Raw genomic sequence first — 72089 nt, 5'->3', positions numbered from 1 at the left:
ACTTATTTTGATATTATTATCAATTATAAGGTCAATTGTGATATATCATGGCATAAGATTTTAAAAAGTAGTGGATTAAAGACTATAAGTAGTTATTCCTATCATAAACCATTTTTTAAGTTAATATTAAATTTAAATTAAATTAAATTTTAATAAATAGATATATATATATTTATAAATTTATTTTTAATAAAAGAATTCACTAAATATCAAAAAACTTATAAATAATGAATTATTTTTAAACCTAAGAAATGCCTAAAGAAAAATTAGTAAATATTTAAGTCAACTTGAGAAGCTATAATATTCTATATTAATAAAAGTAACATCTTTTTTATAAAAATTAATACAATAAAATAAAAAATAAGAATTCCATACTAAGTTATAAAGATATTTTTATAAGAAAAATTAAAATAAAGTTATAAAAGATAAAACTAATATTTGATAGCTTTTAAATTAAAAGATAAGTATCAATAATGTGCATAATGCGACATTAGTTAGAGAAAATATAATGTTGTAAGACTACAATTTCATGGTGATTAATAACATTGATATTTGTTTTAAATATCTTTAATTTAATAAAATAAATAAATGCAATAACAAAAGATGCATTATTTCTAGAATTTCTTTTTATGTAGATAATTTAATAAAAGACATGTATTATTTATTGTCTTTAGTAAATCCACCCTTTAATATTATAAGAATTTGTAATCACTCTTTTTCTTTTATTGTACTTGCTTATAAGATGAAGATTGGACTTTAAATTTTCAGAATATAGCTTAGATAGTAATAATAAGAAAATTATTTTTTTAAAATAGTCAATTTATTTTTTGCAATAAAATCTAAAACAAGGTCTTTTATGTTTTTTTTTTAAATTATTTTTTAATAAAAACATCAAAATGGATGGTAATTCGTAAAATAGCATTTCCAAAATCTATTGTTGTTGTCTGTTTTAATCAATTAATTTATATTACTTACAAAAAAGATGACAACTCAAATGATTATATATGCTAGTATAATAAAAAAATCAAATAAAATAGTTATTATCATAATTTTTAAAATAATACTTGGTAATAAAGTAAAAAAATGGTTTAATAACTGACTTTATAAAAATATGTATTGTACCTTAGAAGAAGTTAAAAAACAATTTTAATTATAAAACATGGAGTAAGATTCTAATAAGTTGCTTCATATATCTTTGAAAAATTTCCACTAAATTGATATGAAAAAGGTTAAAAATTATCATAAATATTTTATAAAGTCCATTTTTAACAATAATTTTTTAGATTATTATCTTTTTTATCTATTATTTAAAAATTTGATGCAAAGAATAATGGCGGCTATATTTAATTATTGCATTAAGAACTCTCAATGAATTAACAAATATCAACTATGTTTAGCTGTGTTTTAGAGGATTTTCAAAAAATCTATAGTAATTAGAATAGGAGGGATATTTTTAAGAGAAAATAATATTGAATTATAGAGCAAATTTTTTTCTAAAGGTATAATTATTAATTTAAATTAAGACATGGAATTTTAGCTTAACTGGTGGTTTTGATATAAAAAAGAGGTATAATAGTTCTATGCTATTTAATAAATATTTATTCTTTATAACATATATGTATTTATTTTTCTTTCTTAGTTATTATTTTCAATATATAGGTTGTATTTAAAATAAATCAAGAAGCCTTGATAAAGTTTTGGAATACAAATGAAGCTCGAGGAGTTAATTGCAACAATAATCTTCCTATAATGTAGAAATAGATGAATTGCAAATTAATAATTTGTATATGTTTTACCTTTTTCTAATAAGATCTATAATATTGATTATAAATATATAAAAACAATATATTAAATATTTAATTTTTTAAAGTATTAATTTATAAATTATGTAACTTTTTTATTTTTTTAATATATGTTAGATTATTCAAATTAAAAATATATATATATTATTTCTTTCTAAATTTAAAGATATTTTAAAATATAAATGAATTATAATTAGTGATATTACAAAGTTAATATAATTTATTTATAGAAACAAAAAATAAACCTAGAGGTTTGCTATTTATTTATTTATTTATTTGTTACATAAGCTAATTAAACTATTTTATCAAATAGTGATTGTAAGTAGTATTATTTTGAATGTTCTTTTAAAATCTTGAGTTTGATTTTTGATCATAAATAAGATTAAAATTTAAAGATTTAAAATTACATTCTAAATTTAAAATATATACAACAACAACAATTTTTATATTTATATAATCGTGAATAAAAATATTCAAAAAAATCTTTGTTATGTATTTAAAATATATTCAAAATATTCAAAACATATAAATTTAAGATTAAAAATAGACTTATCTATTTACATATATTATTTATAAATCTATTTAAATCTTAAATAGATTTAATCCAATAATTGTTCTCACATATTTTCTATATTTTTTTCTCTGTTCAAAGATAAAATTTTAAATTTTACTAGTAAAATATTTTTCTATTTTTATTCTATCAAAATTGAATGTTTGACAAGAGTATTCATGGCAAACAAATCTCCTTCTGCTGTTCCAAATCATAAATCAACACTGCAACACAACTTTTGAATACATTTAAATCCAATTTATAACTGGGTATAATGTTTTACACTTCAATATAATCTAATATTTAAAAACATTCTCGACACTGGAGGTGAAAACAGATCAAGTGTCTCAAAAAAAAATATATTTCAGAAAAGTTACAATTAAAACACAAATATGATACACCTAAACCTATTTAACTTTGGATGTACAGAGTTCGCCGGAGACCCAACACCAAACGATGTAATCAACATTCGTAGAGAATTCGTTAAATACCCAACACCAAACGATGTAACCAACATTTGTAGAGAATTCGTTAAATATCCAACACTAAACCAGTTGTGAAGCCCAACAGACTGAAAGCAAACCGAAATGATGCGGTTACCGGAAGGTCCAGTTGTCGTCGGAGGTAACGTTCTAGAATACTCTAGGCTCTGCTTCTCCCTCGGAGCCCCTGTTTCCGGAGCTCTCTCTCTCGTTTGCGCTTCTCTGTAGCAGCGCCGCATTGCGACACTGCCAATCCATTAAACTGTCTTCACATCCTACGAGTAGCAATTCTGCTCCGTGCGCTAGTTGAGCCGCTGCCCAGGTTGGTCTTAGTAGCTTCTACATTGGAGCTTCGGTGTAGTGCATTTTGCGGCCACTGTGTTCTCCATCAGTGCGTTATTGATGATGTTTTACGGGTGATCATAGTTGGTAGTGGTTGTGCATCGGGCGTTGAACTTATGTTTTTTTCTCTGTTCCGATTGCGTATTCTTCGACGTCGAAATTGCCTCCCGTTCCGTAGCTGCAGTGCTTTTGCAGCGCATCTGTTGTTTTAGGTTTGGAGTGTGAGAAGTCCTGGGACGGTGATTTTGCTGGCTAGAATTTTTAGTATGTTGTGGAGTTACTGTGAGCGACAATCCAAATGTCGCTCTCAGAGCCACTGCAGTGATTTCGGTGCGACGAATTCTGTTATTGACCTAATCCTGCGATTTCTGGTTTTTTGCAACCTCTTGCTGCTATATGGCTCGTAGCCTGAGGGTAGGAGAGGCACCTACTGGCGTATAAGCGTATGGTGCATGAGGTTCTGGAAATGGAGACGGGTTAAATAATACATTTGGTGTGGACTGTGATAATTAGAATCGATCTATAATAGACCCTCAATGTGCCTGGAATTTCTCAATGGCTTGCGTAGATCTAGGATTTGTGCCAACTCTCAATGGAACCTCATGCCTCTGGACCTGATTCCTTCTTGGTGCAATTTTCAAGTTACTTTCCAACATCTTGCTTCCGTCCACTTTTCGAAACCTTGATTCGTTTGTTGAACCGTTTTATTCTTGATAGGTTTTTGTGTCGAAATTGCCCTTGTGACGCTGTAAGGTTTTATATGAGTGTGACGGACGTGATGTATTGTTTGCCTTGTGATTTCAGGGCATTTAGCTGCTTGCATTCATTGTATTCGTTAGCATCAAAGGAATTCAAGTTTGGACTAGTTCTTTCACTTGTTTGGGCACCAATTCCAGTTCAAGCATGGCCAAGTTTGGAGAAGGTGACAAACGATGGATTGTTGAGGATAGACCAGACGGTGCGAATGTACACAACTGGCACTGGAATGAAAAGGACTGCTTACCATGGTCTAAGAAACGGCTCGGTGAGCTGCTAGAGAATATTGTCATACTTGAGGGAGAAGGCGGTTTATGGGTTCAAACAACAAATATTGAAAGTGTTACTGGGGATGCCTACGTCAATATCAGGTTGCAATTCTTAAGCATTGCTCCTTGTATTAGACGCTCTGCCTTAATTAATGCAGTTCCATGAAGGAATAATAGTTCTGCTCCTAAATAGGAACGTTCGTATAATCAGGCTGATATTGTGTTTGTTTCAATGATGGTTGATGAGCTTAATGTATTGACTTTATCTGGTTTTCAAACAGTAGTTAACTTGTTGTTCTTTGTGAAATAGCTTTGTATTTTAACGATCTGGTTGTTAATTAATATTTGTGACATACCATAATTAAATTTATAGTTATGGATTTTATCGCTTCAACCGCTATATCCTCTCTTCACGTTAACGAAGTAGTAAGTTGTTCCTGAAAGGTTTGATTCAGGGTAGAATTTGCTAACTTTGTGTGTGCCAACTTTGCAGGAAAGGAAAAATTATTCCGGGTTATGAAATTGCCATCCAAGTTGCTTGGAAGGGAGAAGCGAAAGATGGCAGTGGAAACTCTTTGGCGAAAGTCACGGGCACTTTAGATTTTCCTTATGTTGCAGATGAGAACGCAGACGAAGACCCTGAATTAAAAGTATCTGTTAAGGACGAGTCGCCTGTGGGGCAAAGACTTCGTGACGCTTTTCTTGCGAAGGGAAAGCCTATTGTCCTGAAGAAACTAGCTCAATTTGTGAAGGAATTTGCTGCAGGAGGACCTGCTAAGGATGAGTTGGAAGGCAAAGGGCCTATCAAAGCATCTGAAAAATCTGAGAAGCCTAGACCATTGTCAGGCCCAGTAATTAAGGATGCACCTACATCTGCCGCAAGGGATACCCAGCCTAAGGGAAAGGAGGGCTTCAAAACTATTAGTCTAACAGAGAAGTTCCACTGTCGACCACACAACCTTTATGACATATTGATGAACGACAGAAGCTGGAAGGCATTTACGTCAAGTAATGCACAAATCAGCAAGGAAAAGGGAGGGATGTTTTCCATTTTTGATGGGGCTGTCACAGGTGTCAATGTGAAACTTGAAGAGAATAAACTTATTGTTCAGAAGTGGAGATTTAACAGCTGGGCCGATGGCCACTATTCAAATGTAAGTCATTCAAATCCTGGGCAAGTTCAAATGATATCTACCCAAGAAGGTTGTTTTCTGAAGTAGAGCATATTGCCAAGTTTCAGTTCATGCTTGAATCTGCCGAATGCGAGTTTGTGGAGTGACAAGCACTTTCGACCTGTGTACATGTGCAGGTAATTTTATCTTTCGAGGAACCTGAAGTTGGCCTGACCATCGTGAAACTGACTCAGACCGACGTTCCAGACGAGGACAGGTACACTAGGAGGAAACACTAGCAATTCAATGTGTGGCTGCGCATTTCATCATTACTGACTATGTTAAGTGGTTGACTTTCTATTATCAAATGCAGTCGGAACCATCTGCAGTAAATCAGCTAAATTAGCAATAACTATCTTTTCTGTGATATTCTTTTGTCATTTTCTTTCAAATCGGTCATTTTCAGATAGTATCTGTGTTTGGCAGTACCTGCCTACTAGGACTGAATCGTGATTTTCCTGTTATCTTTCAGATATGGCAATGCAACAGTGGTGGAAAACACGGAAAGGGGATGGCGAGATCTGATCTTCCATAAGATTCGTGCTGTTTTTGGTTTTGGGCTGTAACTTCGTTGTGGTCTTCCCGAAGGTTTATTGAAACACGTTGCCGGTTGTTTGATTGCCGTTGGGGAATGAGAGAATTCGCTAGTCATTCAAGTACAGTTTAGTTGTACCTGTTCCGCCTCAGAAAACAAAATTAAAATCCTGCAATATTCTACACTGGCTTTGCCAAAGATGCAGTCAGGTTTGTGCCATTGCCTCCAAAGTCGATTCTCCAATTTTGTACTTTGAAATAGTCCAGCACCGACAAATGTTAGGTGTTTAAAGTACACCTGTCGGAAACCGAGGATCTCTACACTATTTCTTAGCAGCCAGGGCACGGGGATTAGGAACCATCTCACAAGTGGGTTGGTGCACTAAGTTTTGTGCTGTGCCTTTTGATTGGCTTGCTACTTAGCTTCTTCGTCTTCTGCTTTTGCTTTGTACTCACCATCAGATCTTCATCGTCAGCCGCTACTGTGTCATTGTCCTTGGATGGTGAATACTGAACTTCATATGTGATTGAAGGAGTGATATTGAATATTACGATGCAGGCAACGACGAGGCTAGTGGATAGTTGGCCTTTCACACAATCAACTAGTTACACGCTGCAGTACATTCCATGAGTTTACTCAGAGGACAAATGTTTTTATTGAATAGGATTACTTGAGAGTGTTACACTGTCCGCAGCGTTTCTCACCTTGAAGATGACTCGTTAAAGGATTCAAATTGCATTACTTGAGTTTTGATACCAACGCCTGGAAACCTCTATGAATGAAGAAAAAAATTCTGGACAGAAATGCTTGCGTTTTAATAGGGTAGTCAGTCTAGAGCAGATACAATTAGTCGATTCCTATTATTAACATGATAAATAACGTCTTTATACACATCTATTAGTAATTTAAAATCGTCTCGCTGTAGACAATTATTACAAGGTTTCCAAATTAAAATTTGAGAAAATAGATGCATATTGTCAATAGTGAAGTTAAAGAAAGTGTCTATTAAAGAAGCATATATACAATTCTGTGATATTATTCTCGTACCAAATTTTGTCAATTTTCTATACTATTTGATGGTCGTTTTAAATAGATCCATTTTGAACAACAAAAACAATCAATTGAACTTAAGTATATTCTAGATATCTACAATTTTCTAACAATCTTCTAACAATCGAATATCTGAATATATTTAAACGATTTTGTCAAACAACTTATATTTGAAGGTTTGTATTTTTTAGGTCTAGATATTATTCTGTATTTTATAGTATATCTACATTTGATTAAATTTTCCATTTAATAAAATTCTAAATGTTTAACAAAAATCATTTAAAATATATAGATATACTAGTATCACATGTATTAATGAGTAGTTATGATCTTTAACATGTTGATTGTTAAGATATGAATTCTTTTTTACTTTTATATATAAAAAAATCTACAAAAGTCTGAAAATGCATTGATGGTTTTTTTAGAGCTCAATTGTTATAGATGCTAATTGCACTTTAATCTTATAAAAGTAGTGATGCAATTTGAAAATGATTTTCTTAACTTGCATGTGTGTAATGCAAATCAGTTGGTTACTTCTCAAAATATCTTTCTAACCATTACCTAAATTTTTCCTAGATGATAAAAAAAAAATATCCAAAAATATTCTTAAGTCTCATTCATGGTGTTTCGAAGTATCTCTTTGAGTTGCATCTAATTTACTTTTTAGAATAGGATAAAAACTTGTGTCTAAAATCCCATATCAATTAAAAGAATTACTCTAAGTTAGTACTTTGTGACTCCAAAACATTCTAAAGTTGATCAATCCCCTGCCAAGTTATAATTTGTTTTTAAATTGGTGTCCTATGGTTCTGAGATATCCTTGATTTGGTTATAACAAGTATTATGAGATATTCCTTCTTTAAAATTTTATTTAAAAGTAAGAATCTATATAACTTTGCTAACTTGTAACAACTTGTAATGTTTTAAATTCGTACCTTTAATTAAATAACAAATAAAATAGACATAAAAGATAGATTAAGTTCTTAGAATCTTTATATAATAGGAGTTTCTTTTATAAAAAAATTAAACGAATTGTTCACATGAGATAGACAAAAGGAAAAGCTATTATCATCTATTCAAAGTGTAGATGTCTTTAAACACCTTAATTCTCTAATTTAAAGGTATAAATGAAGAATTAGTTAGAAGATGAATAAAGATAAAACAATAGCAAGTGGATTCTTACAAAAGTTGTCTCTTTACAAATTTGTTTAGTCTCATACAAACAAAAGATAAAAAAGAAAAGAAAAAATAATAATGCAAAGAAAGTATTTCAAATTCCATAGAAAATAATATATAATTTTTTCTTTTTTTGTTTTCACAAAAAAGTCCGAATTAAGGAAACACCATAAAAACCCTATTGAATTTTAAAAACACTCAAAATTGCACCTTGTAATGGGTTGGTTCATGATTGCTTAAAGTTCAAATTATTGAACAATATTTAGAGTAACTTAGTGAAAAATCTCAATCCTCCAAAAGACTGTCACAAGAATACAAAATATTAAAAGCACACTTATGTATTTTAAACTTAACTTAACCCAGCGCTAAGCCCAAGTTCATCACTTACAAAGAAAAGCCCTTGTTCACATGAGGAGAAAGTCTCTTATCCTGTAACACGACTTTTGATCCTACGTGGCTGATTGGAACTCGAACATTAATCACAGTGTGAACACGGTTAAGCCACATCTATCGAAGCGTCGTTCAAAAGAGTTGTTGCTGGAGGTGGAAAGAGGTTGGCTATGGCGGAATTTTGCAAGTATTCCTACAACTTTTTAGGAAGCCAGGGTATCCGCATTTTTAATGTGGCAGAAGGTTCCGGTGCATGATAGCTAGAAATTATTATTGTTATTTTTTTTTTCACGATTTCTAGGTTTTATAGTCTTGAGGAATGGAGCTGTAGCTGGCAAGTGCGGGATTCGGTGCGACTTGAGATGGTTGCTATGGCCGTCGTTATGCCATCCCAGAACTCCTGCATTGTGGCGTCAACTTATGAAGTTCCTTGCGCTTACAGAGCTCTAGTTAAGCCGATTTCCTTGCAGAGTGTTGCTGCGTCTCGTCGTAGCCGTAATGGCAATGGTCGTACTGCTGTATTTTCAAGCGGTGGAGTGCTGAGTAAAGAGATTCCTGTGTGTTCGAGTGACATCCGCTCAAGGTATGAGGATTCGTGGAAGTTTCACGTGATTAGAATTCAGAAAATGGTGACGGTTTTGATTACCGATGGTTGTTATTTTCCACTAGCACGTCGTCACCAAAATGAGAGATATCCTGAGAGATGAGCGCAGAAATCATAATTGTTGGATTTTGTGTAGGCTTCATGCCTGGTTTTCTGTTTAAGCACGATTTCGTAAACTGCGAATTAATTCGAGTATTTTTTTTCCATGTCTACGGTGGCTTTTTGTTATGTTTTGATATGCTTACTCAATACAGCCTATTGCAAACTCTGCTTAATTAACTACCGTGTGCTTTTGAAATTATATAATTGAGCGAATGTAGTACTCAGTCATCTGAGTTTTTTGCTTTGTATTTGTTGCGCAGGGTAGGATTTCGAACCGACATTGGACCGCAATCATCAGCTGATAACAATTGTTCTAGTTCGTCTGAATCGCGCTGTAAGATCCTCGATCCTCACTTGCTGATCACTCGCGTACTGCAACTCGATGTAGTATTTTTCTTCCTCACTGATCGTTAATTCATTATGCTGGTTCCAGTGCAACTGATTCCAGATTCTAGCTGCCATCATGGACGCCCCAGGACAGTGAGGAGCTTTTTCAGATGCAATTGTGCGTCACACGAAAGTCAGGAAACAGTAGAAAATGAGGGTAAATTTTCAGGTTCAAAGTGTTGAAGCACTTAGTTACAGTACTACATTTGAGTAATATCGTGGATGTTTCATTACTTGAATTTAGAACAAACTGGTTCTATCCAAACCTGATAATTTGACTCAACTTTCTCTTTGTTGTGTTCTTGGATGGATTCCACCTCATGGAGTCACTTGTTCTCCAAATGTATTCGTTTTTATAATTGAGTAGGCTCTTTCTGTGAAACTCATTCGTCATTGAGATGAGCTCTCAAACTGTTGATTATGGCGCAGATTCAACCAGTGATGCTGATCAAGAGTCAAAAGTTGATGCTGAGCAAGACTCATCAAGTGCTGGGGTTGCAATTGCCATCAAGATGCTTAAATTCTACAAAAGTGAGGCTCCTCTTGTGATTCCAGCATTCGTACTTTTGTCTAACGGTATGATGCACCTATTCGTGATTCCTAGGCTAATTTTGTTTTTCATGCATATTTTGCAGGAGAAATTTCTCCTATACTTCCTGGCAGCTGCCGCTTTGTTCCAACCTGCAGCGAGTATGGAAGGCAAGCCTTCAAGAAGTATGGCGTTCTCAAGGGCGCCATCTTGACAGCCTGGCGTCTGTCTCGGTGCAATCCTTTAGGTTTGCAGATAATAACGTTTTTATACCCCTAACTCATTCTGCATTTGTAACTTTCTTGTGCGTGCAGATAAAAAAATTCCTCATATTTTCAAGTTTTAGATGTGATACGCAACACAATGTTTAATACAGGTTATGTGACGAAAGGCCTTTATGTATTTATTGTGAGTAGTACAGAGTTTTCTGAAAACTTGGTTTTCGGGTTCTCTTTTTTTCAGGTGGAAGCGGTTTCGATCCACCCCGTTGGTTTGATGAGCCAAGACCGCCTCCATATTGATGACGGTAATCCGACTCCAGATGTCTTTGAGGAGCTTTCTTGTGAGCTTTTGTCCACATCAGTCTTATGTAGGAAAGATGGAAGCTAGAAATGACGCTTCTAAGGAATTGCTCTATTCAGATGATAAGGTTCTGTAACATGCGTGCCCTCTGTTTCATATAACCAACGAACATTTCGTATTTTCTAATAACATAGGATACATGTATCAGAACCGCCTATTTTCTGCTAGACCCTTCTAGCAGAAAAGTATGATTTAACTTCTTGAAGAGGGCAGCGTATGTGCAGCTATTAGCTAATCATTGTATTCGCATTACATATATGGATTCAAAACAAGATACGACTTAAGAGTTCCGTCTTTCGAGGTTACTATCTCGAATGAATATACTTCTACAGAATATTTCCTCCATCCTTGGTCTGCCAGAATGATGTATCTTATTATCGACATCCCGTATCAATTCTCGTTGCCATCATTGATATGCAGAATCGATCCCTTCGTGCTACATTTGGTGAACGGCGCCAATCTTCTAGATGACAACAGATGGTTATCTATATGAATTGGTCTCGCTTTATGCTTCCAGGACGCAGGCTTGCTTTCTAAGCATACTCGGCAAAGACAATCACAGTGCAGAGCAAGCGTTCCACCTCAGTCACAAACCCAACTCTTTCATGACAGGCAATCTCAAGTCGCAGCAACAAATCAATTGGGTCTAACACAGAATCAAAGTATGATTTAACTTCTTGATAATAATGCTGCCAAACTTGTTAATTCTAATTTGGGACCTTAATAACAACACAACTACGTATCCCCCACTAGACAATGAAGTTCACTCCAACTTTTTCCCTTTATGAAATTCTAGGGACAATTCACTTTCTTTTCTTTTTGGTGTAACCTTGCAGACTCACTCAAAATACTCAGACTTTTATTTTAGAAGGTGTTTTATTACTCAAACATCCAATCTTTCTTGGTTGGTGACATCTTTCCAACTCAAGTGTATTTTTCTACTCAAGTTCATTGACTTTATAAAGTGTTTGGTTATAACCACTAACAAAATCATAACAATCTATTGATAAGCTATTAGAGAACTAACTATCTAATTTAGAAACAAAAGTTGAAAACTTATTTTTTTTGACCTATCAACTAAACTATAGGATGTTTATTCATCCCATCAAATGATTGACTTGGATTGTAGGAGTCAATGGTTGTTCTTCTCTTTTGCCACCTATCCTAATTAATTTAGGTATTAATATTTACCTACTCTTCAAAATGATTGCGCGCTTTGTTTTAATCTCCTATTACATTCATTAGAGCCCTCTATTCAATGCACTTTGTTTGTTATGAATCAATCTTCTATCACTTTACTATCTCAAAACTTAGTTCAATATTCTAGGATTGGTTTGAAATAGTTCTCCAATTTTGGCTAGTTTTTTATTCTAACTTCTTATCGTTTTTATGAAATTCTTACTTTCTTTATTTTTTGATTTTTTCTAAATAATTGGATTCTTCTAGTCCTATCTAATCTAACCTATTTTATTAAACTATCTTATATATATTTTTAATTATATTAATAACAATTCTACTTCTTGAATAAAAATCATATTTTCACATTGTAAATTAAAAAATTAAAAATATTGATTTTAATAACTAAATATAAATTATTATTTCAAAGAAAAATATAGTAAATCATCTATAATAATTATATCTAAGACTTATTAAGACTTTGATTAAATGAATTTTTACTTGAAAAAACTCTTTTAACTTTTAATTTTTTTTAAGTAGCAACAAACAATCAAATCATCAAATAAAATTCATAATCTTGGTATATTTATATCCGAATAAAATTAAAATTTTTGTTTCAATCTTATTAAGGCTCAGTTTTATATTTTTTAATAATTGTGAGTATACTAACTATTAATTTGTAACCTATTTTGAAAAGTATCTTTTTAAAAATATATTAAACATTCTTTTTTATAATGATGTCAAATTTTTACAACCTCCTATATTAAGAAAAATCAAAAGATATGAATTTTTAAAATTCATTTGGCAATAATGTTAAGCTTAAACATTCATCTATTCTTAAAGTATTAAAGATATAAGATTATCTAATTCATTTGGTAATGATATCAAACTCAAGTACCTTTAAATATCAAAGGTAGTTAAAGATGTGAGGTTGCTTAATTTATTTAGAAATAATATTAAAATTTAGGACTATCAAATATCGAAGTTAGTCAAAGATAAGAAATTGCCTAATTTATTTGATAATAATGTCAAGCTTGAACATTCATCTATTCAAAAGATAGTCAAAATTGTAATAATACCTAAGTCATTTGGCAATAGTGTTAAGCTTGAGCACCTCAAAATATCAAAAGTAATCATACATAAGAAGTTGTTTAAATCATTTGGCAATGATATTAATATAGCACTATGTTATATCAAAGGTAGTCAAAGATAAGAGGTTGTTCACTTCATTTGGAAATGATGTCTAACTTTAACACCCTATCATAAAAGAGGTTGTCAAGGAAGATTGCCCAATTTATTTGAAAATGATGTCAATTTTGAACATTCACCTATTCCTAATGTAGTCAAAGATGTGAAATTATTCAATTTATTTTGCAATGATATGAAGCTTAAGCACGATGTTATATCAAAGGTAGTCAAACATATAAAGTTGCCCAATTTATTTGGCAATGGGGTCAAGCTTTAGCACCAACTCATATCAAAGGTGGTCAAAGATTGGAGGTTGTCCAATTCATTTGGCAATGATGTTAAGCTTGAATATCTACTTGTTCTTTGGGTAGTCAAAGAAGTGAGGTTGCCCAATTTATTTGGCAATAATGTCAAGCTTGAGCACCTCTTTATATTAAAGTCTTTTCAAAGCAAGAAGAATTTTCATTGAATTTGATAATAATCCTAGTTTTACACAATCTTTTGAATTAAGTATCTTCAAAGAAGTCATATATTCATTTGATAGCATGGTCAAGTTTAAGCATCTTTCTAAGTCAAGTTTCAATAATGTATCAATTTTAAAGAATGAATTTCGAAATTTTTCTATAAAAGAAGAATTTCTGAATTACTAGAAATTTAAAACCTTAATTTTTTTTCAAATATCTTTGTCATGTAGCATTTTTAATGCTTTGATTGCTAATTCTTCATTTAAATGTATTCCAATGGCATATCTAGTAAAAAATATTTTAAACTTAGAGAATGATTCACTAATACAAACAATATGCTTAATATTCTTATAAAACTATAAGGTGCAAAAACACCAATATTACATCTTAAAAATTAAAGTCATAAAAAAAATATTTTTTAATAATAATATTTTTTTATGTTATTATGAAATAATCCTTTCAACTATAAATCAATACAATAAAATATACAAAATATTAGAATTTTTATGTTAATAATATAATTAATATATATACAAATCTAACCACAATATAAGATTAATTTTTTTATATAATAAATTTATATCAATATATATCTAAAAAATATAATAAAAATAAAATAAAAATCTAATATTTAAATATTTATTTTAATAATATTAATATTAATATTATTAGTTTTTTGACATAAATTTAGATAATAGTTAAGTAAAATTACCTTGTTTGATAATCCATGAAATGGATCTAAATCCAAGTTCTACATTTGTGTGTATTTCTATTCCATTTTTTCAAAAATATTTATAAATATGTCTTATAGGTGACCATGTATTCTTATAATTCCATCTTTTTCTACTTTTATCAATGATTGATAAATCAATGTATCTAATATATATTTTGTATCTTGTTCAATTATATATTTTTGACTAATAGTCCATATTTTTAATATATATATTTTTTGACATGACTTGTAGATACATATCACTACAATAAAAACAACATATATCCAAAAATATTTTCTTCAACTTTCAAAATATTAAAGCTTGCTCTTAATGTCTTCTAAATCCTATAATTACTATTTTTTTGTTTTATTTTTATTTTTATCTCCATTCAATTCCCTTTTATTTTTCAACTTTTGTAGAGCTTGCTCCCAATATCTCAATCTCTTATTCATTTTAATAAATGCTTCCATAACTTTTAGATTGAATAGTATGCCATAGCAAGCTCTTACAATTTTTTGCCAATTTCAATAAGTACATTAGATAGATTTTTTTGGTCACAAGAAAGAATGCTGAACAACTTCATATTGTTTCTTCATCAAGTTTTTTAATATTTACTTTAAAAACTTCTTCACTACAATACATTATTGCTTTTGAATCTCAAGTTATAATCAATAAGCTAATATTACTAGCAAATATATCATCCATAGGCACAACATTTTCAATTTGCATCCAACTAAACTATATCTTGTATATACTCAACTAACTTCAATACAAGTTCTTGCAAATTCTAATAAGAATAACATTCTTTCCATCTTTTTTGTTCTACCTATCAAGATATCAAAAATGGAACTCATTTGCCATTCAACTCAATTTTACCTAAACTTCTATTAACTTCTTTCATTCCAAATTTAAACTTTGAATCACCACACCCTTGCAAACTCCAACTTATCATAGAAAAATCATAAAAGAAATAATAAAAGTATTAATTCCTACACCAATTCATAGCTCTTTCTATACCTATTACTTGGTGAATACTTCATTGAAGTACAACTACTAAACAAAAAGCACATTTGAGCATCTTACAAATAATTCTAAAATCTTAGTTAAGATATATTCTTAACAAAATATTCAAATCTTACACTTCAATAATAAAATTAATACAATGTATTAATTTCATTTCGTATTTTTATTGAAATACATAAATATGGTCCTCATTGAATATATTGCAAAAAGAATGTTCAATTATAATTTATAAGAGAATATAAAATTTAAACAATTAATATTGTAAATTAATACATAAAATTATTTATTAAGATATTCTAAATTCTCTCTTTTTCAGGCTACTTGCTAAACATTACATAAAACATAACCTCTCTCCATTCTCTTCCAACTTCTTTTTAAAAATTGTATTTATTCATTTTAAATCTTCAGATAAATAAATATAATATGTCAATCACCTTTTCATATCTAGTAATAAACAATAAGCCAAAACTAAACACTTCAGGGAGCAATCAGGATGCTATTCTCACGTTGCAATCCATCCAATCTACCACACCTCTCTCTAATCCAAGCAGGTTCACACAACTAGCTACTTTATAGAAGCATGTGAGGTAAAGAAATCTGTTGTGGGGGTGGAAATCTCCGCGCCAGAATTTTAACATTTGTTGCATTCATGGAACCGCCACATGATGTCAGCTCTCAAAGTTATGATTTCCAACAAATGTTAGAACTACCCACAATGTTAAAATTTCTTGGACACCTGTGCATTGAAGCTCATGTGTTGTAGCTTAGCTCAATATGTAATTAATGCTTCCATTTATACAAATTGCGTTTTTCCTACAGTGCTTGTTGAAGATGAACATACCAAATCTGAAACAAATTTTGGCAGTCACTCACCACCTGTGAAGCTGATTAGAGACAACACTGTCGATTGGTTTGAAAAATGAACAGGACAAACACCTGACTGTCCACTGAAACAAACACCTTCGGAAATCTAGTTTCAAACGAAGATAATTACAGTTCCAGGAAGAGAAATTCCTTTAAAATATTCTAAGTGAGATAACACTATAAGAAACAGCATACACGATTGAAATTTAAGATAGCTCACTCCTTGAAGAATCTGGCTTCAGCTGGTAGTGACCCTAAGGAACGGTAACTATGCTACACAGGGTGACACATATTTATACAGCAGAGAGTCTCTGTTGGATGAGTCTACAATTGGAGAGCCTCAATACGGCTAACTAAATCCCCCTTTTGGATACTCACTATTCAAGTTTGTACTGATAGGCGATAAAATCATATTTCGTCGCCCTCCTTCACAGACAAACTTGAAACTTGAATTTATTCAGATGACCAATTCAAATATTACTCATATTGCAGAAGGAGCAAACAGAAACAAGTGTTTTCAGTTCATGTCTCTTCAATTTTCCAGCTGGTTGTACAATCATGCGATGCATAAGTTCTTACGTATCAAGTTAGCCGCATACCTCTTCATGAAATAAGAGTGGCGTTAACATCCACACAGAACGCCATGTGTCTACTGAATCGGTGAAACTATGTGCGATCCACTAGTGCAATCAATGAGCTCCACTTGACATCTAAGTCGATGAGTCATATTGATACTTTGGACTTCATTACATAGAGGATTTTACACTCAAATCAGAAAGAAACATGGGACTCAACGTCCTGTTTTACATCTCTGCTTCCTTCCCTACATGGGGCTTGTGAGCAAACTCTTCCTCCTCCTTGGGCATATGGATGGTGACCACATCTGGAAGTGGAGTCATAGGTCCTTGCTTGCCCTTGGGATCCCAGTCGAGCATGATCTTGACCTTGATACCCAAAACTCCCTAGAAGACAGCAATATCTTCGATTCAGTTTCACAACGGCAAACTGAAAGCATTACCGAAATGCTGAGATAACTCAATTTGATACAAGAAGTATAAGGGAAGAGCCAGAAAAACTCAGTTAACAGAGAAATGGCCAAGGATATGTAACATACCTGACGCAACATGACGTGCCTAACAGCACTGTCGATGTAATCATTGACAGGGCTTCCGGATGAAATCATGTAGCCGTCCTTGAACTTCATAGACTTGGCCCTAGCGGCACGCAGCTTGCCACTGACAATGACCTGCAAGCCAAACCCGCTAACATCGTCACACAATGCTTGCACCTACTTAACCAGAAAGTATTCGGGTGTCTTCAGACGCACTACTCCATGAGAAAAAGGAAGATGGAGAGGTTCTTTTCGGCAGCTTTTAAAGAGTGACTGTAAATTAGGAAGATTTAGTGTACCCAGAGAGCATAGACATATTCGGGAATTAAATTTTCTTATACAGCTTATGCATAGGTTTTAATACACAAAAGCTCACGCTTAGACAGCTTCTCATTCAACTCATTGTGCGTTCGCCCTATCTAAGTTACTAATAGATCCAAGAGACACACAACAAATTTTTAGTTCATATCCTAAACTGTACATTCCAATCATAGGCAAGGCATAACTCACCAAGGATCTAAATGTAAGGTTTCTTAATAAATACATCCTAATCAACCACAAGCAGGAACTACATGGTTTCAACATAGTAAATTCTGGTTCCCATATGCTGTGAAACTTACCTCACAACCCTTAGCACCGCTCTCCATAATGAACCTCAACACTCCGTAGCACGCCCTGTACCCGTCATACAAAAAAGAAAACGTCATACACCATCGATTCTGATAAGTACTTAACATGGGAAGCTAGATTCAAATCAAAGTGCAACTGATGAATACACGGGCATAATTACACGAATGGCAACCCATCGCACCTGCGCACAGCAAGACCTCCAAGAAGCTTGTACCGCAGCGACTCAGCCTGAGCAATGGCGCACAGACCCCTGTTGTTCACCTTCTCGGCATACAACTCAACGGTGCCCTCCGGAAACTGGAAACGCTTCTGGACAACGGAGGTCAACTCCCTGATCCTACGTCCCTTCTCACCTGCATCACAAGATCGAACAGTCAATCCTCAAGACCAAGTTAAAGAATAATTTAAAAAAAAAAAAAAAAAAAAAAAAAACACATTCGCTTCCTACTCAAACTCCACCCGCACAAAAACCCTAAATCTCTCCCACTCTAAGCCGCCAGAACGATCAACGTACCCAACACGTTCTGGGTGCGAGTGGCACGGATGATGATCTCGGTACGCATGGGAGTGACGCGCACTTCCACGCCAGAGTACCCATCTTCAGCAAGCTCCCGGGTGAGAAGCTCGTTCAGCTCCGCAAAGAAGACTCCATCCGCTACGAACTGCTCATGAAAAAACAGAATAATAAGCAAAAAAATCCCAACCCATTGGCAAAAATGAGCGGGGAACAATGGCTACACACACACCTTTCGTTTCTTGCTCATTTGAGTGGCCATGGTGGCGTCGAAATGACGAGGGCGCGACCTAGCGAGAGCTTGCAACCGGGAGGGCGTGCGAGCGAAAGAGGAGGAGTCCTGTGGAAGCAGCGTCCTCTATGAAACCCTAGCTCCTTAGATGAATCGTAAGTATCATTCGTCGATAATTATTATGTTCGTTCACTCTGTTCTCTGTTACTTTTGTTTCATGCTTTCCTCTCACGTTCCCTCTGGCGTTGCACTCCTTTCTTCACTTTCCCATCCCAATGCACTCAGCCTTCAACATGTTGGATATTTCTGCTGTGAATTTCACATTCTTGATATTTTCTATTGTTTATGGTGTGTGCTGTATACTGTAGAATTTTATAAAACTACATATGCATGTTTATTATTATTTTATTTTTATTTTTAATTCCACATGAATTAATAAACCATATATAATAAATATTACAAAAACAATTCCATAAAAATAACAATCTTGTAAACTCCTGCTAGTACTTTGTAGGGCTTTTTTTTCTTTTTACTTATTATTTTTTGTGCTTTTTCTTCAAATAAAACTTGAACTTGGATAATCATAATTAAAATCTAATGAATTTTTCTATAATGAATTAAATTAAGATTATAGTGAAATAACTTCTTGCAAAATTGTACCTTGAATTTTTTTTTTCATTTTTTCATTCTTTAAATTTATAAAATAAATTTATAAAATACAGAAAGCAATAAATAATAAAAATTATCTTATTAATAAACTTCTTTTTCATAAATAATTTTTGGATTTTTTATTTTTATTTGTGATATATTTTATCAATTCTCTATATTATCATGAATTATCTTGTCTATTTTTTTATACTTTATTTCCTAAATAAACATCTTTAGTTTTTTAATAATTTTATCTAATGATAACAAAAAATTTATTACTTGATTGTCATTTATTATTATTATATTCATTAAAAATTATATAAATAAGTATTATTTCTAATTATTATTTTTTCATAAATTTAAGTATTTATTAATAAAATCCATAGTTATAAATTAAACAAGATTTTATAATTTATATAGAATTATGCAATTCTATAGTTCTCAAGGTAATTGTAATATATTACTTTCTTAATCTAGGTTGATGGTGGAGTACAAGAGTGAGTCAATATAGTAAATAATATAAGCCAAATGTAATTTTTTGATTGCTTGAGTGAATTTGATATAGATATGGAATCAAGGATTGTTGCACATTTATATATCAATGTATAGGAGTATCATAGACATATATATTTACTTAAATAAGAAGTATAAGGTAATAGATAAATATAAGAAGATTTGGTAATATCTTGTGACATAGCTTCTTAGAAGCTTCATAGATTTGGATTTGACTTTAGATGTATTTGTAATTGATTAGTAGATTAGAAACTTAGTCAATGAATTAGCCACATGTTGCATGTGTTGGTAGCTTGTGATATTAGTTAACCATGTGGCACACATATAAGAAACTTATATTATAAGTTAGACACGTGTCTCACAAGTTGGACATTTGTTAGATGTCCTATAAAATGTCATTACATAGCTCTTAGTTAGATAATATATATAGAGGTAAGAATGAAACCTTCTTTATTCTTATCATCACATTTCATGTTCCTAGTCTTGTTTCAAGAGACTTTCACTTTCTTGTCTTTGGCAATAGACATTCTAGTTCAATATTATACCATCTTTGAGTGATTTCTTACTCTTTTTGAATGATACAAGAGTGTATTGATCATTTGATTCTTTGAGATTCATGACCTTGATAAGGAGGGATATTTTAAATCTACACATTAAAACATTGAATTGGAATATTGAAGGTTTATGAAGTAGATATCTTAGTTGTTTAAATAGTTGATGATTAGAGTTTATATATATTTAATAATTTAATAATAAATATTTAATAATCAAAATAGTCGCTTGCCCATTTTCATCTGAAAGTAGACCCACCTCTCCAAACATTGGATTCACTGTGCGTCCTCAGGCTTCAAGGAGCAGTGACTGGAACAGCGATGCACAAGCAAATGCAGAAATCCCAGAGTTAGTAATCACGCTTAAATTGGTGACGGTATTATGAAATTCCATTAACGAATTATACTGCAGCAGTTCAACCTGGATGAACCATGCAAAAATTCTATGGCAATAGTGCATTTACTCCAGAGAAGTCCGTTACCGAGCCTACTAATTTTCTTGGCTGTTCTGTGTCCTTGTGGCAAACTCAATACGGTTTGCTAGCATTCATAATGTCTTGCTAAAAACATGCTCAAATCTATTCGACAACTTTTAGCCAATTAAAAACGATTAGACCACCTTATTCCAGTGGAACAGTCACTGATCTTTTCGTCATTCGAAAGGAGCGGTTTGATAACTGCATTCTGTCACGCTGCTTCAGTCAGAGGTATCCGGAAACTAAATAAACCGTGATTATTAAATCAGTGAATAATTTGGTGAATGCTAACCAGGGCGCTGAGTTTCATGCACTGCACTGATGATGCCCATTAGCCCAGCGCGGCCAAAGTATTTAGCCACGAATATTGTCGCATGCCCTTGGGCATCTGAGCTTTCGATCCATTCCAGACAAGGACGGAGTATGCAAGTGTTGCTGCAGCTTTTGCGCAACACACGATACCCATTGCAACTCATCTTCGAATTCCAGGCTCGGTCCAGTATTTTTTTCCGCCTTTCGTTACTCCTCTTGCTTCCTTTTAGCTCACATAAATTTACTCAGTGTTGTAATTTGTTCTCAGCGCCCCTGTGTCTTGTGGTAGCTATACCACGCAGTATCCAGTCTCGCTCCTTAGAGCATGCGAAAACGTTGAAACACCACATTTTAGAAGCACAATTCTTCAACAATGTATCGAATATGAGAACCATATTCTTGTCGGTAGTGATTCGATGATGAACGGTTAGACACAATCGTTACCCAACTGGTATGAGACACAACATTGCGAGATCAGATCAGCGAAGCTTGATCGAATAATTACATTGATCAGTGATGACTTGAATAAATATGCTAAATGGCCGTTCATCTGTAAGGTCCAGCGGTGCATTACTCTCCCCCACATGAAGTAGTACACTGCCGAGCTAGCAATTGCTGCACACTAACTCGGTGCATCTCCTCAAGCCTGTCCAACTACAAACTCCTCCATTTACTTAATCGGGACTCATCCATATCCAGAATATTTGATACTGGAAAGCTACAATGAGATTAGCTCCTGTATCTAGGAATCACGAGTAGTGGGCAGATAATGCATCAGCTTCAACTTACTCTGGATCTGTCCATCAGAACAACTTCATGAAGAACTTGTTCGAACATCATGGACGTAGTCTTTCTTTTCAAAGATCTATCTGAAACAGTAATTAAGTATCAGAAACTCTGTCAAAAACAGCACATCATACAAGATGAAAACCTTGTTCTCTTGCAAAGTCTCCCCACGTCAGCATAATAACCTACCTACGTTAACAAGAGAGGCTTCTGGGGTCATTAAACCGCAACCTGGACAAAGTTCAGCTCCTCTTTAAGTCTCTAAGATGGAATTTTTCACGGAACCATTCAAACAGTCTACAGCACTTCGAATCCTAGCCGTTACATCAACCGGCAATCTTCACGTCACTTAAAATATTACGTAAACTGGAATCTGAACTTATCGAAGATGTTCTCTAGAAGCGTGACAGCCGGCAAGAAGACAGCAAATCAGCCAAGCTTCACCATGCTGATCATGTTTTCTGCTGAAGGAAATCAGCGAACTCACTGAAAAGACAAAGAACTCATAACGACCTGGCACAGAAGTGCAATTCAGCTACAGAACCATATTCGACCACAACATGGAGTTAAAAAAACACATACAAGCCAAGAGAAAACTGGTGTGTTCCTGGACTATTTCGATCGTAGTGAAATTGGGGGATTTGCAAGACTGAAGTGCACTCATTCACCGCCTTGAAGTGGGTATAGAAGAAGACTTTATTACCTTCGGTTCGTGTGTCGAGAGGATCTCAGCTGGCTGTTGAGGCGACTGTGCGTTAGTGTGCAGACCTCATACCAATGATGCCACTAAACGACGGCATCTATTAATGGGGATCCGACAAAACTGTGTCTAGCAACTTGGATTTTACCTCTGCACATGACATAACCACCCGGAACTTCCTTTCACTGCCTTCCTCCTCCTCGATCATCACCAGTCTACGTTTGTTTGTGCAGATCTTCCTCCTTCCAAGTCCTCGCAGGATCATTACTCACTAATAATTCACTTCCTTTTGTCATTACTCCCTAATCATGAACTTCCTTGTCATTACCCACTAATCATTTACATCCTTGCCAGACCTGTAATGGGACCACCATGCAACTATTTTGATTAACCACGTATCTGGTGCATTACAACTAATCTGTCATCAAGTGTTTATATTTCTTTTTAAGTTTGTGGATTCTGTGTGAAAGAACTGAGCATACAAAGAGATTAGTGGGTTTCAAACATGGCCTTTACAGGTGATATTTGCTCAAAGTAACTTATGATATTTCAAAATATGACTTGATACTTCACCAAATCACCCACCTTATAAGTTTGGTGATTTTGAAATCTATAAATATCAAAAGAAAGGCCTCATGAGTTGAGTGATTTTTGAAATCAAATATCTAAAGAAAGGCAGATAGCCTTAGCCTTTGACTCTATACCACACCACCTAACACCATTTCTTGGTGCTCCAAAAAAATAGCATACCTTCTAAGATTTATGAAGAAATGATAAACTTTGAATGGTGATATTTTGGATTTGATATTTTAAATGATCTTGAAAATATCATATATTGAATCTCAATTATTTGGTTTTGTAAAAGTGTAATGTTTGAAATCCCCTATCATATAATGTTTGTGTTTGTTTTGTTAAAGTATTCCAAATTTGTGCTTGAAAAATTCTTGTGTTTTAATATAGAGTTTTTTTTTTAATTTCTATTTTTATTTTTAAATAGTATGATGTTCCTATACTATCCTTTATTGTTTTATTTCTACCACACATTATTGAAATAACCAATTTAGTATTGCTTTACTTTGAGTATATTTTTAGAATTGAATATCTTTTTTATCAATATTAACTTATAGATTTACAATCATATTAAAGAATATTTTGAAATTATCTTTTCTACTACTTGTGATAATTTAAAAATCTTTAAATTTATATTATTTATTGATTTAATTGTCACTTATATAGAAATTTTGAGATCCTTTGAAATCTCATCTTTTAGCTAAAGTATTCTTATTCTATACCAAATTGGTATATAATTGCATTAGATAGTATCAATATAATAATTCATATATTTTTATTTTTATTTTAGAGATTTGTTAAAAAACTAAAATATCATCAACAAAAAATTATGATATATTGACTTATATAAATTATTTGGATCATAAATTTTTGATGCTAAACTTTATTATTTTATGTTTTTTAAATTTAGAAAAAATTATTAATTTAATATTATAAAATTAAAATATTCAAAAATTTTAATTATTAGATTAGAATAAATTCTTATTTGGATTTTATCAATATTAATAAAAATCAAATTTATAAATATTAAAAATATATTTGACTTATTTCATATTATTTTTATTAAATATTAGAACTTCTTAAAAAATTATAAATTCTCTTACTATTAGAAAATAAAAATTCTACTATATTATTTTATTTTTTATGAAATAATTTAGAATTTAAAATCCAAATAATATCATCTAATTTTGTTTTAAAAATATTATCATATAGTAGACTATATCTTAAACTATTAAGCAAAAGTTTCTGTTTAAGTTAAAATTTCTCTCAACTATACTAATGCGGTACTAAAAGGCACCCTTGTTTAACATTTACTGATTTTAAATGACTTAATTAAGCTTCTATTACAACATATTGTTGTTGTGGCTTCATAAATAAAATATCTCTCTCTCTCTCTCTCTCTCTCTCTATAAATATATATATATATCCTAAAGATTCTTATTTTTAAATATACAAAATTTTATGTTTAACTATATATATATTTCTTAATGGTTTTTTAGTTTATTTATATATTACTTAGAAAATAAAATTAATAAATATTGCTTAATTAAGATATAGTACATATCAAAAAAATCCATAAAAAGATGGTAAGAGCTAAATATACTTTTTAAAATTCTATGTAGTATCGATTTATTCATTTTAGTATATTTGTGCATCTTGCTTAATTTACAACCTCAATAGATAAAAAATTTATAAACTATACAAAGAATATTAGTTAAAAAATATAAATTTATAACCTAAAAATGATCTCCATTCTAGCAAATATTATCAAGTAAATGAGGAATATTAGTTAAAGGGTATTAAATAACTAGTTTAAGATGTCAAATATATATATATATATATATATATATATGTATATATATATATATATGTATATATATATATATATGTATATATATATATATAATTTTTTTCTTTTTATTTTTATCAAATTTATAGATGCTTATCATATCTAATGTTTTATTAAAAATGTCTTAGAGTATTATTCATAGTACATTTTTAGATATTATAAAATTCGTATTTATTACAATTTTTTTTATTCATAAAAGTTAAATATTTTTGTCAAACTCGTTTAACATATCCTAGTATAAATTCTAGTATAAAAAATAACCCATTAAGCTAAAAAAAAAATTCTAGGATTTTATACTTAATTATCAAAAAATAAATAAATAAAATAAACAATAAAAATAAAATATATGATAACTAAGACCTATATAATTAATATAATTATACAATTAAATTAAATTTGAGTTTGAAATGTAACTAAAGAATAGAAATTTAAATTTTATCATCATTACGTGTGTTTATTACTTAATTGTTTTGAAAAATATTTTATCCTCAATGACATTTTCTTCAAAGTGACTTATATCTTCTAATATTAAGCAAAATATCATAGCTTCTAAAATTCCAATTTTTCTATTATAGTATTTTGTATAATATTTAAATATTTAATTATTTTTTCAATTTTAAAAAAATTACATATATATATATATATATATATATATATATACACACACACATATTTAACATTAATAAAAATTAGGTAAAATATTAATGAAAGCAACATACATGTTTTAAAATAAGACTTACATATTATACTTATGAGAAACTTATCAAAAGATTTCTAATTCACTAAGTAGCAATTTTTTCTTAAAGTTGCATTCAAAATTATTTAATAAAATAAAATAAAATACTATCACTTCTTAGATAGTGGCATTTCTTTTTATTAAATAAAATTATTATTTTTTTAATCCTCCATAAATATATATATATATATATATATATATATATATATATATATATATATTAGAATTTATTGAATATTGTATAAGAAACTTTATTCTTTTTTTTGTAATATTTTTCTAAACTTATTTAATTAGGTTTTGAACAAGCTAGATTAAAACTTAGATTTTATTTTATTTTATTACATGAATCAAAAATACTAATTACAAGAAATATCAAAATAATAATTATAAATAAAATAAAAATAAAAATATCTAAATAATAAATAACTTTAAAAATATTAAAATAAAATAAAAAATAAAAAATAAAATATCAATACTAAAAGTAATAATAATATCAAGTAAATACTATTTAATATATTTTCAAAAGTATTATCTTATATAAAGAAAAATTTATTCCTCAAATGAGTTTTGTTATTTTGTTTATAATTTTGCCAATATATATACATACATACATACACATACATATACACACATACACATACACACACGCACATACACATACACATACACATATATATATATATATATATATATATATATACATATTTATTATATCTAAAAATAAAAAATACTATATAATTTTTTATCAAATCTTTTTTTTAATAAACTTATTACAAAGTATTTATTTTGTTTAAGCTTCTTTCATTTTGAAATTATAAGCTACATATAAAGTACATAATATTGTGAAGAATTAAGTATTGATCTAATCTTTGATACCATACCCTTGAAGATTGTTTAAAGTCTTATAAGGATTTATATACTTTACATACCATATTAGTATGTATACTAGATAAACCTTTAAGAATAGTCATATAGATATCTTCTTCTATAAAATCATTTAAAAATAATATTTTAACTTCTAATTGATATATTTCCAAATTATGTTGAGTAGCTGAGGCAAAAAGAACTTTATTGGAGTTAAATTTGATTACAAGAGAGAATGTCTCCATATAATAAATACCTTGAATTTGAGTAAAACCTCTTACAACTAGCATTGCTATACTTGTTAATAATTCCATTAGCTTAAGTTTTAATTTTAAAAATCCACTTTGAATTGATTGCTTTTCTATTGGAAGGAAAATTGGTCATTTTTCATGTATTATTTTTGTCTAAAAATTTAATTTTAGCATCAATTATTTTTTGCCATTCTTGTGCATCAACTCTCTCCATTCTCTCTTAAATAGATTTTGAGGCTTCTACGGTGGTAGAAACAAGGTGGGCTTGGTGATTTTTATTACCTTGATATTTATATTCTTTTTTTTCTTTATATAGACTCTAACAAACTTTTAGTTGGTTTAATAGTTCTTATAGGTCAAGAACTACAAGGAAGACTTTGTTCTTTCAATGTAGAATTGACTTCATTATTGTTAAGAGGTAAGATTTCTTAATCATTATGTAATGATAGTTGAAAGAAGACTTCAATGATATCAATGCAAGAAAAGAGTTGTCCTTCCTTATTTTAAAAATTGCTATATATTTGTTGCTAATCAAATATATGTGTATCTTGTAGTAGTTGTATTGGTTGTGAAGATATTCCTTGAGCAAGAGATATGTTTTTACCATTAGATCTTATAGTTGTTGGAGGATGATTAAATAATTATAAATCAATTAAAAGCTCATCATTTTTCTTTTACAATAATGGTTTTATTTTTTTATCATATAGATTCTCATTAAAGAGAATAACTCTTGAAATGAGGATTTGTTGATTTTGTGTATTCATGAGTGTGTAAGCTTTAGATTCTCCACTATAGCCTAAGAAGACAAATTCTTGAAAATGAGATTTTAGCTTCTTTCTTATTTCTTTAAGAATGAAAACATGAGCTTTGTATCCAAAAACTTTAAGATTTGATAAATTTGGTTGTCTTTTGTACTATAACTCCAATAGTTTTTTGTTATCTTGTATAGATTTTGTAAGGCTCCTATTTTAGAGATATTTTGATATTTGGAGTGCTTCACCTCAAAAAATTGTAGGCAAATTTTAATAAGGTAGCATTACAAGAATTGCTCTTATTAATGGTCTATTCTTTCTTTTAAAAATACCATTTTTTTGTGGTGTATAAAATGTAATATAAGATTGTCTGATTCCTTATTTGTTACAGAAGTCTTTAAACTTATTTGATTTGTATTCACCTCCATTATTGGATCTTAATATTTTTATTTTAAAAATTAATTTATTTTTTACAAAGTTTTTGTTTAAAGTGAATTTTTCAAATTCTTCAAATTTATATTTCATCAAATACCTATAGCAATATCTTGATAGATCATCAATAAATGTAATGAAATAAGTATATTCTAAATATGTTCTTACTTATATAAAATCACAAATGTAAAAATGTATAAGTTCTAATAATTGTGTAGTTCTTTATACATCTTGTGTAGAATTTTTTTCTTTATATTGCTTATCTTCTATACAAAGTTAACATAAAGTAATTTTTTTTTCATCAAAGAGATCAATCTCTTTTTTCATAGTTTATATTTATTTTAGTCTTTATTGATTTATGTGTTCTAGCCTTAAGTGCTACAAATTAGCTTTGTTTAATTGTGTAGTAGTTGGAATAGCAATTTGATGCTTGTTTGATAGAATTGTTATATCTAATTCATATAGATTAGGATTTAATTTCATATTACAATTATTTGACCAAATCTTTTTGTAAGTATAGTTTCTCTAACTCTAATACAAATTATTTTCTTGCCTTAACCAATTATTTGATAGAAAACAAATTCATTGCAAGTCTTGGTATATATAAAATATAAGATATGATTTTTTCATCTCCATTTGTAAGTCTTACATTTATATTACTATATCTTTCTATTATATATTATAAAGTATCATCTTCTAAGTAGCCAACTTCCTTATCTTCACTTTTAATATATTTGATAAACCCTTCTAACTCATGACACATGTATTGAGTTGCTTTCAAGTCCACATACTACATTGAATTTGAATTATCTTTTACTATAAATATTGCTATATATAATTTTTTGATTTTTTAATAATTTTTTTCTATTTTTATAATTTTTAATTCATATTCTTATTCAATAATCTTTAATCAAGTGATGTGGTTTTTGTAAAAAAAAATACTTCTTGTCAATGGCAAAAACATTATTTTCATGTGGCTTAGAGGCAATACTCTCTTCTTGTGAATTCTTTTTGAACTTTTTGTTCAAATAAGATTTCTTATTATGATTCTAAATTTTCTTGTCTACATATAAGGCTGATATATTATCAGATGTTAAACTCATATTTTTTATGAGAGTTTCTTCCTAGATCAAATCTGTTATCAAAAATTGTAATGTGACTCCAAGCTACCTTTTTAAGGAGCTAATGAAGAATCTTTAACTTAGAGAGAAACTTCTCATTAAGGTGAAAATTGCTTCCTCATTTAGAATTTCTAATCGTGTCACCAATAATTATGCCAAATATACTCTAAAGGTATATATGTATTTAATAACACTATCATCTTCTCTCATTTTTAAAGTATATAACTTGTCTTTTAAATACACTTTTGATACTATATCTTGTGATTCAAAAAAATTTACTAATTATTGCCATGTTAAATGTGTTGATCTACAAGATTGTATATGTGAAATAATATTTTTTTTAGATAATTTTTTATTATAGTTAAAGACGAGATATCCTTGTCTATCCATGCACTTATATTCCCTACTCCTATGATAAGTAAAGTTGGGATTTTGATATTAATTTCAACTATTGTTGGTTCCACTAATAAGAGTTTTTCACCACTTACTATAGGCCATAATTTTTCAGCCTTGAAAACTAATGTTATTTTATGTTTTTATATATTAAAATATGAACCATCAAATTTTAGAACATAATTGATGTCCATCTTTTGTGTCATCTTCAATACTCTTAATTTAAAGTTGATTTGAAATTATTTATTAACTTATTCTTGAACAATTCAATTATATCTTTCCTTATGGTTTGTATGTTGTTATTTTCAAGTTTAAAATTGCTTCTCATGTTTTGAAGAACTTCAAGTTCTTCATCAACCTTTCCTATTACAATAGATTGTTTTATTGTTATCATTACAATCTAATTTGTAATTTCAAAAATCCTTTTTCAGCTACAATATTCATCTACTCTTATATTTTTAAAGTTCAAATATTTCTATAGCTCTAATATTTTGTTGGAAACATCTTATGTCATATTATATGTGATCAACATTACACATTATATTGTGTGTACAAAAGTGTCACCAACAGTCACAACTCTTGGTGTAGAGTTACATCTAATAGATTGTATACTATGTTGAAAGACTAGTGTACTAAACTGTATAATACTCCCAATAGCTAGGGTCCCTCTGATGCAATCACATAGATTTGAATCGGCATAGATTGGGAGACTGTGAAGGCAGTGCACAGCTTCATACGGTGAAGTTTGGAGCTTGTTTGTGGCACTTTGTTAAAGAGCTGCCGATGGTTACAGAAAAGTTGGGCCCCAATCTACAGGTTTGAGAAGAACTGGGATTTGAGCTCCACTTTCAGTTGGAAATAGATGAATTCAAAAATAGACGGACGAAAAACATTCCATGAGCTCAAAGGATTTGAGTTTCGTCCACCTCGCCGACTTTTGCCAAAGGACAGTTGTGTTCGCACAAGAGAGTTGGTTTGATATGGATGAAGAGACAATGAAGCAATGACCTATTGAAGTGACAAGCAGTAATTGGACGGTAGGGGCTTCTTGAATACCAAACCACGATGGTGCTGAGATTTCTTCACTCACACGATGAGATAACGTATAGATGCCGGGGTCAACCGCGAACTTCGATGCAAGATTTCTAGATTCAACGGTTTGCTCCTCTTTATTGCTCAAAGTTCAGCATAAAAACAGCAGCAACGGAACAATTTCAGTGAGACAAATTCACTAGATGATTTACAGAGGTTTGACTTGTAAGCCGCATGCTTATGAAAATTTAACAAGGCCTGTGAAGTAAATCATATATACACATACATACATACGTTCATATAGAGATGAGTATGAAGAAATACAACTTCAAAATAATACTGCAAGACCATTCCGTTGTAGGGGCAGGTAGTAGTCGCTAAGTGTGGTTACCCTGGCTTCGACAGAGACAAGCAAAACTACAAAACAATCCTGCTCGTCTGTGACGAACCTCCAACTTTCTACATAGATCAAAAAAGACGTGCATAGACTCTTAACAGTGCCGTTAAGGACAGGGCTTTGACTGTTTCTATCGTGTAATCCCAGTAATCATACATCGTGAAGTGGAATGCAGAAATATGTTAAATCATGGAGCTACAACCATGCTTCTGCACAATCTGTTATAGCTGGATTGTCATGACCCTAGAGATATTAACTTAACGATGCATTCAGTGCCTTCCTTTTACTGACAGCTGAAAAAAAAAAAATCGATCAGCAGAAACGAGAGTTTCCTGATGCTACATAAACAGCTTCAACAGCGCTGGAAGAAACTCAAAAAATGCCACTATTCTATGGTACAGGAGGAACTGCCGTCATTACAGGGGTCACCCACTAATCCAATTGTACACGATCCGTATGCAACCCAGTAGGACCATTCACGGTGTGTATCAAGGGTTGTCATGAAAAACTTATTCTAGGAAACTGTGAAGGGTTGTTGGTGGTAACATAAGAGTCTCGCAACGAAGCTGGAGGCCACCGAACAGATGATCTCCATGACACAATTGTATGTGGCATGCCATTGTCCACCGTCGGAGAGTACACGTCTTGTTCAGTTGGCTGCTCACGCACAGTCTCCATAACTGGGGAGAGATTCAGAGAGATTCTGCTCACTCGCACTGGATTTTCTTCATTGGGCTTAGTGTCAGGTGAGAGTACCTCCGGCTTCAGGATCGGCGACGTGCTGCAGTCGTTGTTGTTGTTGCCCCTGCCTTTGATTTCCTCCATCGCCAGCAACCACTCAAAACTCTTCACCTTGAGGATCTCGCCTTTGCTCAACCATGTGTTGAAAGACACACTCCCTCTCTTCCTCGAATCCTCAGGAGCCTTCGGCATCTTTTTCGTGGTTAGGAAAGGGAAACAAGGCGAGCTTGGCGCTGACCGCGCTGGAATCCCTCGCGAGTTGTGCGAGTCCATACTGCATGAATCAATGCTGTACGAGTCACTCGCCAAGCTCCCGCTCCTTGAATCCTGAGCAGCTACCTGTGATGACTTCCTTTGCCTTAACTTTCTCATATCCACATGAATGGGACACCGTTTGCGTCCCTTCTGAGGTAAAGCATTACAAACAAGCCCATTATCTAATAATACCCCGCATCGATCTACGGGTATGTCTATTTTCGTAAATTCACAGTGTTTCGCGGACTTCCCGCCCATGATCATCATATGGGGACTCTTCTTCAGTACAAGGTACAAGCCACCCCCTATCCCTCTCTGTCCTGACCTCCTTCGCGACCTTGCCTCTAAAGGTTTGTGCGCGCCCAAGATTTTGATGCCGACTATCTTTCTTTTAAATACAAGCCGAGACCACTTCGAGTTATTTATAGAACAGCACGCTGACCCATAACCTCTTTTACCTAACACAATTTTCCCGAGGATATCTTGAGACCGCACGTCAGAGTTCCCGCCCCGGTTCCAAGCGTAATCAAATGCATCAGTTAGCTCTGATACCAAAAACTCCGCTACATCTTTGGTTTTAGTCTGCGCAACACAGATATTAGGATTATTCCGGAGAGCTAAGACTGAATAAATTATGTGTGATGGGAACACCATATTGGCAAAGTTCAAAGACCTTCACAACGACTTAAAACAGAGCCTCAACACTGGTGCTAGCTCAGTTGGTCCAAATTGTGGTTTCAAAGAGATTGTTGAACTTCAAGTTTCGAGTACGTTACGAGATCAGTTTCTGATTTTGAAATGGGAAGAGCATGCTAAGTTCCTTACCGATGACCAACGATAAGCTATAGAGCACCCAAGTGCGAAGACCTCGGAGAACAATCGGGGGCCTCGCGGAGATCCTCTGGCACCCGAGTCAGCCGAAAACACGGGCTCAGCCACAGGAATACTTATGTTGAAGTTGCTCGGTTGCCTTTCTATGTTTTTGTGCCTCCTACCATTGCTGCTAATATGCCTGTCGCTGTCACTTCTATGCCTGAGTTTGTTCACAATAGATTCCTCCCCATTACTCATGTGCATATCCTCAAACTGTACAGAGCTGGACCTCGAGGGTTTGTTAGGTGACAAAAAACTTAATGACTTCGTCGGTGCTGAAAAATTCGACGAATTCAGAGACCTGCGGACAGATGGAGAATCAAACCTCAATATAACATGACAATATACTATGAGAATGAGAGTGCGTGAGTATTTATATGTATATAAATGTATATGTATATGTATATATATATATATATATATATATATATAATGGAGAGATTCCATAGGAATTAAAACTGAGAAGGAAAAGTTGGATAAATCCACACGATATCAAGTGACGATGTCTGACCTTGTTCCCTCAAGATGTGCGCCAGCTTGTCCGTAACGCTGGAGCCGTTTACGAATATTGTCAGCGTGGCCAACATAAACTACTATGACATCCTCAGATTTAACGATACCGTGTTCGTTGTGCCGATCCACAGTCTTCCAAGCAGGCAATGTAACCCCCAACTCATAAATTCCAGACCCTCCAGTAGGGCTGGGAAGGTTGCGGGACCGGAATCGATCGGTAGCTTCTCTACCAGTGGCTTGCTCCTTCCAGTCGGACGGACCCACGAGAATCTGAGTCCCAACAGACAATTTTAATGATAATAACTATGAAAACTTCGAAAACGAAAGTGAAAAACCGAGTGGACAGGGAAGATGAAACCCGAACCAGTATCCATTCAACACAACCTCATCAATTTGCAACTTCAGAATCAAAAGATAAACTTCAACGTCGACGGCACACAGACGAAGCGCACGGGAAATGCTCACCGTCCACTCAGAGAAGCACCTGTCATGCTTCACAGAATCATAATCCTCTCGCTTCAACCGCAGCGCCATGCCACTGGCATACCACACTTCCGGGATTCTACCACGGATCTTTTCAACCCACGCTCAAGTTCTTCCTGCCGTGGTCCCAAAATTTTCCGCGCGCCTCAGAAACATCTCCTTGCTTCCCATCCCCCAGGAAAAGCTCACAACCCACAACTCCGAGCTCCATTACCAACCATCTCACGAGCACACAACAACCTGATCAGTCAAGAACCATACCCGCAACAGGCTCCTGTCATCATCATCCACTCCCCGCAAAGCCCATTCACAGCCCACGCAACATTCTCTCCGACAAATCCCCCAACTCCTTCACCACTTCCTGTTCACATCTTCTTTCTCCTTCTCGTCACGCCATCTTCTGCGCCTCGCTGCAGCCGCAGATCAAACCCAAGAATTAACATGAACTGTCATCCCCTGGGGTCCACGTCTACAAACACCTGGCACCTCCGTCACGCTAGAGGCCCGACAAATTCCATCCAGCCACCTCCCAAAGCCATCTCGCGAGCTCGGGGGAAAGGACCCGAACTCATAATTGCATAAGACAAAACTCGTAATAATCCTCCTCGGGGGTCTGGATCATTCACGGTCCCGCTTTAGCCAATCTATGATCGGAGCGCTGCCAACACTTTAGTCCACGCCCTGTAAGATGTGGCCCTCGTGACGACGCCCCTCTCCCTCACTACCGTTGCACTATCCGCAACCAGGGCTTCTGTCCACACTCGCCTCTAAAACACGAATTCAAAGCATCTGAAAAGGCTTTTGTTTTTTGGGAGCAATCACCTTTTGGAAGCGGGCCAGTGTGGGGGCGCCAGTGTGCGACGCAATCCGAAGGCAATCGACGCACCACAATTCGTAAGCTGGGATCGTTCGCGGCGCAGAATGGCGATGGCGCGACGATGAAGCGCAATTTGCCTGCGCGGAATCCAGGCGCTGAGGCGACGCAAGTGGCGAGAAGAGAGCACTTTGTCCCATTCACACTGCGCAGCCACAACCCCACCCACTTGCGAAGAATCTCCGGCCGGGTCGCCAGTTGACTGACTGACCCTGCCCAGGGTGGTGGTTTATCCCAGGTTCGGACGCACGGGGCGTCACATTCGGACAGCCGGGCCGGGGTTGGCGGCCTTAGTTCCCGGAAGATCTTTCCCTTGCCTGTCACTGCCTTTGGATTCGAGCCACTTTGTGGGCTATGGTGAGATTTATTTATTTATTTATTAATATTTACGGGGTTCAATCTTGTTCATGGAAAAAAGTGGGTTTCCGTATCTGCAGTTGGTATGATTACTTACTCTTTTTCTGCTCTTTATTTTTCCGTTTTTTAAGCTCTTTTGGGTATTAATGGATTTTACTCATTGTTGGGTAACCCACTATAGGGCTAGGGGGACTAAGTACCTCTATTTTTGTTTGTTTTCCTTTCCCGGGAAAAAATTGTACGAGTTAGGTCTACAAGCAAAATTGGGTCTCATGGTTTATATTCAAAACTATGCTTTTCAGAGACTAGTGCGTTCGTCACGGATATTGCGTCAAAACCGTGGATTTTATAGAATGTGGTGATAACAATAGATACGTGAAAATGTAAATGTACTTTAAAAAGCATGGTCAGACAAATCTAAATTACGCTGATATTTTGAAAACAAGTGAACGTGAAGATATTGACTTTGGTGCAAGAACAAGTTGACCGTTTGTATACAATGTCGTTATGAATAAATACGTGATTAGTTTCATGTTAAGTTCTTTAATTGGAATGTTAAATGTGGGATGAACTACGTTATTGACAAAATTCACGCCTAAGATTCAATTTCCTGCAAGTTAACTTATATTTGATTACATATATATATACATATATATATATATATACAAGAGAGTGTGTGTTTGTCATGCATATACAGATACATTCACAAGTTAGAGAGAGAGGGGTTATGTGATTTTTGAAATTATTCAGTAACAACATATCAAAATTGTCGAGATACATTATATCATTTTAATTCAACTCCAGTTACCTTTTCCATTTTCCTTCAATTATTAAAATTCAAAAAATCAAAAATCAAAAAATGAACTTACAATCAATTTACTTTTAAAACTCACAAAGACATGCTTACATGAATGAAAACACATGTATGTGTGTGTATAAAATATATATATTAAAACACAGAAAATATATACACATATACATAAATTGAACAATTAAAATAATACAACAAGCAAGGAGATGGAAAGGATGCCAGGGTATACAACAATTGTGTCCAATTAGAGAAAGGAGTATGCTAGATTCGTACACTGATTGCAGAAGCCCTCAAAAACCAAGCTTCATGTTTTGGGCACAACCAACACAAACATCACACTACCATCCAAGTTTTCAACGAGATTCTATCCATTCCATCGCAAAATAAAAAAAATTAAAAAATACAAAATAAAAAATTAAAAAATATACAAAATAAAAAATAAAAAAGTGCACAATAAGAAGTTTGGCTTGGCTTGCCTTGGCTCAAGGATATTGATTAAAAAGCATTCAACTTGCTTTAGTTTGTTGTATTTTTGTGGACTTCATGGAATGATGAGTATCTTCACACATATTTTTTGGAAATAAAACAATAAAAGCTCACAAAGTTCAATTTTCTTCCACCACATTGTTTGTTCTATTTATGTGCATCTCTTTACAATACATTTACCATGGGTTATTACCTTGTGGGCCATTTTCAATCAATCATAGCAAAGGTAGTAGTTACTTTCTAAAAGAAAAAAGAAAAGAAAAAAGGAGTTTATTCTATTCCATCATCTATTTATCAACCCCCCAGCAACAAATAAAGTCCATAAAATTGTATCTTGTTCATTGTGTGAGTGTGTGTTTCTTTTCAATAGTGTTGAAAAGAGTTTTAGAAAAGTGGAATTTACATGACAAATAGGACCTTCAGGAGGCAAAGGAATTGACCATTGCAAAAGTAAGATTGCAAGGCCTTTGATCACAACCACATCTAGTAAGAGTCTGTTAAAGTAGCAACCAACTGTTACTAAGATAGTGAATCACCTAATTCATGTTATAAAAATAACAAACAGCTCACAATTTATTTATTTTTAATTTCTATATTTTTTCAATAACATAAAAATAGATTGAGAAATTATCAAATTGATCAGGGCATTGAGTTGGCATTTTAATATAATTTTATTTTTATTTTTATTTTTGTTGTGAAAGTAATGGTGTTGATTAAGGATTAAAAGGTATAGTGAGGGCCCAGTCCCTAGGTGGGGTTGGGGGATTAAGGAACACTGGTGATAGGATCCACTTAGAGAGGAGGAGACTACCAGAGCACTGGACCTGGTTGTCACACCAGATGGTGCTGGATTCTAGTACTAGTTCTGCTTTTTTCTTTGGACTGCAAGTTGCTGAGAGACTAAGAAGATGGTTCTTTTGAGTCATGCCAGCATAGATGGTTTCAAGCCAAGCACTATGTGTAATGAGTGTTGGGTTTAATAGCTCTGCATTGTAGATTGCTGGGTACTAAAGGGGATGGTTGTGAAGGTCTCTTGCTAGGACAAGTTCATTACAATGTCAAGGTGTGGCCAAATAGGAGGAAACAATGTCAAGTGCTGCATGCAACCTTACATGATTATAGGCAATGTTCAATAGTTTTAGTGAGACTTCTTGTGCAATAGGTGCAGGTGGCTGGCAGACCCATTTATAAATTCCAACTATCCGTTTATGCATTTATCCGTTTATGCACTCCATGGATAAATCCCCTGATTAGCCACAAGAAGGCTTGTAGTTTGGTTGATTTATGAGAGTCTCAAAGAAGTTTTGTCGCTTCTTCGGATTCTATTCTTATGAGATTAAGTTATAAATATAAGGAGTGAAGTTTAGATGTTTGGGTGGTAGCTTCCAAGGTTAGACAATATCCTATCTTTGTGAAGTAGTTGAAAAAATTTGCCTCTTTACTTGAAGAGAGCTCTTTCCATCACCATTCATTTGAGTTGAAAGGAAGGTTTCAAATGATGGTGATGAAGAGGACCAAACTCATATATGTTACAACTAGATTAAGTGTCGTGAATCATAGATCTCCCATAGGATTGGCTACCCAGACTTGGTATAATGTCTATTATTCAATTGCCACCAACTCATTGGATGTAGTTGTGTATAGGTCAAGTCCAGATAGATGGTATGGAGGCCCTGATGGGAGGCCTCAAAGTTAGAGAAGTTGTGTGACTTGGTTGTTTGCATCTAATATGGCAATCCTTACATGCTCAAAAAAAGTGGATGATTTTTGCATATTTTAGTAACTTGAGACTAATGCAAGGATTTCAATATATTGATATTTGATTTGCTTGCTTTGTAGTACAAAACTAAGTTTGGTCAAGGATTTCTTCTTCTAATGTTTATCATTTGAAAGGTCTTTGAACTAGATTAAATTGACTCTCATTTAATTATTGCCATATGTATGTACTTTATCGTTGAGTATGTAGTTGGTAAGAGTGACCAAATTTGCATTCCAAAAGTTGTAGTGCTATGCCATAGAATTACTGTTAGTGGATTGTTGGAATTACAAGCCATGTCTAATTGTCATAGATATACATATTTATTCTAATATTTACCTATATGATTAAGTAGAAGTAGATAAAAATAGATTTGTTTCATAATATGTTTTTTAGAAGCTTCTTAGAAGCTTTATAGAAGTTGTTTTGACTTTACATATATTTACAATTAATTGATAGGTTAGAAATTTGATTAATAAGTTAACCATGTGTTGATAGCTTGCAAAACTAGCTAACTATGTGATGCACATATAGAAAACTTTGCTTGCAAGTTAAGATATGTGCCTTGCAAGTTAAGAAATGCAATCTTCCATTTTTTTTTTTTTTGATGCATACCAGATTGTATGGCCCTTATAGATCTATTTTATATAGATCTTAGCTTGATTCAAGTACTGAAGAGGTCCTTATATCAAAGGTAGCGGGTACTTATTCTTGATGGTGATCTTATTGAGTCCTCAATGATCAAAACACATCTACAATAATTCATTTTTTTTCTTCACAAATAAAATTGGAGCTCTTATTAGAAATTTAGAATGGTCCATGAAGTTCTTGGCTAGATTCTCTTTAATATAATTTTTGAGTTAAGTAACTCATTTTGTGATAAATTGTAAATAGGTCCAAAGGTAGTTGAGCTCCTTCTTGAATGAAAATTGAGTAGTCGTAGGAACAATGTTTCACAAGATTATTTGCATTCTTCTTTTCAAATATATCTTGAAAATCTTTATATTGGTTAGAAATGCCATTAAAGTCTTTCTACCATTAGAAATAAGTGTATCATAAATGACTTAAGGTGATTCTTCTTTTGTAATATGCAAGAAAGTTCTTGCATATATAAATACAAATTTGGTTGTACTAGACTTATGACTTTCTACTTGATGAACTATACTCTTACTTATACTTCAAAAAAATCAAGACTACTAGAAATCTAATCTATTCAAGGATTATATTTTTTTTAACTATAATAAATCTAAAATGACTAAATTAAAAAGAAATTTAATAATACTAAATATTACAAAACTACTATGACTATTAATTATCACTTTTAAAAGAAATGTTTCATAAATAATATTTCTAGAAGACAATAGACGACCATCTATGACTTCTACATGAATATGTTTTATTTTTTTTATTAAAGATATATTATGTCTTTTAACAAACTCTTCATTTAAAAAACAAATTGAGGCTCTTAAATTTAATAAGGAAAAGGCTTTGTGATGTTTATGTCCTAAACTAATATCTATTGTAAAATAACAAAAAGGTTTTGAAGAAAGAATAGAATCTCCATTAGGTGTTGTATAAAGTTCTAATTGCACAGTCCCTATTCTACCTAAATAAACTTATTTTTTGACATGTTATCTTCTTTGATAATTATACTTCTCATTTTATGATTGCGTCACTTTTTTGAACAATGCTAAGTAATATACTTTGATTCTCCATAATATAAATATAATTCTTTTTGACAATAATGAGTTTTTTTTTTTATAATCAATACGAGGTTTAAAATGTACTACATTAATTTGCATATTTTCTACTTCTGAAGGTATGTATTAAAAAAATATTAGTATTGATATTGAATTGTAATAACATTGAGATCTATTTATGTGATTTTTGGACCAAAATCCAAAAAGTTAATTTTTATACTTTACAGCAAAATCAATTGCTTGACTCAATGATTGAAGATCACGTAAATTAAGCATCAATTTCTTTATCTCATATAATAATCCATAAAAAAATTGGCTAATGAGTATAGCATCATTCTACTTAATATCAATTACAAGTTGTTAAAATTGTGAAGCCTATAATGTTATAGATTGATTTCTTTCTTGCAAAATATGCATCTTGTTTGTTGCTATATAAATTGCATTAAGTTTTTCATACATAGATAGAAACTCTACTAAGAAAGCTTTGAAATTATCTAATATTAGATCACAATGTTGTCATGTGGTAACACAATCATGCAATAAAAAATAAAAATATAGATTTTATTATAGAAGAACCTAATAAAAAGATATAATAAAAAAATAAAGATAAATGATAGAAAGGGAGTAAAAGATTTAGACTTAATGTTGCTTTTTGTAGAAAGAACTTCTATTTACTTTGTAGAGGCATAAATGAGCCAAATCAAAGTCAATAAAATAAGAAATTCATAGATATGTTTAAAAAAAGGTTGACAATAGGTTTAAGCAAAACTTGCTTCAAAATACCAAAAATTGATATGTAGAGAGGATCTATTGTCAACTTGGTTTGAAATCAGATCTTAAGGCACAAAACTATGCCTATACAGCAATTCTAGGATTCTTTTGTAGATCAAAGAGTGGAATTTGAGTGAATTTAATTAATTTAATTAAAATTTTCTTGAGTTTTGTGGTGTATATATAGATGAAATTTAGGCAATGTGTTGGTATGCTAATTTTGAATGTGTATGCAAATTTTGAGGTCAATTAAATGGTTAGATTGAATTGTATGAGGATTTTTGTAGATTAAGGTCTCAAAAATTGGAGTTTGAAAGTTAGTGAATGTTTTTAAGATCTTTAGCAATCTATCAATTGGATTGAAGCATTTTTTTTTATATATAAATAATAGACTTAATTTTCAACATTGGATGAAATTTGAAAGCAATTCAATAGTTGAAGAAGGAGATATTGATGTTGGAAGTTTAGCATTATGGATAGAGTAGGGGGCCGCCTAACATTTGATTGGATTATCTTACATTTCTTTCAATTTGTAAGTGTTATCAATTTTATCTTTTTTATTCTAGTTTTTAAGTAAGTTATTAAGAAGTGAGCAAAATTGGAGTAGATATCAATAATTTGATCATTAATTATTGAGGTTTCAAATTGCTATAGGATTTGTTAAGAATATATTTAAGATTTAGGGTTTGATTAGGATGTGCTTAAGATTTGATTTAGGATTTTATTAGGATTTCATTAAGATTTGACCTAAGATTTGGTTAAGGTTTAATTAAGATTTTAATTAGGATTTGACTTAAGATTTAATTAAGGTACATTAAGGTTTTATTTAGGATTAAATTGAGATTTGATTAGGATTTATTTAGAATTTTTATTTTCAATATTTCTTTAGGATTCTTTGTTGTTTCTTTAGAAGTTTTTATTTCTAGTATTTTTTTAAAGATTATTATTATTTCTTTGAAGATTTATTTTTATATTTCTTTAAGATTTCTTGTTATTTTTCTTTGAGATTAGTTTAAGACTTCTTTGTATTTCTTTTACAACTTCTTTTAAATTTATTTTGAATTGATCAATATTTGATTTGGATTATTAAGGTTTATTTATAGTTTATTTAAGATTTTATTAGACTTAGTAGGATTATTATTATATTTTTACTTATTTTCTATAATTAGGTGCTTGATATATTTTCAAGCCAGAATTCACATAATATGACAATGTTCAAGAAAAGATGAAAATTATAATAACATAGAACTACAAAGTAGTGTTTTAATAAACCTAACTTGTGATTTTAGAGTTTATGTCATGGACCAAAAATACAAACAAGAAATCTAAACAAGAAGTTCAAGAAGAAATGACAAGAACTAGATTATCAGATGAGTACAAGAGCAACGCCAAGAGAATTGAGCTAGAGCTTCAAGAGATGTGTTGTCGAGACTGAAGAACTCTTCAGCCTCGACTCCTATATATACTACTGGCCTATGGTTCTAAGGAAGCGCATCAAGAAGCTTCCCAAGAACTATGAAGCTTCTCGAGCAACTACCCAAGAGCTAGGAAGCTTCTCAAATAACTTCCTAGAATCTACTAGAATATTCTAAGAATCTTCTAGAGCCTTCTAAGGGAATCTTTAGGGAATCTCCAAAGAATCTTTAGGGAATCTTTAAAGAATATTCTAAGAGAATATTCAAGGAATCTTTTGGAAGTTTCTAGAGACTTCTTTCTAGAAGGTTCTAGAAACTTGTCTCTAGAAAGGTCTAAGGACTATGTCCCTAACATCACCTCCTCCTTTAGCTTCGAGGTCTCCGAGAAGCAATGTTATCGTCAATCAATACCAACGCAAGAAAATGAAGATCTGTCGCATAACCTCTCCTATGAACTCCAATTGTTGTTCACGAGGCAAGTGATTCAATGGTCCTTGAAGCCAACGGTAGTGGCCTACGCCTTCAACTTCTGACCAAGCATGAACCTCCGTGTCTTCATTGTGAAATTGTCCTGCAAACACTCCTTCTGGCTGACCATTGTAGGCAGGCTCGACCTCAAATACAATCACCAGCGATCTGTTGCTCGGAATCCTTCGACGTCGTCATGGTGCAAGCGGTTCTTCATCTCGTGGTCGTCTTCGTGAGCTAGTTGCTTGAGATGACATGACAAGTATAGTATCTTGGCTATCCATATTCAAAGGCTAAAAAAATAAGAACAAACTTGGGCTACTAACAAAGTTCTACGCTATCTTGGAGAGAATGACTACATCAACTATGGATTTTGGTGGTGCTCTCTCCTCTTTTCTGTTTTCTAGATGAGCAAGCTTCAGTAAGAAGCTATCGTCGAACCGGCTTGGGTTTCTCAGGATATCGTCGATGAAACTCCTATACCTTTTGCGGCGCATTCGCGAGATTTTCGGCCGGCTCCCATGTTCGTTCATTAATATCGTAACCGCTCCAATGCACCAAGTATTCTAATTTACCCCGTCTTTGCCGTGAATCCAGGACCTTTTTTACCTCGTATTCTTCGTGGTTCTCTATTTCTATGCTAGGTGGTGGACATTGTACTCTTCCAGGAAAAGACGATTCTCGATAAGGCTCCAACAAAGAAACATGAAAGACAGGATGTACCTTCATAGTAGCTGGTAACTCCAGACGATACGCTACAGGATTGATCTGCTTCTGGATAACAAATGGTCCCAATCTCCGATAGTCCAATTTATCACATGGCCGCTTAGTCTTAATATTTCATCGAAGCAGCCAAACTTTGTCTCCAATCGTGAATTTAGGTGCCTGATTCCAAAATTTGTCCGCGGACGCCTTGTAAGATTCTTGGGCAGTTTGCAATTGAAGCTTCAATATAGTTTGAAGCTGCGAAAGCTCCTTCACCAATCCTTCAGCTGCCGGATTGTTAATCGTTGACGAACTCCATAAGTCAAGCTTTGGATGGTATCCATAATTGGAAAAGAATGGCGTTTGTTGAGTTGACTCATGAAGGGTGTTGTTATATGCAAACTCGGCTAGCGGTAGATATGCGACCCAATCATCTTGTTGATAGTTGATGGTGCAACGTAAATATTGCTCTAAAACTTGATTCACCCGTTCTGTTTGGCCGTCCGTTTGAGGATGAAATGCCGAAGAAAGCTTGATATCCACCTTCAATATTTCAAAAAGAGATTTCCAAAACTTTGACACAAACTGGGTTCCTCGATCCGATACGATATCATCTGGTAGACCATGATATCGATACACATTATCAAGAAAGAGTCTTGCTGTGTCTTCGCTTGACGATGTCTTCTTGCAAGGGACAAAATGCGCCATCTTTGTAAGCCGGTTTACGACAACAAAAATGCTGTCAAATGAATTTGATGGTGGTAGATCCGTAATAAAGTCCATGGAAACCGAAGACCATGGTCGGCGCGGAATAGGCAATGGCTGTGGAAGTCCATAAGGCCGATGTCGAGGGTTTTTGGATCTTGAACAAATGTCACAAGATACAACAAAATCTTTCACATCCTTCCACATTTGAGGCCACCAAAAATCACGGGAAATAAGTTCCAAGGTCTTATTGAATCCAAAATGTCCCGTAGTTGGAAAGTCATGACGAGATTGAAGAACTCGGAGTCGTGTTCGCCCTTTTGGGATATACAACCGCTCTTTGAAATATACTAGATCTCCTTCCATCTTGAATTTATCATCACTAGCATGTTGCTTGATATCAAGGGCTAGAGAATCTTCAATGGTTGCGGCCCGTACCTGGTCGAGGAAGTCAGCATCAATTGGTACAATAGCTGCGTTGAGCCAAAATTTCTCTGGCTTCAACAATGTCATGCACTGTTGATCAAATGCTGCATCTCTAGCCTTTGGCGCGAGATATGATCTCCTTGATAATGCATCGGACAACCCTTGTTGCTTCCCAGGCCGATAAAGTAATAACAAAGTCGAACCTGGATAGCGACATACTCCACCGAGCTTGACGCCGATTCAAAACCCGAGCCGACATAAAATACTCCAAATTCTTGTGATCCGTATATACGGTCACTGGATGTGCAGTTCCTTCGAGAAAGTGGCGCCACTCTTGGAAAGAATCTACTATAGCAAGGAGTTCCTTATCGTGGATCTCATAGTTGATCTCAGCAGCAGAGAATTTTCGAGAATAGAACGCAACTGGATGGAGCTTCTCATCTACGCCCATATGTGAAAGTACAGCTCCCAAAGCAAAATCCGAAGCATCTGTCTCCAAATAAAAGGCCTTTGTAAAGTCCGAATGTACCAAGATTGGAGCTGTAGTAAATACCATCTTCAAATCTTGAAATGCTTTTTCTGTGATAGGTCCCCATTCGAGCTTGTCCTTATACATTAACCGAGTGAGGGGGGCAGCAACTTGAGAATAATTCTTGATGAAGATCCGATATTAGTTAGCAAATCCAAGAAAACATTGTACGTCCCTAACCGTCTTCGGAACTTCCCAAGACATGATTGCTTCCACCTTCTTTGGATCCATCTTCAAGCCTTCCGTAGTTGCGATGAATCCCAAAAACTCCATCTCAGTTTGGTGAAATAAGCACTTCTCCAATTTGGCATAGAGTCCTCGCTCCCGTAGTTTTTTGAGTACCAGACGAACGTGCTTCTCATGTTCTTCCTTGTTCTTAGAAAATATCAAAATATCATCTAGATAGATGACAACAAAATCGTCTAGATGCTCTCGAAAGATGTCATTCATCATGTGTTGAAAGACCGCTGGAGCATTAGTAAGACCAAATGGCATGACATTGTATTCAAAATGGCCATACCTTGTTCGGAACGCTGTCTTCCATTCATCTCCTTCCTTAATTCGCACAAGGTTGTAAGCTCCCCTTAGGTCAATCTTTGTAAAGATCCTTGCACCCCCAAGTTGTTCTAGAAGACTAGAGATCAAAGGCAGTGGGTAGCGATTCTTTTTTATCACCTTGTTGAGACCTCGATAGTCCACGCACATCCGTAGTGAGCCATCCTTTTTCTTCACAAATAAGATTGGTGCCCCAGTTGGTGACTTCGAATGACGGATGAAGTTCTTAGCTAGATTCTCGTCAATGTACTTCCGCAACTCAGTCAACTCCGTCTGCGACAAATTGTAGATTGGTCCAAAAGGTGGTTGTGCTCCTTCTTGCAATTCAATGGCATAGTCATAGGGTCGATGCTCTGGCAGCATATCAGCATTCTTCTTTTCAAAGACATCTTTGAATTCTTCATACTGCTTTGGAATAACCAAAGTCGGAGTTGCATCTTCTCGAGTCGGAGTTATGAAGATGACAAGAGGTGTATTTTGCTTGGCTTCCTTCATGAAAGCCCTTGCACCTATAAACAAGGATTTGTTTCTAGACATTGTCTTGGCAGATTCCACCTTCAAGGAGTTTGTTGGAAATGTCACTTTCCGCAACTTCTAATCTATCAATGGATTATATCTATCAAGCCAAGATAGTTCCAAAATAATAGGACATGAAGGGGTCTTGATAACATTAAACACAATATTGCTCTCATGGTTTTCAAGACGTACCTTCAATGGTTTAGTTTCATGGATAACATTGCCCGAAGACAATGGTCGTCCGTCTATGACTTCTATATGGACAGGCTTAAGTTTCTTTACAAGAGAAATATTGTGAAGCTTGACAAACTCTTCATCTATAAAGCAAGCAAATGCACCTGAGTCTAATAAAGCATCGACTTGTAGTTCTTGAATACCCAGATGTAAAGGTACCATAAAACAATCTGAAGGTTGAGCTGAGAGAAAGGGACCTTGATTAATTTTGGATGTTGAGATGTCCAGCCACACGGTCCCTATTGTGGCTGGGCGTCCTTGTTTTCCTGCATGCTTGTACTCCTGAGTCTTGTTGTTTGAGGCTTCTATTTCTTCCGACAATCTACAGCTTTATGGCCCGCTTCTCCGCAATAAAAACACAAGTTTAGTTCAAACTGTCGCTTCCTTTCCTCAGTTGTGAGGGGTTTGAAACGTACCGCATCAATTTGCATGGGTTCAGGATCTGTGGAGTGATTCTCTGGACCTTTTGAAAATGTAGCAAATGCTCCATCATTTCTCCAGCTTGATCGTCTTTCTTGTCGTAATTCAAAGAGGCGGTTGTCACAAATAATTGCCTGAGATATAAGTTCTTCTAAAGTATCCGCCTTAGGCATGGTGATCAATAAGTTCTTGACATCATCTCTCAGTCCATATCGAAATCGTGTCATGAACGCCTTATCATTCCAATCAAGATCACATGTAAGCTGTTGAAATTCTGCAGCATAGATTGCAGCAGAACGTGATCCTTGTCGCAGATTTTGTATCTTTCTTTCAGCCACTCTTTCTCGATCGCTATCTCCAAACGCAACAGTAAGTCTCTCTATGAAAGCCTCTAGGTCGTACAATATTGGAGAATCCTTCTCCAATAGTGGAGCAAACCAAGAGCGAGCATTTCCTGATAGAAGAGTACCTATGAAAGCAACCTGGGTAAATCCATTCGGATAACGAGAAGGGTATAGGCGTAGGTAAAGCCGTACTTGTTGCACAAAACCTCGGAAGTTGGCTCTTGTTCCGTCAAACTTGTCTGGCATACTCGCTTTTGGTTCTTTCGTACTAATCCTTGAAGTATCCATAGGGGTCGTATATGACACATGTCTTGCTTCTCTCAATCAAATAATCTCTTGTTGTAGGCTATGAATTTCGCGTCTAGCTTCTTCCGTCACTAGATCAATTTGAGGTTTTTTACTTAGATTGTGAAGAAATGCAATCTCCTTTCGTACACTATTCATAAGAGCTTGAAGATCTGCAAGAGTTGCCACTCTATTGTCTACTTGTGGAGATGCACTGTCTATGACCTGGTCTACTTCCATATTTAGAGAATAGATGGATTAAAATTTTGAGAGAAGAAGAAATTGCTAAGTCTCTTGGAGAAAATTGTAGCACTACCTGTCACTAAAACCTACTCGGAGAAAAGAAAAAAAAAACACTAAACGATTTCAGTTTTAGAGGAGGGTAATCCGCAACCTCTAAAAATGCCTCAATGCTTTCGAGAAGAGGGGTAATCCACACTCTATCAAGAAGGCAAAGCTCTGAAATCGATGTTAACAGTCTTTTTTACTAGCTATGCTAAACAAAAAGAAGGAATTAATATCAGTCCAAGAGAGGGTAATCTGCAACCCTTAGAACGCTCAAGTATCTCCAAGGAAAGGGGTAGTCCACTCTCTGCCTCAAAGAACTAAGCTCTGATATTGTGATTGAGAAAATATCAGTTTAGAGGAAGGTAATCCGCAACCCCTAAAGCGCTAGAATACCTTCAAGAAGACGGGTAATCTGCTCTCAAACAAGAAGGATTCAGCTCTGATATTAAGATAAAGGTAGTCTCGACAAACTGTCACGGACCAAAAATACAAACAAGAAATCTAAACAAGAAGTTCAAGAAGAAATGACAAGAACTAGATTATTAGATGAGTACAAGAGCAACGCCAAGAGAATTGAGCTAGAGCTTCAAGAGATGTGTTGTTGAGACTGAAGAACTCTTCAGCCTCGACTCCTATATATACTACTGGCCTATGGTTCTAAGGAAGCGCATCAAGAAGCTTCCCAAGAACTATGAAGCTTCTCGAGCAACTACCCAAGAGCTAGGAAGCTTCTCAAATAACTTCCTAGAATCTACTAGAATATTCTAAGAATCTTCTAGAGCCTTCTAAGGGAATCTTTAGGGAATCTCCAAAGAATCTTTAGGGAATCTTTAAAGAATATTCTAAGAGAATATTCAAGGAATCTTTTGGAAGTTTCTAGAGACTTCTTTCTAGAAGGTTCTAGAAACTTGTCTCTAGAAAGGTCTAAGGACTATGTCCCTAACAGTTTAATAGCTTTGAGATTGAAGTTCAATTGTCAATTGTACTTCATTGATGAATCTTCAAAATTTTGATCTTGCACCATCAATATTTTCAAGTAAGGCAATTTTTGGTTTTCTAATACTTAAATGGTGTTCCACCATAGGAAAAAGAATGTAATTTGGTGCAAATTTTGAAGCGGCTCCAATCATCTTTATATCTCTACTTTCTATCATTCTTATTCTTCCTTCTCATGGTAAATTGAGTTGATACATTGTAAACATTAATTTCTTCAATTATTCTTGTATTTGTGCCATTACACTCTTTATTTCAATAATTTTTGTCATAATAATACTTAAAAGTAAAAAATATCTAATATTACTCAAGAAAAATAAAAAAAAAGAATTTAAAAATAAAAAATACTTAAAATAATATTAGTTTAGAAGAGGATAATCCACAACTTCTGATACACTTATGTCTTATCAAGAGAAAGGGATAATCTATTCTTAATCAAGAAAAGATAACTTTGATATTGTAAGTGTATTTTTGTCAATTTGTCAAAAATAAGAAGTTAATGAAAGCAAATAAACAAGTGAGATTTTTTCAAAGAAGTATGACAAAATAAAAATAAGGAAGTATGTATATTAAAATGAAACTAAAATGGCTATTGCCAAAAGTCAAGAAAACTATAGAATCTTGAAACTAGACTAAAAGCAAGAAAAGAATTGACAAGAGTGAATAAGGCTTCACTCTTACCTCTATATATACTATCTATCTTAGAGCTATAAAACGTGTTGACTTTGTACAATACATATTTTAATTTACAAGATAAGTTTTTATATAGGCGCCATATAAATAGCTTCTTCTACAAGCTACCAATTTGTATGGCATGTAGTTAACTTGTTATGTAAGTTATAATCATCTATTGTTATGTAAGTTACCAATCATCTATAAACATATGTAAAATCAAAGAAGTATATATGAAGCTTACAAGAAGTTTTTTTAGAAGTTATTATGAAATTAATCTATTTTTATTTACTTCTATATATTCATATCACTTAGATAATAATTATAATAAGTATATTTTTATGACATTATATCAATAATAATAATTATTCTTGAGTTATTATCTAAATCTAATAATTTGACTTCTACATCCTATGAAGATGCTACCATGGTCAATGGATATTACTTATTAAGAGCTATGTTTCAATTAAAGTGAATCCAAACTTTTAGATCTTCTTTATCAACTTACTAGAATTATACTTAATCAAAATAAAAGGAGTTGTTATTGACAAAGATATCCTATTCTGCAATAATGTAGCAAATCATGTTGTCATCCAAAAGTTGTTGCCATTGATATATCTAGCAGGTCATATTTCATTCTTTGAAAATAATCAAGCAATATCTAATGCCATAAGTATAAAAGAGACTTATTTGGAGTTGCTTCGAATAATAAATATGGATGCCTTTGACAGTTTGTTTAGTGCTAATGGATAAGGAGATGTATGTCTCATAGATTTTTCTAAGAAGACACTCAAGTGCCATTTTTTGATTTGAAAGTAGTGATGTAAATTTATAGATATTTCTTCACATCTCTTGGGGTAGAAGAAAAATTGAGGAGGTTGTAGATGTATACTCTGAAGAAGCTAGATGATATTATTTTTTTCTTATTAAATAAAGAAATCATTGGATCTAGACCAGCTATAATATAATACTTGATTGGTTGTCCATTCTTCTTAATTAGTTGCCACTTTTCTTCAAGTATGAGAAGGAGGCGAAGATGGATTAATGAGCATTATATTTTCTAAGTAAGAAGATTGTACATCTTAGACAAAGTCAAAAGAGGATGTTCTAATTTCTAACGGGGCAAGATTACCATCCTTTGTTGAAGTCAATGATATAGTAGGAGCAATTGTATCTATATTTTGCTCTAAATTGTGGTATTCAATGGTTTTTATGTTGATTTTTAGTTTGCATTAGCAAATATGAGAGTAATGAGGGCAAGTAGCAACTTTTTGGTCTAATTTTAAATGTTGCCTGCATTTCCTTGGAATACCTTTATATTCTATGAGTATTTCTACTTCTTCATTTGTGAATGGAATGGATAGATGGAATTGTCCTAATCTTAGAGACTAAAACATATAGTTAAAAAATTGAGGATTTCCTAAGATACTCTTCTTTTATACATGTCCATACTACCTTGCCAATCTATGCACGTATTGTATGTAGGGCTCTAAAGAATACATTGGATCAAGGCATCCTTGGCTCCCTTTTCAAGTGCAAAGGTCAAAACAAAGTATCCTTGTTGCACCATTTTTATCCTTAAAACCACCATCAATGGTTCAATAAGATTTACATTGACCCAATTTTATAGTTCCATGCAGGAAGGATGCTTTGTGGGTGCAAAATTGATGAGGGTGACTTGGAGCAAATCTTAAGCATCTTCTTCAATGAGGGCAAACATATCATGTGAGAGTGTGGAGCGCAATTTAGGTATGGATGAAAATTGCAAGGGCTTAACTACTCTTGGTGTTTTTGATCATAGATCTTGACTAAAAAGTAATAAACAAGAATGTTACATTCAATTAATTGTTGTAACACAAAGGGTTAAAATGTACATCACAGGTTGCTTGAAAATACCATTTCTTGACTCCACTCAGCACACATTCCTTAAGAATCAGACGCCTTCCATACAAGAAATCAATCGCATGTACACCTTCAGATGGCCTGTGAGGGCCCCTGATGGCATGCCTGTGCTCTATGCCACTTCCATATTTTGCCGAGTGGCTACCCTATTCCCATCAGCTCCACAGCTCTTGTATCTTGAGTTGGCATCTTAGATATTTGGGGTTTGATAACACCATTGAAAGCTTTACATCATGGACACCTTTATTACAAAGAAAATTGGAATAACCCTTTTCAAAGGCCAAACATACACAAGTTTTGGATTGCAAAAGCTATAATACAAAATGACATAATTATCAACTTTTTTATTATTAAAAATATTATTTTAAATCATCAGTTGAAGTTTAATGATCTGTTTTTTTCTATAGCAAAAGTGTCATCAAACCAAGTTTATATATATACATATATAAATATAAATACATGCGCCGACTCTCAACAGTCACACACTAACTACCACTAATAAACACCTCCTAGACATTCTTTGTTGTCTTCACTTTTGCAGCCATCTGAAATAGGTCGTTGTTGTATGTAACTATATATATATATATATATATGTTATCTTTGCAATAGAGACAGTCTCTGCCACTGAATCAAATCCTTTAAATCTTCAATGTCGTCCCAATATTGATATCTAAGTATGCACAAAATAACCTTGCAATGTATATTAATGGCATCTCCTCGGCTGCATTTGAGTTCACCATCCAATCACTGAAGGTTTCACTCAGATGAATGTTAAAGAAACAAGGTCAATTATTGATGTATTTAAATGACCGCCATAACTTATTTTCAGTTGATAATTTTTTTTAATGTCTAATTTGTGCTAAAAGAAAACTGTAAAGGCATGATTCATCAGACATTAACACATTTTTGCTTATCATTGTTATTTTTTACTTTTCAAGGACTTTTAGAGGAATTTTTATAAGAGTGGCTTCAAAAATTATTAGAATGTATTAAGAAATTATGTTCAGTTCATATTCAACTTGTGGCACTACAAAAAAAAAAAAAAAAAAAAAAAAAAGGAAAAAAAAAAAAAAAAAAAAATCTTGTTTGTATAACATATACTGACACATTCAAAGATCGTTTTGATTTTTTGAGGATGATCTACGCAAATGTTTTCTTTGTCCAAAAAACCTTTTCAAGTGGTGTATTGAGAAAATAAATGTAAATTATTCTTGATGTTTTGAAAAAAAAAAAAAACAAAAATAAAACCATGGGTACATATATATATATATATATATATATATATTGTGATTATATTGGTTATTGATCCCTGCTTATTTATTTTTTCTACATAAAAACATATATAATAATAATAAACAGGAACAGTTTGAACTAGTTCAAAATATCATGCACAACAGATTTGTTTTTTTATTCAATAAAAACCAAAAAAACATAAGAAATCTTAAAATTTGAACAAAGTACCAACATCAAAGATTGTTAAACTTGATAATCCATTTTCAAAACCCAAGCAAAGTCTAAAGAATTTTCCTTACCCATTCAGGATCTGTCTTAAAAATAGTATAGGGATTTCAAAATATCCAGGTCGGTACATACACGAATAGGTGAAAATACGTGATGAATTTGATACCAGTTTGTTGATGTTTAAATATAATCTTTATATAAAACATTGATTGGAATTTACTACTACACTTGATTGAGCATTGACTTGTAAAAGATTATTTATTGAACAGCATGTTAACACCTGATCAGACTATTTTTATTTGGTACAGCATATGTATGTGCATATTTGTATATATGTTTGTGGTTGGCTTTTTGGATGAAAACTTCAAATAACTTAAACGAATTGATAAGAATGAATGAACTTTAAAAACACATCCCTTACATTTCATTTTTATTGAAGTAATAGTAGTACTTTTGTGCTATTTTTTCTACAAAGTTGAAATTCAAACTACCAGTCTATTTCAATGCAAATTATCACCATCTTTTAGTTGGTTATACCATTTTCGACTACCGTTAATAATTTTTATGGATTATAGATCATGACATTCACCAAGCACTTAGAGAAATCCCTCCCATGTTCAAAGTCCTACATCCCAATTAACGCTCCCCGTGCGTTAATCTCGATGCAATTTCAGAGGAAAACCAACAGTTTTAGGGTTTATTGTTTGGAGCGTGCATCGTCCTTGCGAACCTGACTGAGTGAATGCGATTGGTGGAGCGTCGAGAATGAAAGCGCACCAATGGCAGCATTTTTCATGAATGTTCGGCGGACGTGAAGAAGGATTGGTTTCAGGGCCAAGCACACTCTCGAACTGAGGGAAGTGCATTTCAGTATGTCAAGGCACGAATACCGACATACCGACACGTTAAGAAACGCCTCAACTCATTTTTTGCGTTTTTCTCTGCGAAGATTTTCTCCGTTGCGATGGCTGCTCAAGCATCGCAATCCGAGCAGCTGAGCATCATCTCACCAAGGACTTGCTCGAAGAGCCATTTACCCTGTTGTGATGTGCAACGGAGTGTTACATACGCTGATGAGATCAGCAGTAAATCATCGAGAATAAGAACCAAACGGAGGTGCAATGTTGTGAAGAAAGCGATTTATGCAGCCATTTCGACAACATTCTGAAGCAAATCCTACTGTTCCAGAATCTTAAGATGTCAACAAACTCCTGCGTTGTGATCGAAACAACTTCCGATTATGAAAGCAAATGCACCCCGAAGCTCCTGATCATGTCAACAATGGATTGCTAACAAATATATTTTCTGCAGTTGTTTTGACATGAGCACCTCAAATTGGGGGCAATTCAAGCATTTCTGGCACTCACACAAAACTTGCAATGGAAAAAGACTCCTCAATACTGGAGCCATATCTAACACCGCCACCGCTTGTTACTCATAACTCCAGGCAAGGCAGTTAGAATGCAACTGAAACCAAGCAATTTATGTATTCATTAATACATTCAAAGCAGGAATTGCTGTGAAATCACAACGTAATCATGCTTGATAGACTAAGAATTTCCACGGTGTTTTATCAGGAATGATGAAGAAAAACCAAAACAAACAACATTCACTTGTTTGTATGCAGGGCTTGCATCACAGATGTCTCATGATAATCCATGAAATGGTTGGAAGTTGTTTGCTGTTAGTGCGCTGTTTTATTGTTTTTTATGCATTGAATATATGTGCTTTTCTTTCACTAAAGGTGGAATCGTGTTGTGCTTAATCACAAAGGATGAGTTTTGCATAGTGGGCAAACATTAAAGAGATTCAAATAACAGTGAGAAAAATAATTAATGTGCTATGTTATTGGGTGCAATTGTATATTGGTTTTTATCAGCTAGAGTATTAATTTGACAAGTATTTTCATGTGAAGAATGTGATAACGAAGAATTTCAAAGAATTTAGAAGAGGCGTCCTTGAACATTGAGGTGGGAGATGTTAACAAGAGATAGATTATAATATCTGAGATCTGTATTTACTCCATGCAACAAGATGTAAAAAAGGACATAAATAAATATATGTATATATATATATATATATATATATACACACACTTTTTGCCATAAGTTTACAAGGACTTCATAAACTTTACATGGACCTAAATTGAAAAAGCTTCAGAAGAAGATGATGAATTTGAATAAATCTTACATGGAAATAAACTACATAGCCAAAGGGGTTTCCAATTACACATTCCGTTTTATCTCTTGCTAAATCTATTGGTATATTACAATAATTTAACTGCATATATATATATATATATATATATATGTATTATTATGTACAATTATACATATTTCTAAAAATAAAAATAAAATATTAACATCAATATTCTGAAAACAATATTCTAAAAACATTATTTATTAAATATTTACTCATTTATCAAAATAAGACTATATCTTAAGACTTCTCGTATAACTTAATTATTCATATTTTTATTAGAGAATTCTGTACTTAAAATAAAATTACAACAACAATATCAAATCTACCCCCTATTTAGTTCAGAATTTTAAAAGAAATTTTTTTGAATATAAACATAACTTTATACATTTTTTTTTAGATTTAAAATAATGAATAAAACATAATAGTTTCATTAAATAAATAAATAATTATATGTATTTAAATACGAGTATTTATCTTTTTTTTTTGAAAAATTAATATCAAGATTTTATTTTTAATGTATAAAATGACTACCCAGTTATCAATTTATCTATGTTATTGTTGAAATATTATAAAGTTATATAAGATACATGTACATAAATGCGTATGTAATTTTTGATAATAACTTGTTGTTTGATTTTAAAAATATAAAATAATTTAATGGTAATAGATAATATAAATTGAAAACAAATCCTTTAAAAACGTATGACTTTTTTGGTGGTATATGTTGATATACATACATATATGTTGATATATATATATATATATATATACATATACATATTATGCATGTTTTATATATTTATTTCTTATTAATTAATAATGTGTATAGATGCATTAAATAATAGTATTTATTTATTTTTTTAAAACTAAGGCAAGTTAGGAAAAAAATGGACTAATTTTAATTTTGATCCAAATAGGTTTATATTTTGAAAAAAGTATAGATTGTAGAATATTATGTTCTTAAATTTAAAAAATATATTCTAACTATGATTTTATATTATTAATCAAATTCCAATTTAAAATTATGATTGATTTAGATACTTTAAAAATAGGAGCTAATAAGAATGTTCTTTATTGAGTTATTGTCCTAAGTATTATCTCAGCAAACAAAGCAAAAATATAACCTTGCTTGAATGATTTTTAATAAAAAAATAAAAAAATATTTTAAAAAAGTAATAAAGTATTAAAATATTTTACAAATATAATTTTTACTAGGATTAAGAATTGTATTTTTTTAATGATAAAATACATTGATATTTTAATACTTAATATACTAACTATTGTTTGTAATTAATTCAAAAATATTTACAAGCCTAATATCTTGCTAATCCTATTCTCTCTCTCTCTCTCTCTCTATATATATATATATATATATATATATTAAATTTAATTAAAATTCAAAGTGCAATCATATGACTGTAAATTATAATTTAGTTACACTTGTAAACATATACGTTATTATTTTTTTGTTTATAATAAAAATGATATTTATCTAAAAACTTTGTATATACAGCAAAATAATTGCCCATTTAAAGGTAGATTTGAAAATTTTATTAAGATTTAATATTCAAGACATAATAGCATAGTTTTTTTGTATAAGATAATTGGCATCATGTATTTTTTAGTATTTATGTACACTTTATTTTGTTACATAAAAGTTTATTGGAAGAAATTAATGTTTTTATAAATAGTCATTTTGATTTGAGATTCTATGGTCTTTTTAACAGAAATTTAATGAACTAAATATTGCAATATTAAGCTTATTTTTTTGATACCACCAATTGACAATATCAATTGAATAAAATAATAGTACATATATTTTGATGTAAATTAATTAAAAATATGTATACTTGATTATTTTTTAAAATATACTTAAGATATTCAAATATTTTTTATATATTTTAATCAAGTATGAATATTGATATAAATAAAAAATTATTAAATTTTATTTATTAATTGTTAGTTAATTGCATAATATTCTAAGAAATTTATTAGATTATTATAAAAAAGAAATTTAAATCTAAAAAGGATATCTTTGATATAATTATTTTAGATTAAAAAAATAAAGCATTATTGTATTACATGAAGTCTAGCTTGAGAATATTTTAGGCACTTGGTTAAAGAGGATAAAATTGAAATTGAAACAAGAAGATCCTAACAATTCTAATAGGAGCTTAAGTAAATCTCAATTAAAGCTTAACAATCCTAATCAAACCTTAATCAAATCCAATTAAAATCTCAAAGAAATTATAAAAGAAATATAAAAAAATCATAATTTTTTTTTAAAAAAAAATTAAAGAAATTCTAAAAAAATTTCAAAATATTAAGTCTAAAAAATATTATTAACAAAATTTCTAAATAAATTATAAATAAATCCTAAATAAATCCTAATCAAATCCTAAATACTAAATCAAATCCTAATCAAATCTTAAATCTTAAATTAAATCTTAATCAAATCCTATTAAAACCTTAATCTTAAAAAAACTCTTATCTAACTCTATAATAGATTGAAACTTCAATAATTAATATTCTTATTATAGATTTGATTCAAAATTCATATATCATTTAATTTCTAAATTGAAAACAAATACATATAATTTGAAGAAGATTGATCTTACTATATAGAGGACAAATTCTAAAATCTTCTTAGATATTAGGTAGTCTGTTTTTTCCAACCTTAGTACCAATCTCCTAGTACTAATATCCCTTAATTTAACCATTTAATAGATTTCTGCCATGTCTAAAATTCAACCATTAGATCAAGCTCAAATTTACAATACAAATTAAACACAACATTAATCACGCAATTATAAATTTTTATCTATAGGTCATCTACTATTTTCACATAATTCTACAAAGTATAAGTACTTTATATTTCTCATAAATCCAAAGTCACCACAAAACAACCTTGAATTTGTAAAGCCTTTATAAAGTCAATACAAACTAAAATTACTCAAAATTAATTTAAAAAAATATCTCTCTAGTTTGCTCACATATTTTGCTTTTCAATCTATTAAAGAACCTTAAAATTGTATAAGCATAACTAAATATTTTCAATTAAAATCAACTTTAAAATATAATCACATGTATAGAAAAAATAAGAGTTTTTACTTCTAAAAAAATTGATATATTTAGATCCATATTTTAAGATTTTATCAAAAAACTAATCTAACTTGAGTCTTTTAAATCAGATTCATTAAAATACTTGGTGAACCAATTTAATGTTAGTTTTATTATTTATATAGTAATAAAATCTAAAGTTTAAAGACTTGGATCTATCAAATATTTGAAATAAGTGATCAACATATATGACATGTGGCTAATATGTTAGTAAGGTTTTTTAACCTATTAATCATCTTCAAACAATTATAAAGTCAAATCTTTGTCTATGAAGCTTCTATTTTTTTATTTTTTTTTCTTCTAAGACACTATCAAATGTACCTAATATATTTACTTCTACCTAATACTTATTATCTTAGAAATTACTAGTATTGATATGTATGTCTATATCAATATGCCAATATATATATCTATATATTTTAATTCAAGTAAGTTCTAAAAATAAGTTATAAAAGTCTTATTAGAAAAAAAATTCATAAAAATGAAGTATTAATAAATCTTGGTTGGTTTAGTATTTTTTCTTAATTTTAAGAGTTAGTATTTACTTATTAAGATCAAAGTCTATATTGGCCTTCTATCCATATGAATTATTTCCAAAAAAAACCTATAATTGTTAATTCATAGATAAAAGAACCTCATGTAATATTGATTTTTTATACAAAAATTATATTTTTAATAAATTTAAATTTATTTTATTATTATAAAAAATTAAAAATCTAAGAAAAATTATTCTTAAATTTTTATTAACATTCTTGAAATATTAAAAAAAAATTGAAGTTTCTTCATAATTTAGTAAGAATTTATTTAAAAAATTATAAAAATTTTCTTAGAAATTTTTTAAGACTTAAGTTAAAATGATTTTTATCACCTTGGGAGGTCATAATGAAGAAATGAAGCATGACTTAAAGGCCCTATGAAATTCTTAAGCTAATTGGATGTTAATAAATAATAAAATTAACTAAAAGATACAAAAATATTAATTAGTAGAAAATAAGAAGATTAATAGTTAATATAGTATTTGTAAGAATGGATGTGTATAAATCTCATATGAGTTGTAGTACCTTAGACATTCATAACTCTTAATAACTTATTTTAATGTTTTTTATGTCATTGAAAAGATAAAAAGATAAATATATATATATATATAAAATATATATTTTATCTTTTATTTTTACTATACATTAAATAAAAATCTAATAAATATACTATAATTAGTTTTATAATGTATAATTGCTTGATTGAAATTCATTCCCTTATTTTGTGTTTTCTTTCTTTCTTTCTTTCTTGTTATTTTTTTCTTCTATTTCATACCACTAATTAAAAGTAACTCTTAATTGAAGAAGTCTTGAAATTTTTATTAAAAAATATATTTTATATTCATATATATATATATAATAATTAAATTAAATATTTTTTAATTTATATAAAAAAATTTAATATATATATATATATTTTTTTATTAATTTTTTCTTATATATATAATAATAATTATATAATATATACATAAAATTCATCATAATAAAAATAAAATTATGCATTAAAATGATAAAAGTTTTTTTATAAACTAAAATTATATATGAACTTTATATTTTATTTTAAATGATAAATAAACTACATGGTTAAATTAATGATAAAAATTTCTTATCTTATAAAATATTAGATGAATAAAGTAGAATTTTTAACAACTTCAAGGCTCTAAATACTCATTTAGAAATAAACTCTAAATTTCATTAAATTATAAAATTATTGTAGCAAAGGCTATTAACTGTCAAAGTTATGAATCACAAAGAACCAAAAGATTAATACATTCTTTTGTCACTAAAAAAGAATAGATAATTACTCAAAAATAGTATAGAATGGCTATTGTCAAAAAAATAAAAAAATAAAAAAATAAATAAATAAAGAATTTTGGAACAAAACTAAATACAAAAAAAATATTGAGAAGAATGATGAAGGCCTCACTTTTGCTTTTATATATATTATCTAAATAGGAATTATATAGCAATATTATATATAACTTCCAACAAATGTCTAACTTATAAAACAAGTTTCTTATATGTGCATCATATGATCCACTTGTAATACAAATTATTAACTAGTGTGATATGTAGCCATTTGTTAGCTAAGTTTTTAATCTACCAATCATCTATAAATATTTACAAAGTCTAATCTACATTAATAAAGATTCTAAGAAGTTTTTTTTATAAAATATTATCAAATTTATATACTTTTATTTATTTCTATTTGACTCATTTAATTTAAGTATATATATATATATATATATATATATATATATATATATATATATATATATATATATATATAACATAAATTCCCCCTCTCCATATCTTTTATAAATATAAGTTCTACAAAGAAAAATATTCACATATTAAAGAAGTACAAAATGTAATAAATTATATTTATTATATTCTTTAATCTTTATTCCTTTTTAAGGTAGTTGATAGATCCTCTCAACTATCAATAGTATCTTATATCAAATCATCTAAAAAACTTTATTATTTGATCATTCTTGAGGCTTTGTCATGGACATACACTTGTAAATCAATAATTACCTATATGATTAAATAGAATTAGGTAAAAGTAGATTAATTCCATAACATCTTCTATAAAAAAACTATCTAAAAGCTTTATAGATGCTATTTTGACTTTATAAGTATATATAATTGATTTTTTAGGTTAAAAATGTAGTTAACAAGCTAGCCATGTGCCACACATGTTGGTAGCTTAATGAATAAGCTAACTATGTGGCACAGACATAGAAAACTTGTCTTGTAAACTAAGGCATGTGTTGTGCAAACTCAACATATATTAGAGGTCCTATAGAACATTGCTACTTAACTCCTAGTAAGATAGTATATATAGAGGCAAGTGTCAAGCCCTCTTCAGTCTTGTCAACTCCCTTCTTGCTTCTAGTCTAGATTCAAGGGACTTCAATTTCTTTGTCTTTTGACAATAGCCATTCCAATTTTCTTTTTAATATACATACTTCTCTATTTCTGTTTCTTTGAGAAAGTTTCACTTGTTTTTTACTTTCATCGAGTTCTTGTCTTTGACAAATTGACAAGAATGTAGTTATAATATTAGAGCTTCGTCTTTTCTTGATTAAGAATAGATTACTCCTTTCTCTTGATAAGACATGAGCACATTAGAAGTTGTGGATTATCCTCTTTTAAAACTAATATTATTTTTAATATCTTCTTTGTTATCAAGTCTTCTTTTTTGCTTGTCTTGAGCAATATTAGATTTTTTTTTCTAAGTATTATTATGGCAAAGCTTGTTGAAATGAATAATAGAATGGCACAAATGCATGAGCAATTCAAGAAGTTAATTCTTACATTGCATCAATTCAATTTACCATCACAAAGAACAACAAGAATGATAAGAAGTGAAGATATAAATATGATTGGAGTTGCTTCAATATTTGTACTAAATTATATCCCTTCTCTTATGGTAGAACATCCTTCTAGTATTAGCAAACCAAGAATTGTCCTACCTGAGAAGTTTGATCGCAGAAGATCTAAATTTTGAGGATTTATCAATCAAGTAAAACTTATAATTGAATTTCAATTCCAAAGCTATCCAATTCTAAGATCATAAGTTAGATTTATTAATATATTTTTTTCAAGTTCAGTATTATCATGGTTTTTATCTTTTTTCGAATGACAAGATCCAATACTAAATAATTTTGACGATTTTTTGGCAAAATTTTGGTCCATATATAAAAAAAATGATACAACTTATATTATAACCAACAAGATCCATATTTTGCAACAAGGCAATCAATTTATAATATTATATGCTTCATAATTTTAACAACTTGTAACTAATATCAAGTAGGATGGTATTGCACTTATTAACCAATTTTTCTATGAATTACAATATGAGATAAAAAATTGATGCTCAACTTATTTGATCCTCAAACAGTGAGTCAAGTAATTGACTTTGTTGTGAAGTGTAACAATCAACTTTTCAAATTTTAATCTGAGAGTCAGAGAAATAAGCCTCAATATTACTATAATTCAATGGTAATACCAACACCTCTTCAAAACATACATTCAAAAGTAGAGAATATGCAAATTGATGCAATACATTTCAAATTGCTTACTAAGCAAGAAAAGATTCATTGTCATCAGAAAGAATTATGCTTATATTGTAGACAATCTAAGTACACTATTCAACATTATCCAAAAAAGTGATGCAATTATAAAATGAAGAGTACAAATATCAAAAAAGATAATATATCAAAAAACAAGTTTTTCTAACTATAATATGGACTGAGCACTTGGAATCTTATAGAATATCTAATGAAGGTCTTATTTGCTCCTCAAAATCCTCTCTTTGTTTTATATTAAATATTATTTTATAACCTATATATTACAAAGCCTCTATCTTATTAGATTCAAGAGCCTCAATGTATTTCTTAGATGAAAAATTAATTAAAAGACTTAGCATATCTTTAGTAAAGAAAACTAAATTTGTTCATGTAGAAGTCATAGATGGTCGTTTTTATCTTCTAAAGATATTACTCATGAAATTCTCCTTATAGAAGTAATAACCAATGGTCATAATAACTTTGTGGTATTTAATATCATTACATCTTCCTCTAATCCAATCATTTTAGGCTTATTGTAGTTAGAAAAATACAACCCTTGAATAGATTGGATTTTTTGTATTTTGATTTTTTAAAAAATATAACTAAGAGTGTAATTAATGAAGTAGAAAATCTTAAGTTTAATACAATAAAACCTATGTTTGTAGATACAAGAGGTTTCTTGAATGCTACAAAAGAAAGATCACCTTCTGTCATTTATGCCACATCCATTTCTAATAGTGCAAAGACTTTAAGTGGCATTCCAAGCCAATATCAAGAATTTTAAGATGTATTTGAAAATAAGAATGTGGATACTCTTTTAGAACATTATCTTGATGACTATTCAATTGACCTTTAAGGAGTACAACTACTATTTGGACGAATCTACAATTTATCACAAAATAAGTTGGCTGAATTCAAAGAGTATATTGAAGAAAATTTAGCTAAGAACTTCATATACCATTTCAAATCTCTAGTAAGAGCCTCAATTCTATTTGTAAAGAAAAAAGATGGATCATTGTGAATGTATGTTGATTATTGAAGACTCAATAAGATCACCATCAAAAACAAGTATTCACTATTTTTAATATCTAAAATTCTTGATCACTTGAATTAAGCTAATATCTATACAAAAATAGATTTACAAGGAGTCTACAATTTGATACGCATCAAAGAAGGGGATAAATAGAAGATTGTATTTCAAATCATGTATGAATATTTTAAATATAATATCATACTTTTTTGACTTACAAATGCACCAACAGCTTTTTAACATGTTATGAATAATTTTTTTAAAGAATTTTTAGACAATTTTATTTTTTGTTATCTAAACAACATCTTGATCTATTCTAAAAATATAAAAGAATATGAACTTTATATTTATTGTATGTTATAAAAATCAAGAGATAAAAAATTCTATCTTAAGACAAAAAAAAACTATGTATTCCACACTACTCAAATTGACTTTTTAGATTACATCATTTCAAATGATAGACTTATGATGGATCCTAAGAAAATTCAAACTATTGTAAATTGAAAGATTCTAAAAGCAATATGAGATGTCTAATGTTTTTTGAGATTTTCCAACTACTATCAGATCTTCATCAAAGACTTCTCTTGATTTGTAGCTCTACTTACACATTTGACTTATAAAGACAAACTTCAATAGAATCAAGAAGCAGAAGCAGTATTTGAAGTTTTAAAGACAACCTTTGTTTTTGCATGAATATTATATTACATTGACTTCTTTAAGGTATTTTTTATAGAAACAAATGTATCAGACTTTATTTTAGATGTCGTATTATTACAAATGGGAATAGATAATAAACTTCATCCAATAGCTTTTCATTCCAGGAAATTTCAATAGCCGAGATTAACTATGAGATATACAACAAAGATCTTCTTGAAATTAAAGATTCTTTTTAAGAATGACATCATTATTTAGAAGGCACTTCTAATCCAATCATCATATATACCGATCACAAGAATCTCAAATACTTCATGTCAATATGTGTATTGAATCGTTGCTAAGTCCATTAGAATATGTTTTTATTAAGATTTGATTTTAAGATCATATATCAATCTGAAAAATAATAAGGTTTATTAGACGTCCTTTCTAGACATTCTTATCTTACATCAAAAGAAAGAAATGCATCTTTTGATCAACAAAGAATGATTCTCTTGAAGTCTAAGTATTTTCATCTTTGACTAATGAAATCAACATTAGCTATTGATTCAACCTTTATCAAAAAAATTCAATCACGTATATCTTCTGATCTTCTTATTCATGATATCAAGAATCCATCTTTTAAGTCTCATGATTCTTCCAAATTTGAATTCAAAAACAACCTACTCAATTTCAAAGGATGTCTATATATTCAAAAAAGAAAAGCATATTTACATGTTCTTCAAGTACATCATAATTTTCTAGCAATTGGACATTTTACATACAACAAGACTTTAGAGTTGATATCTAGAGATTTTTGGTGGCTCCCAATGTGAAAGGTAATCAAAGATTTTATTCAATCATGTGATATTTGCTCAAAATCAAAAACTCCTTGTCATTGACCTTGCAGACTTCTTCAACCATTACTTATTTCAAAACAACCATGGTTTTTTATTTCTATGGATTTTAACATGGATCTTTTAGTTTTATATTTATATAATTCTATATTTGTGATAGTAGATCGTTTCACAAAGATGGCATATTTCTTTACCATATACAAAATCTATCTCATGTGAAGAAACATCTAAGCTTTTTCTTAATAATATCTATTGATATCATGGATTGCTTAAAGATATTATATTGAATAGAAGGACTCAATTTTTATCAAGATTTTAAAGAATCCTTTTTAAGATTCTAAAGATAGATATATAGCTATCTTCTACCTTTCATCTTCAAATTAATGGACAAATGGAGCATTGTCATGATGTAAAATGGCTAATAGATGAAAAGATGAAAAAAATATCATATTTTTGAAGATCTTATTTCAAATATATTATAACAAATTAACTTAGAAAAATAGATAATAGTCAAGGAGTAGAAAAATTAAAGGTGTTAATATTACCTTTTTACAAAATAGACTTCTATTTACTTTGTAGGACCACAAATAGAGCAAAATAAGGTAGATTAAAAAAATATATAATATAAGCACTTTTAGAAAGAAGTTAAGAGTAGTTTCTAGTAAAAGTTATCTAAAAAAACTAGATATTGATACCTTAAGAGGGCCAATTATGAATCAGGGTCGAAATCCAATCCCAAGGCACACAACCAAGCTTTGATAATGATTTTGAGGTTCTTTTGGAGATCTGAGGATAGGATCAAAAAGATGACTTGATAGATTTTTTTTAAGCATTAGTATTGGGTGTTTTGGATTTATATTGACTTTGTAAGAGCTTTGCAAAGTCAAGGTTTGTTTTGGGTGACTCTAGATTTGTAAAATAAAAAGGGAGATACTTTTTGGAGAATATCGTAAGTTTGGCAATAGATCCACTAGTGAAATTTTAGAGGTTTTTGAGTTTATATGTATTCAACATATGCTATGAGTTTGAGCTTGATAAAAGAGTTAGACGAGGATTATTGAGGTTTAAGTGGATCAAGGTCTTGGAAAGTAGAGTTTTAGGTCTAGTGAAGATTTCTTAGATTTTTTACAATCTATCAATTGGATTGGAGTAAAAATTATGTATGTGGATAGTAGACTTATTTTTCTATATATTTGAGAAATTTGAAATCAATTGAATGGTTTGATAAGGAGATATTGGCATTGAAAATTTAACATTCAGATTGGAGAAGGAGGCCGATTAACATCTGAGCAAATATTAGGATTGATCTTCTTTTTGGTGAGTTCGATCTTTTTCAAAACTTTTGTGCCTGTTTTCAACTTAAATATTAAGAAGTATGCAAATTTTGAGTTAAAATCAACAATTCATTTATTAGTTATTGAGGTTTAAATCTGATATAGAAATTACTTAGAATTATTTAGGATTTGGTTAGGATTTGTTCAGAGTTTATTTAGGATTTTGTTAGGGTTTGTTTAGGATTTATTTCAGATTTGTTTAGGATTTGGTTAAGGTTTGTTTAGGATTTGGTTGGAGTGTGTTTAAGATTTTTTTAGAATTTGGTTAGGATTTGTTTAGAATTTGACTAGGATTTGATTAAGATTTGTTTAGAATTTAATTAAGATTTGTTTAGAATTTAATTAAGATTTGATTAAGATTTATTAGGATTTTATTAGTATTTATTTAAGATTTGATTAGGATTTGATTAGTATTTGATTAGAATTTGACTAGAATTTGATTAAATTTTGACTAGGATTTAATTAAGATTTCTATTTTAATATTTTATTAAGATTTCTATTTTAGTATATTTTAAAATTTCTATGTTATTTCTTTATGATTCTTTAAAGGATCTTTAGAAATATTTTGTATTTTTTTCATAATTCCTTTGAAATTTTGATTGAATTTGATTGATGTTTAATTATATTTGCTAATCTTTAATTATAATTTGTTTAAAAATCTATTAGAATTATTAGGACTTTTTGTAATTTTTCTTTTATCTTCTACAGTTAGATATCCAATGTATTTTCAAGCCAAACTCTATGTAATATGACAATGTGTAAATAAAGTTTTGTAGTAATATTTAAGGTATACAATCAATTATCAATAAGATAATTGGATAATCTTCTTACCATTGGTAAAGTTTGCTTATAATAATATGATATATTCTTCTGTGCAACAAATACCTTTCTTTGTTAATTATGGTTATCATCTACAACTTAATATTTTTGACTTTTCAAAAGTTGATAATCTTGTGGCAGAAGATTTGGTAAATCATTTGTTTGAGCTACATACAATAATGAAGGTATATTTAAAGGAAGCTCAAAAACAACAAAAGTTCAATGCAGATACCTATCAAAAGGAACAACCATAATTTAATGTAAGTAATAAGATAAAGTTACTTTGTTGTAATATCAAGACTATTTGTCTTTGTGATAAGTTGGACTACCGCAAGCTTAGACCTTTTCTTATTTGTAGACAAATCAATCTAGTTGCTTATCAATTACATCTACTAAAGTCAATGAAGATCTATCTTGTCTTCTATGTGTCTCTTCTTGAACCATACAAGACTGTGAATAAAGAAAGAAGAAGACAAGTCCTACTTCTTCCTATAGAAGTAAAAAATAATAAAGAATTTGAAGTAGAATAAGTTTTAGATTCTAGGCGGTGCCAAAATAAATTAAAATATCTTATCCATTAGCATGGATATGATATTAGTGAATGCACATGAGATCCAACAAAGAATCTAACAAATGTAGCCAAGAAGGTGGAGGCTTTTTATCAATGACATTTATCAAAACTAAGATAAATACCTTTTCTATAAAAAAAAAATAAAAAAAATTCTATGCAAGATAATATTCTACTTTTTATTCTTGTTGTAGCTGCTATATATTTGTAACTCTAAAAAAATAAAGAACCAACAACTAGTGGATTCAACTCAAGAGCCTTCATTTATTGACTTGCTAGACAAAACATTACAATTGTCACAACCTTCAAGATGACGTAATCAAAATCAAGATCCTCAAGATCGACATGTTCTTCCTCAAATAGATGGTGAGATATAATATGTTTGATATCACAATTTTAGAAGTGACTTCTAATGTTTGGTGATTTTACTAGAAATAGGAACAACTTCAAATGTTGTTTCAAATATTTTATTTGAAGGAAGTTATGAAAGCCACAACAATGATCAAATAATTGGATGGTCTTCTCATTTTGGTATGGGATACTATGGACGGTTGAGAAGCCCTATCAACCATCTTTAAAGAGAACAAAGATCACAGTATGTGGCAAATATAATTTGCCTCATCTTAGATTTTTTCAACATATAGTAATTACTTTTGATGGAACTTGTTTTTAAAAAAGGAGATAATATCATAGATATATATATTTAAATCAATAATTACCTATATGATTAAATAGAAGTAGATAAAAATAGATAAATATAGGTTAATTCCATAATATCTTCTATAAAAACTTCTTAGAAGCTTAATAGACATTGCTTTGACTTTGTAGGTGTTTATAATTAATTTTTAGGTAAAAAATGTGATCAACAAGTTAGCCATGTGCTACACATATTAGTAGGTTGAAGAACAAGCTAACTATGTGGCGTACACATAGAAAACTTGTCTTATAAGGTAAAGCATGTGTCTTACAAAGTCAACACATATTAGAGGTCTTATAGAACATCGCCATGTAGCTCCTAAAAAGATAGCACATATAGAGGCAAGCGTCAAGCCTTCTTCACTCTTGTCAACTCTTTTCTTGCTTCTAGTCTAGATTCAAGGATTTCTTATTTTTTTGTCTTTTGGCAATAATCATTCTATTTTTTTTTTAATATACATAATTTTTTATTTTTATTTTGTTATACTTTTTTATTTTCTTTCATCAAGTTCTTATTTTTGACAAGATTTTGTAACTTCAAATAAAATATTTAAAATAGTATTAAAGATGGTTTTTATTTCTAATAATATTATTAAATATTTAAAGTTCTTTTGAAGGTTATGATACCAAATATGTTATATATAATTATCTATTTGAAAAAAAAATACATCATTCTTAAAGATCTTTATCATTATTATGTTATCTTAGAGGCTATAACAATCTAAATGCCTTATGCAATAATTCAAAAAATAATAGCTCTTGAGTAAAATTTGTTGGTTGTTGATTTTTCATCTTTTTAAAGCCACAAATATATGAAAATTACAAGCAAAGATAAAAGATAGAATACAATCTTTACTAAATCTTGACCTTCATCTTAGTTTTGATGGATACCATCAATATAAAGAATAAATCTTTTTTTTCTATATTTTAAAGATTCTTTATATTTTTTGATGTATATTTACTAATATTATATTTCTCTCAATATAGAAGATATTTTAACCTATTTTGGTGTCATTTTAAGTCTAAGTCTTCTTCAACCTCAAATTCTTGATTATAATGTACTTCAATAGCAAGAAGTAGCATTTATCTTCTTTTTGATATATCCACTATCTACTATGGCTTAAAAAAATATAAGTTGGATTTTCATAGACTTTGGTATCTAAAATTGATAAGCAACTAGATTGAATTGTTTACAAATAAGAAATGATCAAAGTCTATCATAATCCAATATGTCACAAGGATGATTAATCTTGATATTATAATAAAAAAAAGCATTCTTTATTGTTAATATAGAATTAAATTTATTCCATATAATAGACATTTGTATTCATCTTTTCTATTCTTGAGTTTTTTTTAAATTGTATCTTTATTGCTACATAGAGCTTTAATTAAAAAAATTCCAAATTTTCAACTATAGAATTATCAACTTTAAAAAATTTAAGAACATCAATTTGTAGATGATAATCATAAATAGAAAAAAAAATATTTTTGTTATGTAGAATAATATAGCATAATATGATAAACAAATTTTTTCATTAATAAAAGAGTTTTCTAATCATCTTGATGATAGTTAATACTACATCTCAAATCTTACTTCAAAACTTGATTCACATATTTTTTTTATCTATCAACTTAAGGATGAACAATTACAAATAGTTTAATATTTACTTTCAATATCTTAAAAAGAATTCTTTAAAACCTTGATACTAATTAAGTTCCTATATTTAGTAAAATATTTCTTGATAATCCATGTTAGTAATAAATATTATTAAGAAAAAAGTTAGTTATTTTTTTACATATGATAGATTTTATATATAGTATAAAATATACAATTTTTGTAAAATAATCTAATATTACAAATATAGAATCATAAGAATTTGAAATTAAAAGAATTATGATAAAATTCATAAAATTAAAAGACTATGATTGTTTCAGTATATATAATGGTTGAAAAAGTCCATAAGATCAATGACAAGGAATTTTTTATCTTAAACTAATAGTACATGGTTATTTAAAGTCTTTAACTATCTTTCACATTTGACACCTCTAAAAATGTTTAGATATTATTTTCAAAGTCTTACATCCAAAATATCTTGCAACTAAAAAATCTTAACAAACTTGGAAAAAATATAATTATGCTTCATATTTTAAAAAATATAAGTATTTTATAAAATAAGATTATTTTTAAAGACAAACTTAGAAGTATTGTAAGATTTATATAAGTAATTTTTAATATCATAAATAAAAATATTTAAGGACATACTTCATTGAACTTGATTAAGAAAGATTAAATCAATATTCAATGTTGATTTTATTGATTAATGATTAAATTACTTTGGCTTCAGAAAAAATATGTTTTTTAATCAAAAGTTTTTTTTTTTTTTTTTTGGCTGCAAGATAAAAGTTTCTAAAAAATATATTTGAAAATTTTTGATATTTTCTTGATTAATAAATAATCTTAAATTTAAATCTTGAAAAAGACATCTTCCAGTAGGCTTGGCACAAATTTAAGATAGTTATTAACATAAAATACTTGAAACTCTTGTAATAAGTGTAAATAGTCACTAGTTTAGAAGTATTTTCTAAATAATTGTGCCATTTTTGAAATGAATCTATAATTACAAGAAACTTGTTAATCTTGATTAATAAAACCTTTCTTGAATGAAAAGCTTAAGAATGAAGTTTTTTATTTACTCCTATTTGTAAAAATATTGCATCTTAAATAAAGTCCAATATGTTTGTTTTTATTAAAATGTCTTGAAAAAATCAATGCAATATAAGATTGAAATTGTTGTAAAAGTTGTCTTCAAAGCTTCAAATATTTTTTCATCTTCTTTATTTCACTTAAGTTTATATTAAAAGTCAACTTAAAAAAATTCTTAATAAAAACCTGATAATAATTATCAAATTTCAAATATTAATGTATTTTTTTTTGTTATTATTAAAAAAAAATGACTTTATTTTTTGATCTAAGTTAAAATTGATTAACAGAAGCTTTGTCATTCCAATCTATGTTGCAAATAAGGTATTAGAGTTTAATAATATATATAATAGCTAATAATAATAATTTTTATAAGAATTTAATTTCTACTATCTTTTTTTTATTATTTTTTAAAAATGTGACTGTAAATACTTCATTAAGGACATAAATCTTAGAGAATTCAAAAATCAATACATTCTTATGTAACTTGAAAAGACTAAATAATTATTTAAAGATAGTATAATATTAAATTAAAATAGCTATTACCAAAGATTGAAAGATTAAAAAGACTTGTAATAAGATTAAAGGCTAGAATGACATTAACAAGAGTAAAAAAAACTTCATTCTTGCCTCCATATATATTATCTAATTAAGAGCTATAGTGACTCAAAAAACTATTTTAATGTTGACATATTTTGGAAAAAAATATATATTATACATGCATTGTAGTAAATAATGACAAGTAATTTGTATAGCAAATAAAGTACTCTTTTACAGCTACTAAATCAGTCCAAGTTGAAAAGAATCTATTAAGTAATTGTGGAGCTATGACCAATCTAATTTGGAGTAGTATTGAAATGATTTTTTGAGTGTAATGTCTAATTTTTGGATTCTATCAATTGCTCAATATTACAGCATTCTATCATCATCAAATCTACTATGATAATATTATTACTAATTTAATGACATCATTAATTCTTATTAATAGCTATAAAATTATCATTCCTAATCATAATTTTTAACATTGACATATTTCAAATTATTACATTTTAGAATCTTTTAGATACTACTAGAATCTTCTACAATCTTTTAAAAAGTTCTATAGGTTTCTAGAAGCCTCTTTAGACTTCTAAAAACTTCTATAAAAAATACCATACACTTCTATAACCTTTATTATGGTATAAATAGGAGTCTTTTGAACCACTTTTGCTATCAATTTTGTTCTTTGTCTTTAATCTTGATATATTTTTTTTGTCAAATTCTTATATTCTTGACAATTCCTTAAACAACTATGAAACTCATTTCTTCTTCTTTCTAAAATAACATCATCTTTGCTCTTCTTTATTTTCAAAAAACTTATGGCTAAATTACTTTTGAACTTGGCTATAATAAAGTTATTATTTTTAGAGTAGAAAAAAAAAGATCATTTTTAATAAGAAAAACTTTAAATT

The 72089-nt window shown here is 30.7% G+C and overlaps 4 protein-coding genes across 6 annotated transcripts; 2 read left to right on the top strand and 2 right to left on the bottom strand.

Moving 5' to 3' along the window:
- The first annotated feature begins 3019 nt into the window (after nucleotides 1-3019).
- Nucleotides 3020-6597, top strand: LOC112292799 (uncharacterized). 2 transcript variants are annotated; one of them, XM_024541625.3, is made up of 5 exons: nucleotides 3020-3156; nucleotides 3981-4303; nucleotides 4695-5355; nucleotides 5511-5590; nucleotides 5846-6597. In XM_024541625.3, exons 2-5 carry the CDS (start codon nucleotides 4080-4082, stop codon nucleotides 5937-5939), a joined length of 1059 nt encoding a protein of 352 aa, XP_024397393.1. In that variant the 5' UTR covers nucleotides 3020-3156; nucleotides 3981-4079; the 3' UTR covers nucleotides 5940-6597. The 2 variants fall into 2 exon arrangements, with proteins under 2 accessions (XP_024397393.1, XP_024397394.1); XM_024541626.3 differs by lacking the exon at nucleotides 3020-3156 and adding an exon at nucleotides 3441-3817.
- Nucleotides 6598-8649: 2052 nt separating this feature from the next.
- On the top strand, nucleotides 8650-11062 carry LOC112292245 (uncharacterized). Of its 2 annotated transcripts, none has more exons than XM_024540538.3 (6): nucleotides 8650-9107; nucleotides 9491-9564; nucleotides 9664-9774; nucleotides 10047-10148; nucleotides 10253-10393; nucleotides 10609-11062. In XM_024540538.3, the coding sequence occupies exons 1-6, from the start codon at nucleotides 8887-8889 to the stop codon at nucleotides 10665-10667; spliced, it is 708 nt and encodes a 235-aa protein (XP_024396306.1). In that variant the 5' UTR covers nucleotides 8650-8886; the 3' UTR covers nucleotides 10668-11062. The 2 variants fall into 2 exon arrangements, with proteins under 2 accessions (XP_024396306.1, XP_024396305.1); XM_024540537.3 differs by having other exon boundaries at nucleotides 8683-9107; nucleotides 9664-9786.
- A 5580-nt stretch (nucleotides 11063-16642) lies between these two features.
- Nucleotides 16643-18730, bottom strand: LOC112292807 (small ribosomal subunit protein uS3x). Its single transcript, XM_024541637.3, has 6 exons — nucleotides 18644-18730; nucleotides 18412-18559; nucleotides 18079-18250; nucleotides 17888-17942; nucleotides 17271-17402; nucleotides 16643-17118 (listed from the first exon to the last, which is right to left on the bottom strand). The coding sequence occupies exons 1-6, from the start codon at nucleotides 18671-18673 to the stop codon at nucleotides 16960-16962; spliced, it is 696 nt and encodes a 231-aa protein (XP_024397405.1). The 5' UTR covers nucleotides 18674-18730; the 3' UTR covers nucleotides 16643-16959.
- Nucleotides 18731-31186: 12456 nt separating this feature from the next.
- Nucleotides 31187-34322, bottom strand: LOC112292759 (uncharacterized). The gene is made up of 4 exons (XM_024541565.3): nucleotides 33874-34322; nucleotides 33407-33678; nucleotides 32848-33196; nucleotides 31187-32604 (listed from the first exon to the last, which is right to left on the bottom strand). Exons 1-4 carry the CDS (start codon nucleotides 33940-33942, stop codon nucleotides 31525-31527), a joined length of 1770 nt encoding a protein of 589 aa, XP_024397333.1. The 5' UTR covers nucleotides 33943-34322; the 3' UTR covers nucleotides 31187-31524.
- Between the last annotated feature and the right edge of the window lie 37767 nt (nucleotides 34323-72089).

The sequence above is a fragment of the Physcomitrium patens genome, chromosome 15 (assembly GCF_059467195.1).
Source record: "Physcomitrium patens ecotype Gransden chromosome 15, ASM5946719v1, whole genome shotgun sequence".
NCBI lineage: Eukaryota > Viridiplantae > Streptophyta > Bryopsida > Funariales > Funariaceae > Physcomitrium > Physcomitrium patens.
The sequence above is the reverse complement of the archived record's forward strand: the minus strand, read 5'-3'. Positions and strand labels throughout refer to the sequence as shown.

What these genes read in the sequence shown, in the direction of transcription:
- LOC112292799 (XM_024541625.3), top strand. Translation starts at nt 4,080, where the DNA reads ATGGCCAAGTTTGGAGAAGGTGACAAACGATGGATTGTTGAGGATAGA. An exon ending in GATGCCTACGTCAATATCAG is followed by an intron (nt 4,304 to 4,694) that starts GTTGCAATTCTT and finishes CCAACTTTGCAG; the next exon opens with GAAAGGAAAAATTATTCCGG. An exon ending in GACGTTCCAGACGAGGACAG is followed by an intron (nt 5,591 to 5,845) that starts GTACACTAGGAG and finishes GTTATCTTTCAG; the next exon opens with ATATGGCAATGCAACAGTGG.
- LOC112292245 (XM_024540537.3), top strand. Translation starts at nt 8,887, where the DNA reads ATGGTTGCTATGGCCGTCGTTATGCCATCCCAGAACTCCTGCATTGTG. An exon ending in GATGCTTAAATTCTACAAAA is followed by an intron (nt 10,149 to 10,252) that starts GTGAGGCTCCTC and finishes CATATTTTGCAG; the next exon opens with GAGAAATTTCTCCTATACTT. An exon ending in GTCTCGGTGCAATCCTTTAG is followed by an intron (nt 10,394 to 10,608) that starts GTTTGCAGATAA and finishes TCTTTTTTTCAG; the next exon opens with GTGGAAGCGGTTTCGATCCA.
- LOC112292807 (XM_024541637.3), bottom strand. Translation starts at nt 18,673, where the DNA reads ATGGCCACTCAAATGAGCAAGAAACGAAAG. An exon ending in AAATGAGCAAGAAACGAAAG is followed by an intron (nt 18,560 to 18,643) that starts GTGTGTGTGTAG and finishes TTTCATGAGCAG; the next exon opens with TTCGTAGCGGATGGAGTCTT. An exon ending in TCGCACCCAGAACGTGTTGG is followed by an intron (nt 18,251 to 18,411) that starts GTACGTTGATCG and finishes CTTGTGATGCAG; the next exon opens with GTGAGAAGGGACGTAGGATC.
- LOC112292759 (XM_024541565.3), bottom strand. Translation starts at nt 33,942, where the DNA reads ATGGCGCTGCGGTTGAAGCGAGAGGATTATGATTCTGTGAAGCATGAC. An exon ending in GCACATCTTGAGGGAACAAG is followed by an intron (nt 33,197 to 33,406) that starts GTCAGACATCGT and finishes ATCTGTCCGCAG; the next exon opens with GTCTCTGAATTCGTCGAATT. An exon ending in TAGCTTATCGTTGGTCATCG is followed by an intron (nt 32,605 to 32,847) that starts GTAAGGAACTTA and finishes TGTGTTGCGCAG; the next exon opens with ACTAAAACCAAAGATGTAGC.